Raw genomic sequence first — 72,089 nt, 5'->3', positions numbered from 1 at the left:
GCGCACGCTAGACGCTAATGCCACCATTGAGCTGGCGTTAGTTTTTACGCGTAGTGCGGGGGTTAGCGCCTGCTAATCTGCAGCGCGCGCTAAAAAAGCTAGCACACCTTAGTAAAAGGAGCCCTATGTTTCTCCCCAAATAATGCACCAACATTTTTGTAGCCCCCTCTTTGTGATACATCAAGGAGAAAGCACAAATGGAGAAGTAATAGAAACCAAAAATCAACTAAAGATGAATGTGTAAGGCTAGTCTCATAATGAATAATTGGTGTTTATTTGTATCTGGAAACTTAACATATCTTTCCAGATTAAGGACTTTACCAAATCATACATTTTCAGGGAAGCGTTTCACTTACAGGCGTTCAGTGCATGAAACTCCTGGCTGAATAGGTCCAGGAAATATGCATCTTTGATAATGATAAGTTAGTAACTAGAGTAGTTTTAAAAATATATTTCTTTTCAGTAGGTTTAGGCTGCATGAGATGAAAACATGGGGTGTTGGGAATAAAGCAGAGCCTAGGGCCAGGGCAGGATTAATTTGTCTAGGGCCCCTAGGCACACATGTAGACTGGACCCTCTGCCCCGCCACATCCCACCATGCACTCAGGCGGAAACAGGAAGCTGCGTCAGAGGGAAGCTTTGGGCAAGCAGCATCGCTTGCACAATTACAGTTCCCATTGCCTTTCTTACCCGCGTTGCTTGCCTGTCTTACTTTCTGTTGATGGGGAGGTGGGGGGGGGGGGGGACCGCGTTGCCGATCGGGGGGAGGGCCCACGTTACCGATTGATGCTGGAGGGGCCCATCACCGTTTGGAAAAAACAATGTTGATGCCCTCCTTCATCGGGCCCCCCTGACCATTTCCGGCCCTAGGCACTTGCCTACTTGGCCTATCGGTTAATCCTGCCCTGCCTAGGGCTATTTTCAGTTTGGGTGGAGGACATCCATTGCACATTACAATTCAGTGATTAGAGTGGTGAAATGAGAAGCAGGGAAGCCAGGGCTCAGATCCCACTGACACTCCTTGTGACTACCAGCAAGTCAGTTAAGCCTCCCTTGCTTCAATACAAACTTTGCTTGCAAAGCCTCCAGGAACAGGGAAATACCTGGTGTACCTCAATGTCATTGGAAAATCCTAAACTAAATTTATAATTCAAAATATTAAGCGACCTTCAGACTCACACTACAATGCCAGAAGTCTCTTGCTAGACACCTTACAATTTTTGGAGAAAATGTGTAAATTCTTTCAGGAAAACAACAGTTGATCTGATTTTCTTTGGTTGGCACTTGAGCTAGAACTAGATTAATACCTTTTTTGGGAGGGAGAGGGGGGAACAATGGCAGCTAAAGTTTGGATAAAACTGAGAAATGTCTTCTTGGGTTCATTTGTCTAGTCTAGCCCTAATCTGCCCTGTGCTGTTTGAGTAATATAGAGCTCGATGCAGTTAGCCACCTAGAGATAAATTAATAGGATACAAGGCAATTCTAGCCCAGAGCCAAAATTAAAATGTCATTAAATGATCCCGAGCTCCCATCAGGTCTGTTAGGGACTGAATATGTAGCCAGTATTACTGCTGATTCATTAAAGTCTCTTACCACGTTATCATGTCTTAATTAAATAACACACTTTTTGTAAATATGTTGTACATGGTTGGCATCAGCATAAAAAATAATAAAAATTAAACATAGCTGGGTTATTGCAACATCCAAGCAAGGGATATGCATCAACATATTTCTGCGTCAGAGGTTCTGGATAATAGAGAATGACACGGGGACAAATTTTTCCCTGTTCCGTCCCCGTGAGTTCTTTCCCTGTCTCTTCCCCATTCCTGAAAGCTCCATCCTCATCTACACAAGCCTCAAACACTTTAAAATCATAAGCGTTCGAGGCTTGTACAGTTAAAGCAGAGCTTACAGGAATGGGGCAGGAACAGGGACAGCAACAAAACTAACAGGGAATGGATGGGGAAATTGAATTCTTGCGGGGATGGGGGAAAAATTTGTCCCTGTGTCATTCTCTACTGAATAGCACTAAAAAGAAAACTTGGCCTGCAAAAAGCTCACACTTACTAAAGTACACCACATTAAGGGTATAATAGCTGTCTTAATATGTATTTTTTTAAACAATTTACAATTAATGCACATTTATTTGAATGAACCAAATACTTACATACATTTCATCTATTTCTGAAGCGTCTCTGGGTAAAAATTGCACTGTGTATTAAAAAGAGAAAAATATTACAGTTGCAAGTTAACTGCATAAAAGGTAAACAATATAGTAGAAATTTTCTATTTCATTTCATGTTTTTATTCGATATTGTATTCCCATTACACAAATAGGCCTGGATTTTATAAACAGTGCCTATCCTTTAGGTACCACTTGGCGCAGTTATCTATCAACTGCTAGGTACCATTTATAGAATCACGCCTAATGGCAGCTAAGCAGACTTATCCCCCACCCCCACCCCCACTCCTTTTACAAAACTACACTAGCATTTTTAGCGCTGTTCATGATGGTAACAGCTCTGACGCTCATAGAATTCATATGAACACTGGAGCTGTTACTGCCACAGCCAGCACTATAAACTGCGCTACAGTTTTGTAAAAGGGGGGAGGGGGTGTTAAGTGTTTCTAGGTATCCTAGACATGGGCGCCACTCCATTAGGCCAGCTTTTTACTCACTTAGTTTGACACCTAAAATGCCTAACTCAACCATGCCTATTCTCTACCTCTAACCAAGCCTGCTGTTTGAGATAGGCATCGTTAGGTGGGTGTGTGTGGAGGGGGGTAGAGAGGGTGCCTCCATTTAGATGGGACTAGGCATCCTAAGAGTTTGGCGCTGAACTCTTAAATTTTCTAATTAATGGTTTTTGGGTTTTTTTTATTGACTGAAAACCTATACGGTAACTTACCATGCAGATTAAGGCAATAAAAAAAATAATAATAATAAGCGCGGATCCAGAACATAGGCATTGCAAAGTGGCCACAATTAGGGCACCTAGCAGCACCCAATGTAGGCACCATTTATACAATATAGCCTTTTTCACGGAAAGGGTGGTGGATCACTGGAATAAGCTTCCGGTGCAGGTGGTCGAGGCCACCGGCGTGCTTGACTTTAAAAGTAAATGGGACATGTACGTGGGATCCCTACATAGCACGAATCACTAGCATCTAGACTTATCGGGGTGGGTTAATAGAGTGGGCAGACTTGGTGGGCTATGGCCCTTTTCTGCCGTCATCTTTCTATGTTTCTATGTTTCTATGTTTCTATGTTAAGCATATTCTAGGTAGCTAACTACTCCCTCCACCCTTTACAAAACCGTGGTGCAGTTTATACCACCGGCCACAGTGGTAACAGCTCCGAAGCTCATAGAAATTCTATGAGTGCCTGAGCTAATACCGCAGTGGCCGGCACTAAAAAAATGCGCTACGGTTTTGCAAAAAGGGGGGGTGGGGGATAAAATATCATTCTCACTCATAGCTTCCCTTATTGTTTGAAACATGCTTATATAAGATGAAAGAGAAGAAAAAAGAAGTAATGTGTCTGGAAAATAAATGCAAAATCAGGTTTTTGTCTGCTTTCTGCCGTACTGCAGATGTTGCGACTGATACGACCGTATTTTGATGAAGACACATTGCATGTTTCTTCATTCTTTTCTTATGTTCAAGCTGGACTACAAAATGTGGTGTATATGACTCTTCCATGTTCCAAGTTTTCCGCAAACATCTGAAAACCTGGCTTTTCTCAAAAAATGTAAGTCTCCCTCCAACTTAGGAATCAAGGAAACTCTTATATCTTGGCATCCCAAGTCCTCTAAATTTTCTTCGCACTTCTACCTCTAACCCTCTGTTGTAGTTCCTTCCTATTTCTCCTACTGTAAACCGCGTCGAGCTCTACGAACGTGGAGATGATGCGGTATACAAACCTAAGGATTAGATTAGATTAGATTGCGTACATTACAGTAATGTGTCTGGAAAATAAATGCAAAATCAGGTTTTTGTCTGCTTCTCAGCCAACAGTAATTTTTTCTGCTTACTGTACTATCCACGCCAAATTTTCTGGAAGATGTTATGGGATTGAAGAAGACCCTAACAGATTTTTTTTTAGCTCACTTATATGTATAGAGACATATGTATTTCAGAAAATGGGCTGCGTTAACCCTTTGTAAACCTTCTTGCATGTGCCGCAACAAGGAATTTACAGAAATTCCAGTTTACAGTTTAACAAAATACAACATAAAGATCCTCTTCAGTTAGCAACTGCCACTGAATATTTGGGAGCGTCATGGATTTAGTGCAGGAAAAGCTAATAAATAAATGTTAATTACAACCCAGCTTTGGGAATGAAGCCAACTTGTACTTATCAGAGGTCACAATTTGCAATCTAAATAGTGTTTCTTACTGGTATGAGATATCTATCTATGTATACAATATAATAAAGTTTTTTAAATGGCCCAGATTTATATAAAAAAACTAATATTACTTTTTTGTAGGTTTTAATTCATTTTAGAAATATGTGACAAAATCATATTTTCCACTTGAGCTCTTATCTACAGTGCTCACATTCAGGGCCAGCTAAAGAGATTTTGGTCCTTGGCCCTCCCCCCAGCCAGTACTCTCCTTCCTCCTCTCTGCTACTACTACCACAACTACCTACCATTTCTATAGCACTGCCAGATGCTACACTATACATTAAACATGTAAGAGACAATTCCTGCTCAATAGAGTTTACAATCTAATCAAAACAGACAAATGGGACAAGTAGGGGATAGGGAGTTTCTCACATAGGGAATGATAAAACAGACGTTGGAAAGAGGAGTTAAAAGCAGCCTTGAAAAAATAGGCTTTTAGCCTAGATTTGAACACTGCCAGAGACGGAGCTTGACGTACTGACTCAAGCAGTCTGTTCCAGGCATATGGTGCAGCAAGATAAAAACAAACAAACAAAACAAAACAGAGTCAGGAGTTGGCAGCAGAGGAGAAGGGTACAGATAAGAAACATCCGATGAATGGAGTTCCCAGGAAGGAGTATAGGGAGAGATGAGAGGTATTGAGGAGCTGCAGGGTGAATGCACTTGTATGTCAATAAGAGGAGTTTGAATTGCATACAAAAATGGATAAGGAGCCAATTTGAAGAAAGGGGTAATGTGAATATAATGACACTGGTGGAATATTAGTCCTGTAGCAGAATTTTGAACAAACTGAAGGGGAGAGTTAGGGTTTAGTGAAGATCTGTGAGAAGCAAGTCGCAGTAATCTAGGTGAGAATTATGAGTGTGGACAAGGGTTTTGGTAATGTGCTCAGAAAGGAAAGGTTGGATTTTGGTGATATTATAGATAAGGTGACCATACGTCCCATTTTGAATGAGACCGTCCCGTTTTTAGATCCCCTGTCCCGACACACAGCTTCGGAATGCTGAAATGTCCCGTTTTCAGGGACAGCGTACCGAAGCTGTGCACAGGGATAATGGGACAGGCGATCGCTTCCCCTCCCGCCCTGACGAGCCAAAGCTAGCCTCCCTCCTTCTCTCCCTCCAGCGACCGATTCAACACCCCCGGTCTGCCGCTGCCGCTGTTTACCAGCCTCCCTCCAGCGCTGATTCAAACCACCACCACCCCCCCGTCTGCCGCCGTTGCTGCTTGCCGCCCAGAAGCCTTCTTCCCGATGTCAATTCTGATGTCGGAGAGGAAGTTCCATGCCTGGAACTTCCTTTCCGATGTCAGAATTGAAGTTGGGTGGTGGGGCGGGGGAGGGAGAGAAGACTTGTAGGCCTGGAGCTTGTGCAGTGCAGTCGCTGCATGTGCCTTCATGTTGCTGGGTCAGGGAAGCAGGGTGCATGGGGGCAGGGGAAGCAGGGTGGCTTGGCTTGTTGTGAGGCAGGGAAAGCAAGGTGGCTTGGCTTGGCTTGGGGGCAGGGGAAGCAGGGTATATCGGGGAAGCAGGCTGGCTTGGCTTGTTGGGGGGCAGGGAAAGCAGGGTGGCTTGTTAGGGACAGGGGAAGCAGGGTGAGTTGGGAAGCAGGGTGGCTTGGCTTGTTGGGGAAGCAGGATGGCTTGGCTTATCGGGGGGGGGCAGGGGAAGCAGGGTAGCTTGGCTAGGGTGTGTCGGGGAAGCAGGGTGGCTTGGCTTGTTGGGGGCTGGGGAAGCAGGGTGGCTTGGGGAGGCAGGGAGAGAGAAAGAAAGAAATGAAAGAAAGGATGCACTTTCTTCTGATTGAGACCCATTAAATCACCAGATCACCATTAAATCACCAGATAACAAAGGTAGGAAAAATTATTTTATTTTAAATTTAGTGATCAAAATGTGTCACTAAATCTGCTGTCTATATTTTGCACTATATTTAATGGGATCCGGAGGATCTGGGGGTCCTGTCCCGTTTTGAGGAAAAAAATAAATGGTCACGTTAATTATAGAGGAAGAAGCAAGAGAGTTTAGAGATCTGTTGGATTTGTGCAAAGAAAAAGAGAAAGAGAGAGGGGAGTAAAAAATGACCCAAAGGTTTTTACCTGATGAGACAGGGAGGATGAGAGTATTATCCACAGAAACAGAGAATGGGGGAAGAGGAGAGGTGGATTTAGGAGGAGTCTTAGCCATGTTCACTTTTAAATGATGGTAAGACATCCAGGCAGCAATGAGACATGGGCTTGGATTCCTGTAGACATTTCTGGAGTAGAGAGATGGATCTGGGAGTCATCAGCATAAAGGTGGTACTGAAACCAAGGGAAGAGATCAGAGCACCAAGGGAATGAGTATAGATGGAAAAAAGAAGAGGTCACAAGACAGAGCCCTGAGGTACATTGACTGATAGTGGGATAGCAGTGGAGGAGGATCTACCAGAATATACACTAAAAGTGTGATGGGAGAGATAAGAAGAAAACCAATAAATAACAGAGCCCTGAAATCCAAATGAGGACAGTGTATCAAGGAGTGATCATGTGTCAAAAGCAACAGATAGATTGAGAAGGATGAGGGTAGAATAGAGGCCTTTGGATCTGGCCAAGAACAGGTCACTGGAAGCTTTAGCAAGGGCAGCTTATCTAGAATGTAGAAGGCAAAAGCCTGATTGAAGTGAGTCAAAAATAGCTTGAGATGATGCTGCTGTCCAGTCCCAGTAGGATGCAGCTTCATAGGCCAGCATCAGAGGAGGGGAATGCTGCACTTTCCTCCTCTAACACTGGCACTGGCCCATGAAGCCACATCTTGACAGGACAGAGATAAGGCAGCACTGTCAGAAGAGGGAGGAGGTGGGATGCTGCACAGAAGTTTAATTTATGGGCCAGTGATATCACAACTCTAGGAGTTTGGTGCCCTTTAACGCCAACGCTCTGGACCAGATCCTATAGTAAATTTATGGATGACTAATCAGTTACATAAACAAATACGTGCCTGTCTTAGTTTTCTGGGGGAAACCATAAACTCCTTACCCAAGGTTCGTTATTTTGCCAGTTTATACTAAGAATAGAGACCCAGACATTATGAAATACTTTTATTATGAAATTAGAAAAATATGATTCATAAGCCAGCAGTAATAACTAATTATTGTTCACAAAATATCCAAATACATATATGAAACTCAGTACATAATTATCATACCACACTTGCTAGATAAATGAGTAAAACTAATTCATACACTCTAAATAATTTATTATAATCATAATTTCTGATTAGCAGCAACTAAAAATATAGCTTATCACCACAGGTACTTCACTTCCTTGTCCCAAAGACAATAGAATTCTCTCTCTAACCCAGCTGAAAGACAATAGAATTCCTTATTCTCACCACATAGATCAGGCCTCAGCAAAATCGGGGAGAAGGAATCTGTGTCTTTCCTCCGCTTAGCAGATGTAGACATTCTTCTTCAGCCACCGGAAAAGCTGTAAATTGGGTTGGCAGCAAAGGTTTCCTTTATGTGATGGAATCCAGATGTATAAAAGTCCGGTTCTCTCTCTCTCTGGCAGAGTCACAAGAGGTAACTTTTCAGGTCTTAATTATTATAGAAGAGGTGCAGAGAATCCAATGTTAAGATGCAAGCTCCCTCACACCTCAACACAGAATAAATTAATAATTAGGCACCTTCTATTCGGTTCTCGTCAGATGACCTCTCCGGACCAATCCAGAAACATAACTTAGATGAATAGCCTTTCTGTATAGAGTCTCGCACAGGCCGTGAAACAGGTGCCTTCGTGAGATAAGAACAGCATAGGAGCAATGCCTCCCCCAAGAATCACACAGGTTGAGCATGTAGGCATAACTGGATGTCCTTGACTAGAATACAGTTCTGGTACATACCCAGAATGCATCAGGCATCATAAACAGCAAAGATGTTTTCTTCTTTCTTTTCTTGCATTCATGGTTCATGCTGGAAAGATTTCTTGCAGACAATGGATCAGGCTTTATGACGTCAGAGAGGCCTAACCTTCAGGTGTGAATAAGGAAACACTCCTACAATCCTCACCTGGTCCATAGGTTAAGCATGCCCTGCTCACATCAGACCTAAGTTCCTACATATTGTGCTGCTGATTTACACACAACCATTCATCATGATGAAGAAAATGGCTGTCTACCAGTTCCTATGCTTTCTGGAAATTATTTAAAATGTATTGCTATTCGCTGAATATATACAGTCTTCTTTTTACTTGTTAACTGCATTGAACTGTAAGATATTGCAATATATAAATAAATTGTTATGCTTTGTTCCTCTAGATTTACTATTTTATAATGAAAAAGGCTGATGTTCTGCTCCACAGTATGCCAACCAGAAGAGAAAGTGCACTCTGCACAAGCAGCAGAAGATACAGAAGAAAGAGCAGAGCGAGCCAAGTCTTCAAACGAACCACCCTTTAATAGCAACCAGTAAAATACAAGCAAAATTGCTTCTGGATATTCAACAGATTTGACACGGGCCATTTCGGCAAGTAAGCCTGCATCAGGAGTTCTAAAGCATACATAATTGAATGAAATCTTGATAAGAACATAATTGAAAAGCATGTAAAAAACAATAATAACATTATAAACAAACCTAAAGAAAGTAGAATAAATGTGTAAACGCTCTAATCAACAACACTACTTAGAATCAAGCAAAACTGGTATTCACCATTGTATGAATACAGCCACCAACGATGAAAGTGAGGCATAAAAAGCCTCAGAACCCTACTGCCTCCCAAATGGAGGTGGGCAGTTCAAGGGATAATCACTGGCATTAAAAAAAACCTTCACTTACAAATTTTCAGTGGCTGGGAAATAATTATAATACAAAAAGAAAAGAGCTTATCTGTAGCAGGAAATCTGACACAGCCACGTTGGCCAGTATTTTGCTAATGTAGCTGTCTCAAGGTGTGAAATAAAAGATCCATCACACAATGTACATCACAAAATGTACATCACACAAACATTAACATCATCGAAGTGTACATGAAACTACTCCATTAGAAATTGTTTAGATAAAGGTGAATACCTGAATGAACATGCATCGTGCCAATGTGAGAAGCTCTTCACAAAGATAGCTCCAGATGCCAAGCTCGGGACTAAAATAGTGACATTCCACAGACGTCATTTCCAAAGGACCAATGAATGGCTGTTTGAACTGGCAACTTAATGAACCAAAAAGAACACAAGAGTCTCGGAACTTTCACATAAGTTATAACAAACTAGTGTTTAAGCCCATTACATTAATGGGTGCTAGAGTAGATGTCTGTCTGTCTGGTTTTTTTTCTTTGTCTCTCTCTCCTTGGATGCTGGCTATCTGTCTGTGTCTCTCCCTGGCCCCCTGTCTGTCTGTCTTTCTTTCTATCTGCCTCCCTGCCTGTCTGTATTTCTCTATTGCGCCATGCTTGCCTGCCTCTCCGTGGCCCACTTCTGTTTCCCCCCTCCAAGAGCAAAGCATGATTGCTGTCTGCCCCCCAGCACACCCCTCCCCCCAAAGCAGCCCCCTTTCCCTCTCCCCCTGGCCCCCTGTTGTGCCATGTTTGCCTGCTCCTTGGCCCCCTTCTGGTCCCCCCTCCCAGAGCAAAGCATGATTGCTGTCTGCCCCCAGCACACCCCTCCTCCCAAAGCAGCCCCCTTTCCTTCTCCCCCCTGGCCCCCTTTTGTGCCATGCCTGCCTGCTCCATGGCCTTCTGTTTTCCCCATGATTGCTGTCTGCCCCTAGAACACCCCTCCCCCCAAAGCAGCCCCCTTTCCCTCTCCCCCTGGTCCCCTGTTGTGTCATGCCTGCCTGCTCTGTGGCCCCCTCCTGTTTCCCCCCCCCTCCCATTCTTACCCTCCCTCCATCCATGGTTCCTGGTGTCTTCTGGCCCACCGGCACGAACCGCTGTGGCCGCTGCTGCTCCTTTTCAACAAAGCAGCCTGCTGAGGTATGCCTGCCGGCTGTAGCGAACCTCGCAGGCTGCTCTCCACCTCGGTAGCATGTTCCCTCTGACGCGATCGCCTCAGTCCCTTTATCATCATGTCAAATTTATACCCCAAATGTATCAGAAGTAAAATCTCACTCATTGGCCTTCATTCTCACTCTTTAGAATGGACCACCTTTGACATCTCAGCGTACAGGTCCAGCAGGTCCAGCATCTTGCCTCCCCTCCCTTCTGCTGCTCCAGCAGCTTCCTGCCACCAACTTTGCCAGCCCCTCTAGACCAAGACTTCCCATGAGGGTATTTCCCCTCTTCACTCCTCCACAATGATTTCCTAACTGATAAGGATCTGTCATTGTAAATCCCAGAAATCTAATAAAGGACTAAAAATGTATTTCTTTGTTAGTCTTTCCTGATACAATATAATACAATACATTTTTTATTTGTATACCGCCAATACCTCTTCGAAGTTCACAGCGCTTCACAAACATTAATGCATGAAATATTAGGTGCTTAACAAATATCCCTAACTGTCCCTAAGGCTCACATCCTAACTGAAGCACCTGTATGAACAAATACTTAACATACTTACTGAATGTGCAAAAAATCAGAACAAAGGAAAAAAGAAAATAACAAAAATTATGTCAGAATAAAACAAAAAAGTAGATAGAATTAAATGAAAATAGAACCCAGCAGAAATAAAACAAACTAAGATGAAAACCAATGAAATAAAATAAAGTCCAGACAGTTAATGTGGTGGAGCAGGGAGGACAAAACTCCAGTGAAGGCCCTCTGGGCTCATCGACCTCGATGCAGGAATGGCAGGTAGACTGCCAGCAGCTACACGATGGATCAGGAACATCTCCACACAAATCCCCCGATCACGACAGGGCCTCCCACACAGGCAGGCTGGCTCTGAAAGCAAGTCACAGCACTTTCCTCGGCCATGTGTTTTGGATGTCCTCAAGGGCCATCCTACACAACACACAGCCTCCATACTCTCCCTGATGCGCTGCCTTCATCCTGAATGAATTGCCAGATGGAAACAGCCATCTCCTGCCATCGCCAGCTCTCCTCCCGCACTGGGCTGAAGCACACCACCAGGCACCGGCAAACAGAAGCGACCTCCCCAAAGCTCATACCTCATTCATGACTAGCTCCAGAGGATACTACTAAAGGAAACTTTCTACCCTTTTTAAAGCTTGTCCTCTCGCCTTTGTTAACTCTGATGTTGTAATTGTAACTTGCTTTAATTTGTCTTTTAGAAAGAGCAGTATAGTGAGCTTTAAATACATATAAACATAAGTCAGCTAGCACATCCCTTATACTTCTCTTTGTAGCAGAAGTAAGCAGGACAACCTCATTCAATAGTTTGCCATCTTGGTTCCTCTGTTTGAGCTGGTTTGTATTATCCCTTGACTGGATGTCTTTAACTCCATCTCCCTTTCTAAAATATTGTTGAGGTTGGCATCACTTGGCAGCTTCAAAGTATAAATGCCAGCAACTACCTGTGAAATTACTGATTTTCAGCATTTCCCTGTATACGAGCCAGCATTTACACCTAGAAGAGCCAAATTTCAGACAATTATGCATATAAATACAGCCAGTTAAGGCAATGACATGATGTGACAGCCAGCAGTGATCCTTCTCCAGAGCAGCTCCCACATTTAAGTTCGGATCACACTCCCAGAAAGACTTCACTTAATGCAGGATTATCTCTATTTTGGGAAGGAGGCGAAAGCTTGGCGCTTCTCCCAAATCTTTAATAGGAGAAGCCACTAAATACCTAGTCACGTTTAAAGTACACAGACTAACACCAGCTGCACATACCAGGACTTGCTTCTTCATTCCTGCTCTAGCTGAAATCATTTTTCTGCTCCTTTTCTGATTTCACATGCCATTTTTCATTCAGTTAGTCATCCTTATTTTCCATCTAGCTCACGTTACTCTAATCTTATCCGTCTATATGTTCCACCTTCGCTTATACCCTATGCCGTCTATTAAGATGTTTTAATAAGCATTATGTTGACATTGTAGGTAGAATAATAATAATAATAATAATAACTTTATTTTTGTATACCGCAATACCAGAAGCAGTTCAGAGCTGTTTACAGAGGAAGAGACTGTACACAGACAGCGATGTTACAGAGAATATTGTCAATTACATTGGTAGAGTAGTCAGAAATGCAATAAGTATGTCAGAGATACAACAAGGCAGGGAGGAATCGGAGAAATTTGTCAAAGAGATAAGTTTTGATTAATTTCCTGAAGGCTTGGTAGGAGGGTGTGTTAGAAATGAGGGTGGTTAGACATTTATTCCACCTGCCAGCTTGGAATGACAGTATTCTATCAAGGAATCTCTTGTAGATACAGCCTTTCAAGAAGGGGAAGGCAAACAGGTAGGTGTTACGTGTGCGGGAGGTGCCTGGAAATACGAAATGGTGTGACAGGTAGATCGGGGATGAACCTGTTATGGTTTTGAAGCAAAGGCAGTCAAATTTGAAGATGACCCTTACCTCCATTGGCAACCAATGAAGTTTTCTGTAGAATGGGACAACGGAAAGATTAGGTCCTTACCTTGCTAATCATCTTTCTTGTAAACAGGAATGGTGGTCTTGATCAATGGGTAAAACACTCATTAGCCACTAGAATACTATGACACAATTTGAATTACTGCTGTAATTGTCTCATTCTTTGTTGTACACCATCGGGTGAATTTCTTCAACAAGACAGTAAATTAGTCCTCATAATCCTAATAATAACCAAGGAAATATTTTATATTTTAAAGGCTATAAGGGCCAGATTTTGTATAGGATGCCCAGTCTCAGAAGCCGCCTTTGTGGCTTTTGAGAATCGAACACAGGCCAACTGGAATCTTAGGCCCCATTCGCAGTGCATTCTGGGATGCACTGGGAATGGCCTAAGATTCCGATTGGCCAGATCCCTTAGGCCACATCTACTGGCAATACGTTCCAGAGCTTAACTATTCTTTGAGTGAAAAAATATTTCCTCCTATTTGTTTTAAAAAGTATTACTCTGTAACTTCATCGAATGTTCCCTAGTCTTTGTAAATCTTGATGCAGTAAAAAAATCGATCCACTTGTACCTGTTCTACATCACTCAGGATTTTGTAGACATCAATCATATCTCCCCTCAGCCATCTCTTTTCCAAGCTGAAGAGCCCTATCCTTTTTAGTCTTTCCTCATACAAGAGGAGTTCTACTGACTTATCCAAGGTTGCTTATTCATTGCTGTTATGCTAGGTATACCAATGAACATATTCCAAAAGTGATCATGTACCCAATGGTATAGTGAGGGTAGGAGGCACCCAGAGTGGTGGCACCCTGCTCCTTCCTCCATGCCCCCCACTCCTTCCCCAACCCCATGCTACACTTGCACCTCTATTCCTATGTACCTCTTTAAATCTTCACTAGCGTGAGCAGCTTCTCCGGCCTGATGCTCATGCTGGCAATGGCTTTCCCTCTGATGTCACTTCCTGGCCTCATGATCCGGAAGTGATTTCAGAGGGGAGCCAGGCCAGTGTGAACAGCTGACTGGAGAAGTTATGCATGCTGGTGAAGATTTAAAGAGGTACCGGGGGATGGGAGAGAGAAGGCGTAGCAGGGGGGGGGGGGAAGAGAGGTGCTGGTGCTCCCACCAAGACAGTGTCCGTGGCAGTATACCCTCTTGATCCCCCCCCCTTTACTATGTCACTGCATGTACTCTGGAATGGAGTGTGAGGCCAATAGATGCACAAATAGTGGAATAGGTAGTGGAATGGGATGGACCACACAGAGGCCATGGCCCCACCAATATGTAGTCCAACATTGCACCTGCACCAGCAAATAGAGAGCTTAGGGGCAGGGATAAAGATTGGTTTGTTTGCCCCCTCCAACCAAAAAGATGTTTTACTGCTTGTGGGCACTGTTCCCTCTAAGCTGAGCATGAGTCCTTCAGCTACAGTCCTACAAGTGGAGGGTGCTGTCTCACTACTACAGGATCACAGAACTCAAGGCAACATGGATTCACTGGAGTTAGGTCTCATCAGACAAATCTGATCAATTTCCAGAGAATTGGATAGAGGGAGATCACTAAATGTGGTATATTTAGAATTTAGCAAAGCCTTTGACAGCGTTCCACACAGGTGTCTAATAAATAAACAGTGCCCTCAGTTTGGGCCCCAAAGTAACAGACTGGGTGAAGAACTGGATGAGTGGAAGCCAACAGAGAACATAAGAACATAAGCATTGCCTCTGCCAGGTCAGACCAGGGGTCCAACATGCCCAGCAGTCCACTCCCACAGCAGCCCCCCCAGGTCCATGACCTGTAAGTTCTCCACCGCCTAAAATGTTTATACCCTAATCCTGTAGTATGCTGTATAGTAACCCTCTATCTATACCGTGTAATCCCTTTCTCCTTCAGGAAGTCATCCAATCCCTTTTTGAAACCCAATATTGTCCTCTGTCCTATCACCTCTCCTGGGTAGGGTAGTGGTCAATGGAGATCGCTCGAAGGAAAGGGTTGTTACCAGAGGTGTGCCTCAAGGTTCAGTTCTTGGGTCTGTTCTTTTTAATATTTTTGTAAGCAATATTGCTGAAGAGCTGTCTGGTAAGATTTGCCTCTTTCTGGATGATACCAAAATCTGCAATAGAGCAGACACCTCTGCTAGTATGGATAACATGAGGAAGGAGCTAGTGAAGCTTCAGGAATGGTCTGAAATTTGGCAGCTAAGATTTAATGCTAAGAAATGCAAAGTCATGCATTTGGGCTACAGAAACTGAGAATGGTACAGTTTTAGGGATGAAAAACTTTTATGCATGAAAGAGGAGCAGGACTTGAGTGTGATAGTATGTGATGATCTTAAGGTGGCCAAACAGGTTGAAAAGGCAACAGTGAAAACTAGAAGGATGCATAGGGAGAGGAATGGCCAGTAGGAAAAAGGAGGTATAAGACTCTGGTGAGACATCATTTAGAATATTGTGTACAATTCTGGAGACCACAACTTCAAAAAGATATAAACAGGATAGAGTTGATCCAGAGGAAGGCTACAAAAATGGTTGGTGGTCTACAACATAAGGTGTATGGGGACAGACTCAAAGATCTCAAGATGTATATTTTGGAGGACAGACGGGAGAGGAGAGATATGATAGAGACATTTAGATATCTACATGGCATAAATGTGCATGCGGCAAGTTTCTTTCAACTGAAAGGAAACTCCAGAGTAAGCAGGTCATGGGATTAAGTTGAGAGGTGATAGACTCAGGAGTAATTTAAGGAACTACATTTTTACAGAAAGGATAGTATACATGTGGAATAGATGTGGAGTAGATGTTGTGAAGACAAAGACTGTCTGAATTGAAGAAAAAGTGGGACAGGCACATGGGATTGCTTAGGGAAAGGAAAAGATAGTGGATGCTGTGGAAGGGCATACTGGATGAGCCATTTGGCCTTTATCTGACATCACAGAAACATAGAAACATGATATCAGATAAAGGCCAAATGGCCCATGTTTCTATTACATTTTCAATAATGAGAGACAGGCAAGATCTGCAGGAATTCATGGAACCTGCCTGTCCCTAGCAATTGAAAACACAATATTGAAGCACTGCCCCCCACCAGCAGCAATGCAGTTGGAGAGCCCCCCACTCAGCTTAGAGGGAGCAGCACTTGTGGGTGTTATTCCAGTTGAGAGTAAAGGCCGAGGCAGAGAAGCTTGTATTTTGGAGATAAACGCATGGCTGCGTAGGTGGTCTCAGTGAAAGTGTTTCAGTTTCTTGGGCCATGGGGGGAAGGTTTTCCACAGCTTGTTGACCTAGATGGTACCCATCATATCAATGAAGGCATGAAATGTTTTCCAGAGTGGACTAGCTAAGATACTGAAGAGGGTTTTAAACTAGAATTGATGAAGATGGGTAGACAAAGCCTTCCAGTAAGTAAATGTCCTTAGCTAAGAAAAACATTAAACGCTTGTATAGAAATGAAAAAACAGGTCAACATCTGGAAAGCTATTTGCAGCTAATGCTTACATAATATATGAAAAATAACAGCTCTGGCTCAAGAGACTATAATAGAAAAGGCTGGCTTGGGTTTAATGGCAGTCACAGAGAATGTGGTTCACAGAGAACTATGGCTGGGATATAGTTATACTGGGCTATAATCTAGACATGAAATACAGGGTAGTAAGAAAAGTTGCAGGAGTGATGCTGTATGTAGAACATATTATTAGAGCAACATAATTCCAGAGTAAGCATATTATGAGATAAGGAGGAGTCACAGTGGGAATGGGAAGAGGGAATGGAGCATCTATTTATATTGGTGAAATGCAAAGATCTTCCTCACAGGCAGAAGAAATAGAGATTTAATTGAAAGCATTCACAGTTTTTCCAATGAAATGGGAAGTGATATTGTTAAACAACTGACTTGCTAGATGTTGCTTGACACATTTCAGCTGCAGGGAGCACTAGGGAGATCCTGCATTTTCTGCAGTGACAACTGTTCCACCTCTGGTTGCTTACAAATGAGAAGAGTATTTCTGATGCCATAGCGGGTGATTCACGGCATACAGTGATCACCAGATGCTGTGGTTCAGCTTCAGGACTCAGGTTCACTCAATAGTGGGGGGTCCTAGACTTCAGAAAACAAAATTGTCATGATGGAGGACTACCTTATAAAATAGCAGAAAAAGAAAAATTTCCCTATGGGTAGAATAATCAAAAAACAAAGTAAGAAAGATCAGAGGAGCCTCGGAGGATAGGCCTGGTCTTAACAAACTAGAAACATAGAAACATGATGGCAGATAAAGGCCAAATGGCCCATCCAGTCTGCCCATCCACAGTAACCATTATCTCTTCCTCTCTCTAATCCACAGAGCTCAAATTCAGATATTTTATTATATATTGAAGAAATCAATACAGAAAACAGTGGAGAAAGGAGCTCTCAAAAAAAACCCTAATCTGTCCTTGATTTTATCTGTTGGATACACAGCATAAAAACACCTTTTTTTTTTTTTTTTTAAGAGCGAGATCTTTCGCCCCTGTTGGAAACACAGTAAAACTATATTTTCTGTACCAATTTCTTGCATATACAATAACATTTCTGAACTTGAGTTCTGTAGATTAGCTCTTTTGTTAGGACCAGGCTTCGCTTCGAGGCTCCTCTGATCTTTCTTTCATTCTTTCTTTTTTCGAATCACTTCATAAGAACATAAGAACTGCCATATTGGGAGAGACCGAAGATCCATCAAGCCCAATATCCAGTTTCCAACAGTGGCCAACCCAAGTCCCAAGTACCTAGATTCCCAACCGAGATTCCCAAGTAGTAAATCATATTCAAGGAGTCACAAGTAGAAAAGCTGTGGACAAAAATGAAAAGAGATACTTTAAGGGCAACAAAAAAGAAAAGAAGAAATATTGCTACGGTTTACTGGCTGGAATAAGAGGTTAACATTAATATATAAAAAATCACAGAAAGAAGAAGACAAACAACAATATCTAGAGAAACTAAGAGGCTGGTAGACAGGAGAATAAAGATTAACATGGAAGAAAAATACTACTACTACTCATCGCTTATGTAGTGCTGAAAGACATACGCAGCGTTGTACATTTTGACATTTATAGATGGTCCCTTCTCAGAAGAGCTTACAACCTAACTTGGACAGACAGACACAACATATAGGGTTGGGGATGCTGAACCCAAGGTGAAAGGAGTTAGGAGTCGAAAGCACTCTCAAAGAGGTGGGCTTTTAACTGGGCCTTGAACACTATCAGAGATGGAGCCCACCGTAGGGATTTGGACAGCTTGTTGCAAGCATATGGTGCAGCAAGGTAGAAGGGATGGAGTCTGGAGTTGGCAGCCGAAGGGAAGGGCACAGAAAGGAGGGACTTACAAGCTGAGTGGAGCTCATGGGGGGAATCATAGGGGGGAGATAAGTGAAGAGAGATAGTGAGGGCCAGCTGGGTGAGTGCATTTGTAGGTCAGTAAGAGAAGTTTGAATTGTATTCGGAAATGGATGGAAAGCCAGTGAAGTGACTTTAGGAGAGGTGTAATGTGAGTAAAGCAGTTCTCCCGGAATATGAAAACAATGAAAAAAACTGCAGATTATGTACAAGGTGCAGGCGTAGTTTATTGATAAATGCAGTAACGTATACAACCTTATGGCCAACCAAGGGACCCGACACGGTCCGTGTTTCGGATAACACACCTTCCTCAGGGATCCATGGTTGTTAATGTATAAAGCAAACTGCATAAAAGATAACAAACACACGCCAATAATGATCAAATGGTGTCAAACAAGTCTTTTTTCTTTTTTTTTGCCACTGCGCAAGACTTGTTTGGCCCCATTTGATTGTTAATGGCGTGTGTTTGTTATCTTTTATGCAGTTTGCTTTATACCTTAACAACCATGGACCCCTGAGGAAGGCGTGTTATCCGAAACACGGACCGTGTCGGGTCCCTTGGTTGGCCATAAGGTTGTATATGTTACTGCATTTATTAATAAACTACGCCTGCATCTTGTACATAATCTGCAGTTTTTTTCGTTGTTTTCTGCTTGCTGTTGTTCACTGCAGACCACGTTGGATTTTTTTCTCCCCCTTGTGCACTCCCGGAATAAGAGTCATGCAGCTGAATTCTGGATGGATTGGAGGGAAGCGAGATGGCTAAGCAGAAGGACTGAGAGTAACAAGTTTCAGTAGTCTAAGCATGAGGTGATGAGGGCATGGATAAGTGTTTTACTATTGTGCTCAGAGAGAAAGGTCAAATTTTGGTAATATTATAGAGGAAGAAGAGGCAGGTTTTAGTGATATGTTGTATTTGGGCGTTGAAGGAGAGGAGTCAAAGATGACCCCGAGATTGCAAGAAGACAAAACAGGAAGGATGAGAGTGTTGTCCGCAGAGATTTTGTCAAATAGCAAGCAATAGTGGCTCCACAGCTAGATTGAAGAGCAAGGGTAAAATGGGGCACCCTTGCCTTGTACCTCTATGGAGTCTAAATTGTTTAGAAAGATCACCATTAGCCAAAGTTTTGCAGATGGAGAAGTGTACAAAATTTGAAGCATTCAAACATATTCTGAGAGAAATCCAAAATGACTCAGAACAGCAAATAGATAGTTCCACTGTACCTGATCAAAGGCCTTCTCCACATCTAAGGAAACAGAAATAATTGGATAGACCATTGATCGGGCAAAGTGCAACATATTACAATACAGTCTAGAATTATCAGCCCCATATCTATTTTTCAGGAAGCCAAGTTGATCTTTATGAATAAGAGCCTGAATAGCTAGCCAATATAATGAAATAGGAGGGGGGAGGCAAGACTTCTTTTGGATATATTAGTGAGGAAGTACAAGACTGGCATTGTGAGGCTCAAAATGCATGGGTAAAATTTTCAGAATCTGATAAGGATAACAGTGAATTGCTGAGCAATTATTTCTATTCCGTGTTCATAGCTGAAGGACCAGGAGTTAGACTTCAGAAAATAAACATAACTATGAATGGAAGTGAGGTAGACCTTGAATGATTTTCAGATGAATGTGTTTGCAAGGAGCTAGCTAAACTAAGGGCTCCTTTTACTGAGCTGCAATAGCATTTTTAGCATGCGATAAATTGCCGCGTGTGCTAGACGCTAACGCCAGCATTGAGCTGGCGTTAGTTCTAGCCGCGTAGCGTGTACTAAAATTCTGCACGTGCTAAAAACACTATCGCAGCTTAGTAAAAGGACCCCTAAAAGTAAACAAATGGACGAGGCTGGATGAAATACATCTGAGGGACCTGGAAGTTCTGTTGGCAGAGGGCTTCGTTTACGAAGCTGCAGAAGATGTTTCTACCATAGCCCAAAGCGCTAAATGCTCAAACGATCATAGGAATTTTTTGAGCATCGGAGCAGCGATAGAACATTTAGGGCTCCTTTTATCAAGCCGCGCTAGCGGGGTTAGCGCGTCGGACATTTCATCACACGCTAACCCCCACCGCAAGCAAAAAAACTAACTCCTGGTCAATGGAGGCATTAGCGATTAGCGCAGCAGGCAGTTTAACACACGGTATTCCACGCGTTAAACCCCTACCACGCCTTGATAAAAGGACCCCGTAGTGTTTCAGATCATGGTAGAAACCTCTATCACGGCTTAGTAAAAGGGGGGCTTAGTTATTTGATCTTTCCGAAGCTTCTTTAGAGTCAGGAGTGGTCTCAGAGAGCTGAAGAAGGACAGTTGCAACTCCTTTCCACAAAAATAGAAAGGGGTGTGTGGGTGGGTTAGGAGATTGTTCAGTTACGCAAGGCTGTTTGGAAATGGTGGAGGTTCAGTTAAGATGTCATCATTTCATTTTAAATCTGGTGAAGACTAGGGTGTGTTGGTTAACTGGTCATTTATCAGAACCTCAGGTTCTTCCTCAAATTTTAAAAGGAAAGGTAAAATTATGTGATAATTTTTGCAATTTAGGAGTTACCCTGGATTCTCAATTGACTTCTGAGAAACAGGTGTCTCAAGTGATTGGGAGGCTTTCTGCCGTACTGCAGATGTTGCGACTGATACGACCGTATTTTGATGAAGACACATTGCATGTTTCTTCATTCGTTTCTTATGTTCAAGCTGGACTACAGAAATGTGGTGTATAAGACTCTTCCATGTTATTTATTACATAGATTGCGTACATTACAGAATGCAGGATTAGGATTGTTAGGGGGAGTGGGCAGCTATCATGCAGTAACTCTGATATATCTGCAGAATCATTGGTCACCTCTAGAATTCAGGCCTGTATATAAGTATTTGGTTCTTACCCATAAGGCTATTTGACATCATTGCTTAATATATATTCCCCAAAAAGGGTATTGAGGATGATGGGTTCACAGTTATTGTTGCTAGTGGATACAAAAGATGCTTGTCTTGTGGTTATAAGGGAACAGGCATTTTTTGGGGAAAGCTCCACAATTGGGGGAATGCTTACTGTCTAGTTTTAAGACGAAATTAAAGATAAATTTATTTGATAATGGCACTGGTGAGCTGTGCTGAAGTATGTTTCTGTCTATTTTTACTTTTTAATAGTTTTATTTTTATTTTAAAATTGTGACTCTATTCATGATGTTATATATTTTATTGATGATCTGCAATGTATCCCACTCTGACATTGTATGAATGGTTGTTTATCAAGTTTATTAAACTATGGGCCAATTAGTCATACCTCAGTGCTGAGTAAATTAATGGAATTGTGCAATAACACTTTACCCCTTATGTCCTATCCTTCCCCTCTATCTCATTTCCTCTTATATTATGTAACTTTTCCCTACCTTCCCTTTTTTCCCTCACAGTCACGTCCGTCTGTATATGTCTAATATGTTTTCACTAACTTTCCCAACACATCAATAACTAATTCTTATTCTCCTATTTTAAACAAATTGTTTTTAAATTGTTAACCGGTCAGATATTTGTTTTATGATCGGTATATCAAAAAACAATAAACTTGAAACTTGATAGTACAGTTTCAGGAATCCAGTGGATTACAGGATGAAGGCAGTATTGCTTTACTAAAGGTAGGTCTTGTCAGAAATATCTGATGTTTCTTCCACTCGGTGATCAGCAATGTTCCCTATGAGCTGTGTGGAAGTCCTCCACCCTTGTTTCTATCAATGGGGGCAATGGATTAATGCAATACAATACAATCTTTATTTGTATACCACCAATACCTCCATGAAGTTCACAGCGGTATACATAAGTAATTATGGTGATACAAATTAAAAACTAGTGTTACCGGAATTATTAGGAACAAATTCATTTAAAATTAGATTGCTGGTTAATATTAGTTGGTAATGCTTTCCACAGTTTTGCTGCTTGACTTGCCAATGCGGAGTTAAAAGTTCTATTGTATCTAATGTTCCTAATGATTAGATACCAAAAAGTATCATTGTTTCTTAGGTTCAAAGATGGATTATTAGAAAATTTAACAAGATATGGCATATAATCAGGAGTTTCTCCAAACCGCATTTTAAAATACAATAGAATTTATAAAGTATTCTTCCTTCTATAGGTAGCCAGTATAATTCACATAAATAAACAAGAGGTTGACAAGTTCTGTTGACCTGTTTGCCCTTCCTGATGAAACTGAAATAGTGATGCTCTTTGTCCACCAGAGGAAATAATGGTGACCAGAGAGTTAGACTGGAGATAGTGCTAGATGTGTGTACTCAGATTACAGCAAGGCCTTTGATAGGGTTCCAAAGGCTGATTTTATTTTATTATTTAGCTTATAGTTTCCAGTAGTAGTTCAAAGCAAGTTGCATTCATGTGCAGTGGTTATTTCCCTATCCTGAGAAGGCTTACAATCTAACGCTGGCTTTTACAAAGCTACGGTAGAGGTTTCTACTGCAGGCCGGCGAGGTAAATGCTCCAACACTCATAGAATTCTTTGAGCATCGGAGCATTTACCTCACCGACCTGCAAGAGAAACCTGTACCGTAGCTTTGTAAAAGGAGCCCCAAGTTGGTACCTGAAGCAATGGAGGGTTAAGCGACTTGCCCCAGGCTGCATGGAACAACAGCGGTATTTAAAGCCTGGTCTCTCTGGTTCACAGCCTGATGCTCTAACCACTTGGGTACTCTTCCACTCATGAGCAAACCGAACACCCTTTGTATGGGCTCCAGAAGTGACAAGGAGTTTTTATTTATTTATTTTCAAAATTAATACACCGCTTGAATCTAAGCGGTGTAGAAACATTGTACATACACAAATTGTAAACACAGACAAAGCATCATGAAATGCTACAATTGGCTTAACTTAGGTCTCCTTTTACAAAACTGTGATAGCAGTTTCAAGCACGGGGAGCCTACACTGAATGGCCTGCGCTGCTCCCAATGCTCATTGAGTTAATATGAGTGTCGGGAGCAGTGCGGGCCATTCAGCGTGGCTCCCCGTGCTAGAAACTGCTATCACAGTTTTGTAAAAGAGGGGGGGGTTAATTTTTCCAATTTTCTATAGTGCCAATATTTACTGAAATCTAAATAAAGCAAAGCCCACTGAGTTAGAGAAAGGCATCCACAAATAGCTGTGTTTTTAATAATTTCTTATATGGCGTACGATCGTTACATAATCTCATTGCTCCTGGGATGGCATTCCAGAGGGGTTTACCAGCAATGGAAAAGATAGATATTTTAGATTTCACATAATGAACCCTATCTTCCTTTAGACTAGTTAGTAACATTAGTGGTAATGATAAATGTAGTTTGTTCTGAAGACAGCGGCATTACCAGTGGTGAGATCAAGGTTTGGTTTTTGGTCCGGGTCATTTTTGTAAGTGATATTGGGAAAGGGAAGCTAGCAAATTTGACAGCACTATGATAATGGGTGATTTTAATCACCAGGCCACAGGAAATAAGGGGAAAAGAAATAAATAACAAAAAAAAAAAAGAAAAAAGAGCAAACAACCAAATCTGTTGCCGATTGAACCAAGCAAGTTTCTAAATTACTCTCAAATTCCCCAAAATAGGGATCCAAAACAAAAGACCAAAAAAAAAAAAAGGAAAATAGAGCTGAGTCCTCAGAGTTCTGTGCTTCAAATGCATAGGCATACAAGCACTCTAGGGATCAACTCAATCATAGGACCCCAGAGTTCTTCAAGCAAATGTTCATAAAGAAAATTGGTTATGATGAAAAGACCTTACCCCCATAAGGGCATGAGCCAAAAAACTCAAACTCATATCATACACTTTACCAGTACCATTTCAGAAAATTACAACAATCCAAATGCAAAATATTTAAACAAATGGGTGCAAAAAACATCTCACAGACAAGTCAACTTCAGGCTCAATCTGTACTAGCAGCCCATATTCATAAGCACTTACCTTATGCTGATAGATGTCGACTCCACAAATCAGCCTATCTTATTGCTATCTATCCTTCTTTGGCTGCAGGACTTGGATTTAGGCTTTAGACTGAATTATTTGCCATATAAAACCCAAGCTCAAATTATAGTGCTTCAGTAGGTTACGGCCCAAGAAAGCTTGTACTCTAAGAACTCTGTGTATTAAGCTGCATTAACTTATCTTAACTACAACCCACATTATAACTTTCCCCTTAAATTTGACCATATTTATCTGAATTTAGCTCAGATACAATATATAGATCCCTGTTCCCAGAGGATTCACAACCTAATGCTGGGTTCTACTAAACAGCGCTAGAGGCTTTTTTAGCATGGGCCATCGGAGTAAATGCTACGCCGCTTATAGGAATTCTTTGAGCACCAGTGCATTTACCTCACTGGCCTTTGCTAAAAACTTCTAGTGCTGATTAGTAAAAGAAGCCCTAAATTTGAAGCTGTGTGTGGAGGGGGGGGGGGAAGGGTTAAGTATTTGCCCAGTTCCGAGCACTTTGGGGAAGATGGGATAGAAAATTAATTAAATAAATAAACAATTAAATAAGATCACACTGATCAACAGTGGGATTTGAACCTGGCTTTCTTAGCTAGCAAGCCAGTACTCTAACCTCTAAGCTACTCCTCTAATGAAGTAATAGAGCTTTATCTGAATCAGCCCAGAATTTAGGAAAAAACATCTCATTAGCGCCCATTATTGACTTCATAGATAGTTCTCAATATTCGTCTCCAAATATTAGACAACAAAGCTTTTGCTTCTTCAACACTTTTGGATGTATCTTACAGATTTTTGGCTGCTGATCATGAAAATCATATTTAAAATTATGTATCACTATTTTTGACTTCTCCTATTTTTGATTTTTCACATACCGTTTTAACAAAAAAGTACATTTTTACAATTTCTTGTTATATTTTCAGGCTAATGCAATTAATTCTCAGCCTAATTATTAATATAGGCCTATTGCTCACGTTATACCTTGCTGGTTATAGTGTTGGCATGTCCAGGCGTACATTCATGGCAGGTTTCATAACATCCATGGAAATGATGCAGTCTGGGCATGCTTATACATGGGCTTGATGGATTCTGCCTGAAAAGGCTATATAAAAGCAATTAATATACAGGGATAATTTTCATTATGTGTCTGTTGCAACAGCTGTGATACATTCTACTACATTTGTGGTGAGTACACACGTAAGTCTCAAAGACGCACCATGACTTGACTTGACTTGTTAAGAAAGCATTGAGCTGCACTTCAGTTGCAATATTGGTAACCAAGACAAACCATGGGCTCCTCACATTTGTTGTGAAAGATGTGCCATCGATCTTAGAGCTTGGCTCTGAGGTACTCAGAAGTCAATGCCATTTGCTATCCCAATGATATGGCGAGAACAGGATCACTTGACAAATGGTTACTTCTGTCTGACCAATGTATCTGGTTTCTCTAGTAAAAATAAGAAATCAATTGAATACCACAATCTTTCTTCAGCCATAAGACCAGTGCCTCATTATGACAGTCTTCCAGTACTGAAGCCACCATAGAAATGAAGCTTAAACGAAACCGACAAAGAATATACAATTCACCAGCCAAGCAATGCACCAGCCAAGCACTGGTCACTGACAGTGACATTGATCCTGATTTTGAACCATGTACGTCTGGTGAGCCTCATTGCATAACACAGTCAGAATTAAACGACCTGGTCAGGGACTTAAGTTTGTCAAGACTGCAGACCTCGGCGGTTTCTGCCTTTACTCTTCTTTTTCTGTTTTTGTTTTACTTTGCAGGGCCGGAGAGGGCAGGAGAGGAAGCCAGAGCAGGCAGGAGGACCGGCGAGAGATAGCTCCGCCCCCTCACCGCGTCATAGGTCGCATCGGCGCTCGGGCTCCCTTTTAAGAAGAAGGGAAGCCAGGGCACGAGGCAGACCTCGGCGGTTTCTGCCTTTACTCTTCTTTTTCTGTTTTTGTTTTACTTTGCAGGGCCGGAGAGGGCAGGAGAGGAAGCCAGAGCAGGCAGGAGGACCGGCGAGAGATAGCTCCGCCCCCTCACCGCGTCATAGGTCGCATCGGCGCTCGGGCTCCCCTTTAAGAAGAAGGGAAGCCAGGGCACGAGGCAGACCTCGGCGGTTTCTGCCTTTACTCTTCTTTTTCTGTTTTTGTTTTACTTTGCAGGGCCGGAGAGGGCAGGAGAGGAAGCCAGAGCAGGCAGGAGGACCGGCGAGAGATAGCTCCGCCCCCTCACCGCGTCATAGGTCGCATCGGCGCTCGGGCTCCCCTTTAAGAAGAAGGGAGCCAACGGCGCCCAGCCGTTCGGCGCGCGGCGAAGGCGAGCGGCAAAGGCGCTCGCCTTAGCGAGAGCGCCTTTGCGAAGGAGCCTTGCGAGGGAACCAGAAACGCCCAAGTAATTTACTTTCTTTTCTCTTTTCTCTCTCTCTTACCACAGCAGGAGCACACCAGCACCTCAAGAGAGCGATGGAGGACCCAGGATCCCAGAGGTACTTTCCGGTATACTGCACAGAGTGTAATATGTACGACTACCTCCCCTTGGGAAGGCGGGAGTACATATGCAGTCGGTGTCAGGAACTGGAAAGCCTGAGGATGGAGGTCGGCAGATTGAGGGTCAGGGTCCAGGAACTGGAGGGACTGGAGGGACTGCGCAACACGGAGGAAATGAGCTGGTCAACCAAGGACACAGACGGAGAAGACCCCATTGTGGACCAGGTGAGGGACCTCGAGAGATTCATCGAGGAGGCCTATAGGAGGAAGGTGGAGGAACAGGACCAGCAGCTGCACAGACGGATGTCGGCAGACGAGACCCAGGATCCACAAGGCGACACCGGGGAAGGACCTAGCAGAGGAACCGCGCAAGAGGAGGAGACCGTTACTCACCGGGACCCCGAGGGAGAGACACCGCACTACACCGAGGACACGGACCTGAGACAGAGGAGGTTGCTGAGGAAAGGGAAGTCTGCTATTGTAGTGGGAGACTCGATCTTGAGAGAGGTTGACAGTCACGTAGCTGGAGGAAGGGAGGACCGGCTGGTGACTTGTCTCCCAGGGGCCAAGACACGAGACGTCACTGATAGGATCGAGAGGATCCTGGATGGAGCAGAGACAGAGGAGACTGCGGTGATAATCCACGTCGGAACAAATGATGTAAGTCGGAGGAACTTCAGCATGGCCACACTGACTGACCAGTTCAGGGTCCTGGGACGAAAGCTGAAGCGGAGTACCCGGAGGATAGCATTCTCAGAGATCCTGCCTGTACCGAGAGCAGATGCAAAGAGGCAGGCAGACCTCCAGGCTGTGAATGCATGGTTGAGGAGATGGTGCCAGGAGGAGGGCTTCCACTTTGTGAGGAACTGGACGTCCTTCTGGGGAAAGAGTAAGCTCTACCGGCGGGACGGCCTGCACCTGAGCACAGCGGGAACTAGGCTACTGGCAGCCAATGTGAGGAAGGAGATCGAGAGGGCTTTAAACTGAGGAGAGGGGGAAAGCCGACAGCTGATCTGAGGTTGACGCTTCGGACAACAGTATCCAGAACAGATGCTGAACGGGCTGACTGCAAGGAGGAAGTAAAGAGACCGGCAAATCTTATGATCAGACAGCAAGGGAAACATCAGGTAAAGGGAGCTTGCTGGGAGGAGACTAAGGGGCATGGAGACACAAGGGGACTGGGTGGCACGAGGGCTGAAGCTGAGGGCAATATAGGGGTGCCACAAGGCGAAGGGGATCAGACGGAGGCTCAAGGGATGATAGCCCAGGAGGGGGCCGATAGGGCTAGAAAACCCAGAGGAAAAGCGGGGAAGTGGGGTGGCGGGAATGTGGGGAAACCGAAAGCTACGAGGGTAAAGGCTGAGGGCAAAGCTACGAGGGTAAAGGCTGAGGGCAAAGCAGAAGCACAGGGAACAGGAGAACTGACTGAAGTTCAAGGGGAGGCGGCCCAGGTAAATACAGAGGTGGAGGAAAAACGACGGGACCTGCGGTGCTTGTACGCAAATGCAAGAAGCCTCATGGCCAAGATGGGTGAACTAGAGGTCGTGGCCAAGGGGGAAGACCTGGATATAATTGGAATTACAGAAACATGGTGGACAGAGGAGAATCAATGGGATGTGGCACTGCCGGGGTACAAACTCTACAGGAGGGACAGGACACACAAGAAGGGGGGAGGCATAGCAATATATATAAAGGACTCTATCTACTCGGTCGGGATGGATATGGCAAAGAAGGCAGAGGGGCTGGAATCGCTATGGGTCAAATTGCCGGGAAACAAGGGTGCAGTCATAAAACTGGGGCTATACTATCGCCCACCTGGTACGCCGGAAGGAGTTGGACACGACTTGGAAGCTGAACTGAGACAAGAATGCAGGACTGGAAGTGTAACAGTGATGGGGGACTTCAACTACCCGGGGATTGACTGGAGTATGGGTCACTCCAACTGCACTAGGGAAACAGGATTTGTAGAAGCTGTGAGGGACTGCTTCATGGAGCAACTAGTCAGGGAACCGACGCGAGGGAGTGCTACTCTTGACCTCATCCTAAACGGATTAGGGGGGCCTGCAAGAGGGGTAGAAGTGGGAGGACCACTAGGCAACAGTGACCACAACGCGATCAGATTCACATTAGAAAGGGGGACACCCACAGGAAGGAGGACCGCAACGACTGCGCTCAATTTCAGAAAAGGGAACTATGTTGCTATGAGGGAAATGGTGGGGAGGAAGCTCAGAAACATCCTTAGGATGGAGACTGTAGGAAGCGCCTGGACCCTATTCAGGGACACCCTGCAGGAAGCACAAAGAAAGTACGTCCCCAGTTTCAGAAAAGGCGGCAAGAACAAGCGGTCAAAGGACCCGGTTTGGATCTCAACAGAAGTAAAGAGGGCAATAAATGACAAAAAAGTATTCTTCCGGCAATGGAAAAAGGACCCAACGGAGGAAAATCACCAGGCGCACAGGAAATGCCAAAAGGAATGCCACCGAGAGGTTAGAAAAGCAAAAGGGAAATATGAAGAGGGGCTGGCCAGGGAGGCGAAAAACTTCAAGGCATTCTTCAGTTACGTAAAGGGGAAGCGACCAGCGAGAGAGGAGGTGGGGCCGTTGGACGATGGGGATAGGAAGGGAGTGATTAAGGAGGATAAACAGGTAGCTGAGAGGTTGAACACGTTCTTCTCGTCGGTTTTCACGAGAGAAGACACATCTAATATACCGGACTCAGAGGAACTCATGAGCGGGGAACAGGCTGAAAAATTGGAACACATAGAGGTAAGTAAGGAGGATGTCCTCAAACAGATAGACAGGTTAAAATGCGGCAAATCGCCGGGCCCGGACGGGATCCACCCAAGGGTTCTGAAGGAACTAAGACAAGAAATAGCGGGCACAATCCAGCATGTTTGCAACCTATCCTTGAAAACTGGAGAGGTACCAGAGGACTGGAAATTGGCGAATGTCACACCTATCTTCAAGAAGGGATCGAGGGGTGACCCCGGGAACTACAGGCCGGTGAGCCTGACTTCAATTACAGGGAAGATGGTGGAAGCTATGATCAAGGACAGTATTTGCGAGCACATCGAGAGAAATGGCCTACTGAGAACAAGCCAGCATGGATTCTGTAAGGGAAGGTCATGCTTAACGAACCTTCTGTACTTCTTCGAGGGAATAAGCAGTCGGGTGGACAATGGGGAACCTATAGACATCATTTACCTCGATTTTCAAAAGGCTTTCGACAAGGTGCCACACGAAAGGCTGCTTAGGAAGCTGTGGAACCACGGGGTTGGAGGGGATGTGCACAGATGGATCAAGCACTGGTTGTCGGGTAGACTGCAAAGGGTCGGAGTGAAGGGCCAATATTCTGACTGGCAGGGAGTCACGAGCGGTGTGCCGCAGGGATCGGTGCTGGGGCCGTTACTCTTCAACATATTTATCAATGACCTGGAAAAGGAGGCAAAGTGCGAGGTTATAAAATTTGCAGACGATACCAAACTGTGCGGTAGAGTTAGGTCCAGGGAGGAGTGTGAGGACCTGCAAAGGGACCTGGACAAGCTGGAAGACTGGGCAAACAAATGGCAAATGCGCTTTAACGTGGAAAAATGCAAGGTCATGCATATAGGGAAAAAGAACCCGTTGTTCAACTAAAAATTGGGGGGGGCATTGTTGGGAGACAGCAGACTTGAGAGAGACTTGGGTGTGCTGGTGGATGCATCACTGAAGCCATCTGCACAGTGCGCAGCAGCCTCGAAAAAAGCCAACAGGATGCTGGGCATCATAAAGAGGGGCATAACAACCAGGACGCGGGAAGTCATCATGCCATTGTATCGAGCGATGGTGCGTCCACATCTGGAATACTGCGTTCAGTACTGGTCGCCGCACCTCAAGAAGGACATGGCGGTACTTGAGAGAGTCCAAAGGAGAGCAACGAAACTGGTAAAGGGGCTGGAACACTGCCCATATGCCGAGAGATTAGATAGGCTGGGGCTCTTCTCTCTGGAAAAAAGGAGGCTCAGGGGAGATATGATAGAGACCTTCAAGATCATGAGGGGCATAGAGAGGGTGGATAGGGACAGATTCTTCAGACTGAAGGGGACAACAAGTACGAGGGGGCATTCGGAGAAACTGAAGGGAGATAGGTTCAAAACAAATGCAAGGAAGTTTTTTTTCACCCAAAGGGTCGTGGACACATGGAATGCGCTACCGGAGGAAGTGATCAGGCAGAGTACGGTACAGGGATTCAAACAGGGATTGGACGGATTCCTGAGGGATAAAGGGATCGTGGGATACTGAGAGAGATGCTGGGATGTAACACAGGTATAGAAAGCTAACCAGGTAATAAGTATAGAAACCCAACAGGTCGTACATGTGCAAGACCGGAGGGTTAGGACTACGATGGGAAGATAGGACTTAAATGAGAAACCAAGGTGGCAAGGGAGCCCTTTCTGGTGATGCAGACAGGTCGTGACCTGTTTGGGCCGCCGCGGGAGCGGACTGCCGGGCAGGATGGACCTATGGTCTGACCCGGCGGAGGCACTGCTTATGTTCTTATGTTCTTATGTTCAGGGATGGTGTTTGCCCTCAACAGCTATGAAAATTTCTGTCTTTTGAAGCCACCAAGATGATTTAACAAATTTCTTTCCACAGGCTGAAAACCTCTGTATCTGGACTGAAATTGAGGGGTTGTTCAAAGCTTTGGGTTGTACGCATGACCCACAGTAGTGGTGTCTTTTGGTTGATTCGTCAGTGTTAAGCCTCAAGGTTGTTTTGTTACACAATGGCAATGTCTACCTGTCGATACCTATTGGCTATGCTGCACACATGAAAGAAACATATGAAAACATGGAACTGCTGTTAAAGTATATCCAGTACACAAAGTACAACTGGAACATTTACTACTTGGAATGCAGCTTGGATATACCAAGTACTGTTTTATTTGTGAATTGGACAGCCATGCTAAGGAGTTGCCTTATATTCAAAAGAACTGGCCACTCCATAAGAATTTGATTCCAGGACAGAAAAATGTGGTATATGAACTGCTTGTTGACCAGACAAAGATATTTTTGCCTCCTCTTCACATAAAACTTGGACTGATGAAAAATTTTGTAAAAGCGATGAGCGAGAAAGGCAAAGATTTTCTTTATCTGTAACAGATGTTTCCAAGAATAACTGATGCCAAGGCTAAGGAAGGCATTTTTGTTGGTACACAGATGAGACATGTTATCAATGATGAGAGATTTGAAGATCTGTTAGTTGGGCCAGAGAAAATCGCCTGGAAAGCTTTCAAGGATGTTGTTGAGAATTTTCTTGGCAGATGCAGAGCCCCAAACTATATCCAACTGGTTGACAAACTTCTTAGAGCATACAAAACCTTGAAGCGCAACATGTCCCAAAAGATGCACTTTCTACATTCACACTTGGACTTCCCTGCAAATCTTGGTGTAGTCAGCGACGAACATGATGAAAGATTTCACCAGGACATTGCCACTTTGAGAAAAATATATCAGGGCAACTGGAATCCATCAGTGCTGGCTTACTATTGTTGGACCCTGCAATAAGATGCACCGGACTCTGAGTACAAATGAAAATCATCAGGAAAACACTTTTAGCCACGGCGAACTATCGCAGCATTAAAACATTATAGACAATTAAAGATACCATCATGTTTCTCATACTTTCTATGTGATACAGTCAATGGGAAATTATATTTGTGTTTATTTTGAAGGGGTTTATCATAATCACCAGTTTGTTTTAAGGAAGCAAAACTTTTGGGAAAATTTGTTGTCCAGTGATATATTAAACTGTGTTTCTTATATATCTTTATGTACTTTAGTGGAAATAATGTTATAAAACTTTTCCTACATGTAAAGCCTATCTTACATGAATATAAGAACATAAGAATTGCCATAATGGGACAGAATGAAGGTCCATCAAGCCCAGTGTCCTGTTTCCAACAGTGGCCAACCCAGGTCCCACGTACCTAGCTAGATTCCAAGTAGTAAAACAGTAAAACAGACTTTAGAAACATAGAATATGACGGCAGAAAAGGGCTATAGCCCATCAAGTCTGCCCACTCTAATGACCCACCCCCCTGACTTTACTCCCTTAGAGATCCCACGTGAATGTCCCATTTTCTCTTAAAATCTGACACGCTGCTGGCCTCAATCACCTGCAGAGGTAGACTGTTCCAATGATCGACCACCCTTTCTGTGAAGAAGTATTTCCTGGAATCACCTCGAAATTTCCCTCCCCTGATTTTCAGCGGATGCCCTCTGGTGGTCGAAGGACCTATAGGACAGAAGATATCATCTTCCACCTTAATACGGCCCGTGACATATTTGAACGTCTCAATCATGTCCCCCCTCTCTCTTCGTTCCTCTAGTGAGTACAGCTGCAATTTATTTAGCCTTTCTTCATAAGTGAGATCCCTGAGCCCCGAGACCATCCTGGTGGCCATTCGCTGAACCGACTCAATTCGCCGCACATCGTTCCGGTAGTGTGGCCTCCAGAATTGAACACAATACTCCAAATGAGGTCTCACCATGGATTTGTACAGTGGCATTATCACTTCAGGTCTCCTGCTGACAAAACCCCTACGGATATAACCCATCATTTGCCTTGCCTTGGAGGAAGCCTTTTCCACTTGATTGGCAGCCTTCATGTCATCACTAATGATCACCCCTAAATCACGTTCCGACGTGGTCCTAGCCAAGGTCTCACCATTTAGTGTGTAAGTTCTGCATGGATTTCCCTTACCCAGGTGCATTACTTTACACTTTTTAGCATTAAAGCATAGCTGCCAAGTCGATGACCACTGTTCCAGTAGTAGTATGTCCTACATCATACTGTCAGGCAAAATGCTTTTGCCTACTATGTTGCATAGTTTGGCGTCGTCGGCAAACAAAGATACTTTTCCTCTAAGCCCTTGGATCATATCACCTATGAATAAGTTGAATAGAATCGGGCCCAAGACCGAGCCCTGTGGTACTCCACTGGTCACGTCTGACGTTTTGGAGGGGGTACCGTTAACCACTACCTTTTGAAGTCTACCGTATAGCCCAGGGGTGTCCAATGTCGGTCCTCGAGGGCCGCAATCCAGTCGGGTTTTCAGGATTTCCCCAATGAATATGCATTGAAAGCAGTGCATGCACATAGATCTCATGCATATTCATTGGGGAAATCCTGAAAACCTGACAGGATTGCGGCCCTCGAGGACCGACATTCGACACCCCTGGTATAGCCAGTCCCTAACCCATGCAGTTAGTGTGTCCCCTAATCCCAGCGATTTCAGCTTGTTCAATAACCTGCGGTGTGGGACGCTATCAAAAGCTTTGCTGAAGTCCAAATATATCACGTCCAGAGACTCCCCGGCATCCAGTTGTCTAGTTACCCAGTCAAAGAAGCCAATCAGATTAGATTGGCAGGACCTGCCCTTGGTAAATCCGTGTTGGTGGGGATCACGTAGGTTTTCTTCGTCCAGGATTGTGTCAAGTTTCTGTGTTTCTGTGTTGCTCATCCTAGGAATAAGCAGTGGATTTACCAAAGCCTTTTTTTAAACCCTGCTAACTGCACAGCCACATATAAGTGTAAAAAGAAGACACAATGAAAGAGCATACTTACTTTTATGGGATATGTGTACACGTGGCGTGGAAATGGAGTTGTGATTTATATGCTCATTTTATAAAATACAGGGGTACACACATAGGGGCTCATTTTCAAAGCACATAGACAAAGTACCTTAGGTTACTATGGTACTTTGGGCCTCTTTTACAAAGACATTTAGCACGGGTCACTGCGGTAACTGCCCCAAAACCCATAGGAATTTAAAGGGCTTCAGGGCCATTGCCATGCAACTTTGTAAAAAAAAAAAAAAAAAAAAAAGGAGGAGGGGTGGAGGTTGTGTGTCTATATGCTTTGAAAACAAGTTCCATAGCATTTTGGATTGGGGTTGTTTTGTGTATAGGCATTCGTACATGCCCTTACCCCTTATTCTGTTTCCAACAGTGACCAAGATTCCAAGATTCCAAAGATTCCAAAAGAGAAAAACAGATTTTATGCTACTTATCCTAGAAATAAGCAGTGGATTTTCCTAAGTCCCTCTTAATAATGGCTTATGGACTTTTAGGAAATTATTCAAACATTTTTTTTTAAATCCTGCTAAGCTAATTGCTTTTACCACATTCTCTGGCAATAAATTCTAGAATTTAATTACACATTGACTGGAATTCTAGAATTACACATTTTAGAATTTAATTACACATTGACTTCTCTGGTTTGTTTTAAATTTACTACTTAGTGGATTCATTGCATGTCCCCTAATCCTAGTATTTTTGTAAAGAGAAACAATTCACGTCAACCCATTCCACTACATACAGTATTCTCTCTCAACCATATACTGAGACACCATGCTAGTTCCAGCCCAGTAATTTCCCCCTTGTAATGGTCATTTACTGAAGACTTGTCTCCTTTCAATGCATTTATAGGGAGAACAAACCATATTAAAGTGAAGACATTTCTGAGTCACCTGGTATAGAGAGTAAATCTTGTTCACAACAGGTTATTGTAATATAATACTTTATACCCAACATTTTCACATAATCTACATGTCCAAGCTCAGCAGCAGAGAATGAAACCAATATATTTGTCTAGTCTGCACTTTACATCTACATATTATGATTTTCTAGTTTCTGGCAAAGATTAGTTAGCTAACTGTTTCCTCCTAATATAGTGAAATGTATTTTTATGAGGCTAGGGATCTGAGACTCCAGTAAAAAGAGGGTGCAATAAATACGCAGTGTGTAAAAAAAAAACCACCACACTGAAATACCCAGGGCACATCATAAATCGTAATCTTCACATCTAGGGTGCACTTAGATAAGGTGTGCTTTTTGATCTGTGGGCATTACTAAAAATTCTAGGGTACTGTCGGAGATGGGATTCTGGGCTGGATGGACCACTGCACTGACCCATGCTGGTCAGTTTTATGTTTTGTGTGTGTGTTTTAGCAAAACCTTTTCGAGCTTTAAGCTCCTTTTATTTATTACGAGAAAGTAGATAAATTGCCTTTAGTTGAAACCATAAAATGTTGCAACAACAAAATAAATCCTCCCTTAATTTGACATTTACATAATCAGATCTGCCTTCTCAGCCTTTATTAGATTGTCCGGAAGATCTATCTAGCCTTCCAGAATGGGTGAAGAATGTCAGTTGCAAGGCAACAGACATCTGCAGCTTCAGCCCTCACGACACTAACCTTTTCATTTGCTTTGCATCCTGGTGTGTGATTTTCCAGCCGTGGGATTTAGATGCAAAACAGGAAAAGCCAGGAAACTAAAGGGGGTTTGAGCTAAGGGTAATGACGCCTGGGCTCAGTTCTCCAAATCCCTCATGTTTATGCTTCTTTTGTAAAAATAAAGTCCATCCAGGTGCCCTATAGGAAAGGAATCCAGAGTCAGACAAATAACCCATCTCTCTCCTTTTTACCACTGTCTGGTCGGAAGTCCAAGTTCAATCTCAAGTTAAAAGAGGCTGTCCACTCCTTGAATGGACAGCAAAGAACAGGGTCTGTAAGGCCTCTCTGATATGAACCAATGCCTATACAATGGTTCATAGACAGTAACGCGGAAGACAAAGGCGCGCGCTGACAACTGAGCGCAAGATGGAGGCGCGCGCCGAAGAAAAAGACTGTTTTTAGGAGCTGCGACGGGGGTTTTTGTTGGGGAGCCCCCCCCCACTTTACTTAATACAGATCGCGGCGGCATTGTGGGGGGTTTGGGGGGTTGTAACCCCCCACATTTTAGTGAAAACGTAACTTTTTCCCTAAAAACAGGGAAAAAGTTAAGTTTTCAGTAAAATGTGGGGGGTTACAACCCTCCAAATCCCCCACAACACCCCCACAACGCGGCGCGATCTGTATAAAGTAAAGTGGGGGGTTCCCCCCCACGCCCCCGTCGTAGCCCCTAAAAACAGTCTTTTTCTTTGGCGCACGCCTCTGCGCTGCGCTCAGTTGTCTGCTCGCGCCTTTGTCCTGGCGCGCTTTTGACCTGACACCCTATACGACAATCTAAAGAAAAATAAAATGGTGTAAAAAACAAACAAACAAACCATTGCTTCCAGCTGTCCACTACACATGAAACATGTCTGATTTTAACCGATAATAGACTTCTGTGGTGCGTTAAAAAAGACTCCTAGAACTACCAAGTGTGGATCATGGTGTTTTCCTATGCAACATGGATAAGAGGTACTTGAATTACCTTCCCCGTAATTTCAAGTGAACCTCAAAGCTATAGTACCTAATATATTGCATAGTATATGTGCCTAATATAATGAATAGAATATGCGGAGCGAGTTCAGATAAAGAACGGTGTTTCACATGTTTGTGCATTTTACATATACACGCATTTGGAGGATGAGATGTACGGCGTCAGCATCTATGAGACAAACCTGGTTTTTTTCTGTTATATAGGATTTTTTGGACCCCTGTTCATTTGCAAAAATTAGATAGTTCAAAGTCTAATAGATGCTGGCATTGTCATCTTGATATAGGGCCGCTGGATCACATGTTGTACTTCTTCCCCTTAATATTAGGCTTCTGGAAGTCAATCTGGGTTACAATTAATAGGATATTGGATACCTCCATTTCTATGTCTTACGATGTGGTTCTCTTTGGAACTATTCTACAACCCAATTTCTGCAACTGAGAATAAATTACTTCTAGTAATGACTGGGATTGCTATACATATGATCACAAAAAAACTGGAAGAATTGCGATAGGCTGAATCACACCTTTTGGTGGTGAATCCCTGTGCTTGTGTTATCGATACAAATGTATGAATTCAGAAATAAAGGGCTATGGTAAAAATGTTAATAAGATTTGGGGCCCTTTAGAAAATTTTGTATCCACCAATTAATAGTCCAAGCCTTCCATTTTATTGAGTTTTACACACATCCGGATTGGGAGGGAGGGAGGGATGGGGGGGGGAGTTGTTTATATTATTATTGTTAGTAATAAGTGCTGTTAAGTTTGGTGCCAGTAGTTGTATTTTTGTATGCATTTTGTATGTTATTAAAATGAATAAAGATTTATATAAAAAAAACAACCAACAACAACATATACCCACATTATAAATTAGTAAATGAAGATGCTCTGATTCACAGTGATAGAATTAGCTCTTGAATTCCTGATTTTCCCGAATGAATTGATTTTACCAGTAAATATCTTACAGGAATACTGTACTTTTTTTCCTCCCTCTTTTTTAATCGGTGGCTTATAGAATTTCTAGATGGATTCTTGGCCGGGACTACCCGCACCTTTATAATCTCTTAAATTGTGCTTTGAAGCGGTGATGTCCTGTTTATTGAGGCATCAGAGCAAAGACTAAAGTGCAATCTGTCAATTAAGAAGCCTGGTAGATTTAATCTGTGTACATGGTTTTATGCAAATATGTGTTCTTATATTTTTTTTTCTCTGATTTTCTGTATTTTTTTTTTTTCTGATTTTTCTTGTATTTTATTTTTGAATCTATAAATAAAGAAAGAAAAAAGAAAAGAAAAGAAGCCTGGGCAGATTTAATCTGTGTACATGGTTTTATGCAAATATATGTTCTTATATTTTTTTTTCTCTGATTTTCTATAACAAGAGGATTTTTGTATTTTATTTTTGAATCTATAAATAAAAAAAATTAAAAAAAGAAAAGAAAAGAAGCCTGGGCAGTAGGAACAGCTAAGACGATATGTCCCCCTCATCACCCAACTCTGTAACAAAGATTTCGGGGTTCTTTTTATGTGATTGTCGAAGGATATGTCTACCCTCTGTTAGGACAAGCTGTTGGATTAAATAGCAGATTTGTTCAAAGTTGCATGCAGTAGTTTCAAGATTAAGATGGTTAGGTCTAGAGTCCAGAGCAGATCATACATTATTGTGACTTTTTTGTAAACAAAGATGGCGTCTTCCATTGATTTCTTTCCTTCTAGTGATTACTTAGCGATTTCTCTTAAACAAAATCCGGCTATTTTCAGCGTTATTCTGTGGATAAAGTAAAACAATGCATTTTCAAAAGTTTAGTATATAGAGTATGCTTTTTTACGTTTGAAATTTCAGGTCACCCGATGAATTTGCACACAGAAGAACACAGGCCACTATAACGCCCAGCCGCCGTTACAGGAACCGTCCACTCGCCTTTCCTGCACAATTTATTCATGGCCAAAATAATTTTATACTTGCATATTTGTAGGAAAAAAAATGGATGAGGTCCTTTGATTAACATATGGGCATGCTCTGTCTGTTCACCTTGTAATTTTAAGCCCTGCGTTATCAGTAGGTGGTGGGTTGAAAATTGAAACGCTACTTTGCACGGATTCTTTTCTGGTCAACAGCGCTGCGCATAGATACGTCTAGAAAAGATCAAGCTTTCATTTATCGGGACTGCAGTCAAAAGGTACCACGGAAATCCTAGGTATTTAGCTGGCAAATGTTAATCACAGTTTTAAATTCTTCTAAATAAGAAATAAAATCATCAGTAAACGTGTAAATGTATATATTAAGCAAAATACATTATTATATAAAGCATAATTTAATACGTATGAAGGCACTGGAACGCCTAAAGATTGTAGGTTATGCTACATTTTAGTCTCTCCAGGTTGTATTTAAGGGAAATGTGCTCAGAAAAGAGGCCCCTAAATATTGGTTGAGTGGCCCCTAAATATTTGTTAAGTGTATAGACACAGGTAGGTGAGCTCGGTCTGGCTAGTTTCAGTGGAGAAACTCCAGCTTTCCAAAAGCATTTCCTACTAATTGACTGTAAAGGAGAAACCATCCATCGCAGTTTTAATTCTGCAAATGTTTCTTCCCTAAATAAGAAAAACTTCGGGGGTCCGGTTAATTTTGAATTTGCCAGTTACCACTCTGAAAATTTCTCAGTTTAAATTCCAGGCTGGACCTGAATGGAACTCGGTATGTTTGAAAATTGGATGAGTTTTATAATGGGCGAAAGAATTCACGTCCATAAAGTAAACCCCATTTCTAAACTGGGATAAACCTGCAGCTTCTTTCCAAAGGCAACAGAAAGCATGGCGAAGATAGAAGAACAAAGACGTCCAGCAGATGAGGAAAACGTACAAAGATCTTTAATAGAACGTCACCAAATCTTCCCCGGGAAAAGTTAATTCAAGCTCTTACAGTACGTAGCTCAAATGACTTGGATAAAACACATGGGGAAAAAAATATGGTGATTTAAGAAACCAATCTCTAACACCACAGATATGACTTTAATTTACTTCTTATTCTTTAATAATTGCATGGGAATTCTTATCGAATTAAGAAAAAAATCATAGCCAATTTAATACATACTTAAATTTAAGGGAATCCAGCAAATTAGCAAAAATAAAATAATTGTTTAACTCCAACGGTACTTTTGTGCAGAAGATTTGAAAGACTGTAAACCTTCATTAAAAAAAATATATATATTCAATTTTCTATACTCAGAGCAGTTTACATGAATTTATTCAGTTACTCAAACATTTTTCCCTGTCTGTCCCGGTGGGCTCACAATCTATCTAATGTACCAGGGGCAATGGGGGGATTAGGTGACTTGCCCAGGGTCACAAGGAGCAGCAGGGGTTTGAACCCACAACTCCAGGGTGCAGAGGCTGTAGCTTTAACCACTGTGTCATACTCTCCTAAGGTTGATTTAAACTAAAGCTTGTTTTGTACTCCTTCAGGTCTCTCACAGTTGGAATTTCTTGACGCCCAAACCACAGAAAACGAACAGCAAAAATAAACAAACAAACAAAAACTACATCTGTATTGCGGAGACAAGGGTTCAGTGAATGAGGTGCACTGCTGTATTCTGGTATGATTATGGGATGTAGGTTTCAGATGCATTTTGTAGGAGTTATATTTCCAATATTCTTTCACTGACTGGAAACGTGGATGATATTAATAGCTCACTTACATATAGTTTTAAAGTAGTTTGTAAATAGGCAGTAGACTTTTTCTGCCCCTTTTGGTGCATATTATGGAATTTCATGGTCATTTTACAGATTTCCTCTTTATTGTATCCTCATTTCAGTGTGCTGTATGTCCTAATTTGTTTCATCTAAAAATTTTGAGCCAGTCACGTACCAGAGACCACTGAAAAGTTCTCAGCCCAACCAAGAAGAGAATGATGTGGAGCCATAAATCTTACAAGTTATTCCACACTTTTCTTGGCATTTTTCGTTTCGTTTCATAACGTTTCGTTCATGGCTCCACATCATTCTCTTCTCGGTTGAGTTGAGAACTTTTCAGCGGCCCCTCCTAAGTCCATATTTAAAAGTGAGATTTCTAAACTATTTTTAAATGGTTTAACTACAGCCTCAAGGAAATGATAATATTATAGTTCTTTTTCTTATACTTTTCTTATGTACTTTAGTTTTTTAATTAGCTCTTCCTTCTCCGATGTTTTTTGCTATGTATTCTAGACTTAATTATATGTGAACTGAGTCGAGCTCCACTGGGAGATGACCCGGCATATAAACCAAAGATTAGATTAGATTAGATTTTAGGAAGATCTCAAATTACCATGCCATATAATATTCTAATAATAATAATAATAAAAACTTTATTTTTGTATACCACAGTACCATAACAGTTCAGAGTGGTTATCTCATGTTCAGGGAGGAAGACCTGTTACTGAAAATTCCTTCCTGCCAAACTCTTTATAAAAATGCATGCTGTTTGTGTGTGTGTGTTTGGGGGGGGGGGGAGGGGGGAGGAGAGAGAAGAGATTAGGTGTTGAGGAAAATATCCCATTTGTGGTGAAAACCAGCAAGATATCAATGCATACCATAACAAATCATATCAAATAATGTTTCCAATAAATTACTTATTCTAGTCAAGAAGTCTTCATCAGAACAAGGTAACTTTTTTTTTTTCTTCCTGAAATCATACTCTTAGCAATTTATAAAGCTTACAAATTAACTTTAAGGGTTTCAAAAAAGATCTAAAGACCTGTTTGAAGAATTTGTACTTAATAAGATATTATTTTTAAGATAACATAATAATAATAATAATAACAGCTTATATACCGCAATACCGTTAAGTTCTATGTGGTTTACAATAGATTAAGCGAGGTACAAATTGATTGAATTTAAGAAGGGGGAAGAGGAGAGTTAATAGGACCGGAAATGCGTTGTTGAGGAGAAAGAGATTAATAGGACAGAGGAATAATGTTATATTAGCTCATTTATTTTTTTTTGTAAACCACTGTGAACTTCCATGAGGTACTGGTGGTATATAAGTAAAGATTGTATTGTATTGTATTTAATTTTTCATTAGGAAAAGGAGGAAATTTAGGATGGAATTAATCACATTAAATAGTGTTTTCATGGCCTAATTATGAACTGCTAGGTTCACACATCAAGGGGATAAATTTATGAAGGACTTTTCAAGCATAAACCCTCTTGTATTTGCATGTTGTTTAAAATAAACCCACATGTAAAAGCAGGTACAATGACAAAAAATACACACACTTTTCTAGGACTTTTCTAGGTAGGTGGGTTTGGGGGAGAGTAGAGATTGACATGGAGACAAATTTTCCCCCTTCCCCGCGGGAACTCATTTCTCCGTCCCATCCCCATGATTTCTTTTCCTGACCGTGCCCCATTGCCTGCAAGCTCTGTCCTCATCTGCACAAGCCTCAAACACCTTCAAATCATAAGTGATCGAGGCTTCTGCGGTTAAGGCAGAGCTTACAGGAATGGGGCAGGAATGGGGCAGGAACAAAACTCGCGGGGACGGGACGTGGAAATTGAGTTCCTGCAGAAACGGGGATAATTTGTCCCCTTGTCATTCTCTAAGGGAGAGTGTGATGGATTCATGAAGTAGGCATAAGGGTTATTTAAATAAAATTCCTTCAATAGACACACTTTGTCAGGATACATGCACACAGCTGTATTTTAGCTGAGAATTTGGCTGATTTGGGGTGTCATCGTATAAGGACATACTGGTGATCTGTTACAAAGTTACTCTCTATAGGTTATTTTGGACTGCAAACTGCTTTGAGTTGAAGTTTGGTCAAGAAATGTGGTTAAACAATGTTACACATCATCACATAAGATAGTTACATAGTAACTTAGTAGATGGCGGCAGATAAAGACCCGAATGGTCCATCTAGTCTGCCCAACCTGATTCAGTCTTCTTCTCCTTAGCTATTTCTGGGCAAGAAACTAAAGCTCTGCCCGGTACTGTTCTTAGGTTCCAACTACTGAAGTCTCCGTCAAAGCTCACTCCAGTCCATCTACACCAGCGGTCTCAAACACACGGCCCATGGGCCGCATGTGGCTCTCCAGGTTTTATTTGCGGCCCGCGGTCTGGAGGCCATCATTCTCTTCCTTTTGGAGCAGCAGCCGGCTCGTTCGCTCAAAGCCGCGGGTTGGCGGCTCCTTGCGCTATCCACTCCTGCATCGGAAGCCTCTCTGATCTCACAACATCAGAGAGGCTTCAGACGCAGGCGCGGATCTCGCAAGGAGCCACCACCCGTGGCTTTGAACGAACGAGCCGGCCAGACACACTGCTGCTCCAGTGGCGTACCAAGGGGGGGGGCGGTCCACTGTTCTCTTCCCTGCAGGGCCGACCAACTCTGGCGGCCCGACGTCAATTCTGACGTCGAAAGGACGTTCTGGCTAGCCAATCATTGCCTGGCTGCCCGGAACGTCCTTTCCGATGTTAGAATTGACATCGGGCAGCGAGAGTTGGTCGGCCCCGTGCAGAAGAGAAGCAGGGAGATGGCCTGTTCCCGATAGCGGCAGCAGCAGCAGCAGCCTATTCCTTGGTGGCGGTGGCATGGGGGAGGGCAGGAAGGAAGGAAGAAAGAAGGTGGGGTGGGGACAGGGAGCCAGAAAAAAAAGCAAAAAATGGGGCTCGGAGGAAGGAAGAAAGAAGGAGGGGGGACAGGGAACCAGAAACAAAGCAAAAAATGGGGCACGGAATCAGAGAAAGACAGACAGAGAAAGAAAGAAAAAGTTGGGGAAGGGAATGAGGTCTGGAGGAGAGGAAGCATACAGGAGGCTGAAAGAAGGGAAGAAGTATTGGATGCACAGTCAGAAGAATAAAGTGCAACCAGAGACTGATGAAATTACCAAACAAAGGTAGGAAAATGATTTTATTTTCAATTTAGTGATTGAAATGTGCCAGTTTTGAGAAAGAAAAGATATTGAACTTTAAATGTGAGTGCTGCAGAAAAAAATAGAGTACTTGGAGGGCCGCAGAAAAAATAGTTAATGTCTTATTAAAGAAATGACAATTTTGCATGAGGTAAAACTCTTTATATATCTTTCCTTTTAACTGTTAAAGGAAAGTTTTATAAACTATAAAGAGTTTTAATTCATGCAAAATTGTCATTTCTTTAATAAGGCATTAACTATTTTTTCTGCGGCCCTCCAAGTACCTATAAATCCAAAATGTGGCCCCACAAAGGGTTTGAGTTTGAGACCACTGATCTACACCCTCCCAGCCATTGAAGCCTTCCCCAGCCCATCCTCAACCAAAGGCTATATACAGACACAGACCGTGCAAGTCTGCCCAGTACTGGCCTTAGTTCTTCAATATTTACTATTCTTTTCCGATTCTAGATTCTCTGTGTTCATCCAACGCTTTTTTGAACTCCGTCACTGTTTTTGTCTCCACCACCTCTCTCGGGAGCGCATTCCAGGCATCCGCCACCCTTTCTGTAAAGAAGAATTTCCTTACATTGCTCTTGAGTCTAGCACCCCTCAACCTCAAATTAGTAACATAGTAGATGACGGCATTTTCTGGAAAAGATTTTATTCTATGTTAATACCTTTCAAGTATCTGAACGTCTGAATCATATCTCCCATGTCCCTCCTTTCCTCTAAGGTATACGTATTCAGAGTTTCTAGTCTCTCCTCATACGTCTTTTGGTGCAAACCTCCTAACATTTTTGTCACCCTCCTCTGGACCACTTCAAGTCTTCTTGTGTCCTTCGCCAGATATGGTCTACAAAACTGAACATAATACTCCAAGTGGGGCCTCACCAATGACCTGTACAGGGGCATCAACACGTTCATTCTTCTACTGGTTACGCCTCTCTTTATACAGCCCAGCATCCACTTTTTTGAACTCCGTCACCATTTTCCTCTCCACCACCTCTCTCGGAAGCACATTCCAGACTCTCTTGTATCAGGAGTATGATATTTGTGGGATTTCATTAGAGGAACTTATTCCCTTCTCCTTTTCTTTCATTTACAAAGCCTTTTGCATTGGCCTTTACTGCCATGGCATTATTGCTTTCTTATTTTCATTTTTTTTTTCCAGGCTGTTCTAGGATTGAACCTCAAAGAGTCTGAAAAAAAAAAATGCAGCTCTGGGTCCTAACTTACCCCCTTCTTCTACAAAACTGCGCTAGCGGTTTGTAACGCAGAGAGCCGCGCTGAATGGCCCGCTCTGCTCCCGACGCTCATGGAGTTCCTATGAGCATCGGGAGCAGCGCGGGCCATTGAGCGTGGCTCCCCGTGGTAGAAACTGCTAGAGTGGTTTTGTAGAAGAGGGGGTCAGTTCTGATGCAATGCGGAAAACTAGAAGCAAACTGGAAACACTGGCCTGATTGACACAGGGGTCTTTTTAGGAAGCAGCATTATCCCACCGCCCCCCACCCCTTTATTATAAAACTGTAGCATGGTTTTTAGCACCGGTCATTGCAGTAATAACTCTGACACTCATAGAATTCCTATGAGCATCAGAGCTGTTAGCGCTGTGGCCGGCATTAAAAACCACGCTACAATTTTCTAAAAAAAAGGAGGGAAGGGGATTAGTTACTAATGTGCACATAATGCAGCAAAAGTGGCTTAACATGGGACCCAGTAAAGTGTCATATGTTAGTTTTGGGATGCGTCTGCAGAAACTGTGCCATAAATAATTTTTTTTAGGTGGTGTATTGGGACAGAAAGTGGGCTTTCCTATACTAGCAGTTAGCACATTTATTTTAAGCAGTCCTGTAATCTTTAATTTATAATCTATAAATAGGTGTACAGCTATTAATAATTATGGCCCCCCTTTATCAAGTTGCCTTAGGGTTTTTTTTGCCAGCCGCTTTGGTAAAAGCTCAGATGCTCACGGAATTCCTTTGACTGTTGAAGCTTTTACCTGACAACGGTTCTGAGCATTTCTCAGGCATCAAAAGATTAATGAAAGTACCTGGGGGTGCCTTTTGTTGTTTGATTACCTTCAAATAAATAGGCACATTGTTATAGAATATGGTCATACTGCTATGTGCCTAATTTTCAATTAATGGAAATAATTGGTGATTATCAGCACTGATTAAGCCTTTTAAACAATTAAGTTTGGCACTTAGCACTTAGATCAGCTAGGCCTGCCAATCTAGGTACCTAAGTTTAGGCATCATTTATAGAATACAGTACTCCCCCGATATTCACTGGGGTTCCGTTCCAGGATCCCCTGTGAATGCTAAAAAAACGCGAATACGGTTTTTAGCGGGGGAAATAGGAGAGGGCAGCCGGAGCACCAGCGAGTGAAGGAAATCACACGCCGTATGCTCCAACTGCCTCTTCCTGCACTAAAGTTGGGCCTCACCAATCAGAAGCTGCTTTGACACGCAGCTTCTGATTGGTGAGGCCCGACTTTAGTGCAGGAAGAGGTGGTCGGAGCATACCACGAGTGATTTCCTTCACTCGCCGGCGCTCTGGCTGCTCTCTCCTGCCGCTCTGGCTGCCCTCTCCTGCCCGGTCATTTGCTGTTGGAAAATCCGCGAATGACCGTGACAGCGAACAGTGAACCACAAATGACCGGGGGAAAACTGTATAGTCTCAATCTTTAATTTAGGTATACAGTTCCTCTTGGCCAGTGTATCATAAACTGTGCCATGGCATTCCGGGTGTGCTGTGAGATGCCAGGGAGGAGGAGAGGTGTCGGCACTGGCTGACTGCCAACAGGACATGCCTCTCACGGTCAGAGGCTTGTCCTGTAGGCAGTGAGCCGGTGCCAGTGTGTCTCCTCCTCCCCGGTGCCTTTCTTCATCTCCATGCCTCTTTTCTTCCAGCAGCCCCCTAGTGGTGGCTCAGGACCTTGTCTGGAGGGCTTTTGCACATACGCAGACATCGACGTGCTGACATCATGTCTGTGTATGACTAAACTAAACTAAACTAAACCTTAAATTTGTATACCGCATCATCTCCATAAAGATAGAACTCGGCTCGGTTTACAGGTAAATTCAATAAATGAGGGAAGGACATAATAAGAAATTAGAGGTTATGAAGAGGATAGCTAGCTTTACATTTTAAATAGATAACTTTATGTTTTGGAGAAAAGCCAGGCTTTCAGATGCTTTCAGAATAATTGGAATGAATCAAGGTTCAGTAGCGGGGCAGGGAGGTTATTCCAAATCTCAGTGAATTTAAAGAAAAGGGATTTCTCTAATTTACCTGCATACATGACACCTTTTAACGAAGGGAAAGATAGTTTGAGTTTGTGGGTGGATCTGGTAGTGTCAAGTCTCAAAGAATTCCAGGATAGTGGAATTAAGGGAGGAAGAATGCCATGTAGGATCTTGAATATCAGGCAGGTACATTTAAAGTGAATCCTAGAAATCACCGGAAGCCAGTGAAGTTTTGACAGAAGTGGGAAAAAAGAATTTGCTTTTTGCGAAGATCAACCTAGCCGCAATGTTCTGGATCCGCTGAAGTCTTTGAAGATTTTTCTTGGTTAGACTTAGAAAGATGGAATTACAATAGTCCAGTCTGGAAAGAATGATTGATTGTACAAGGACAGCAAAATGTTATTGGCGGAAGCAGGATCTCACTTTCCTCAACATGTGAAGATTAAAAAAACATTTTTTTTTTACCAGAGAGTTGAGATGATCATTAAAGGAAAGTGTAGAGTCAATAACGATGCCCAAAACTTTGCTTGAGAATTCGATCTGCAGTGTGGGACCAGAAGGTAGTGGAATGAGCTTGGGTAACTGATCTAACTGATCATCACGTCGACGTCTGCGCATTTCCAGATGCCCTCGAGCTGCGGCCCCCAGTTTAGTGTGCCATGGCTTTGGAAAGTTTGCGAGACACTGCTCTTGGGGAAGCCATTCTTGGATGGTAGATGAGTGATTGTGCTTTTATCTGGATGGCTAGGTTTGCTCTGTAATTTTATAGAGTTCCTTTCCTTACCTATTGATTTTAATTTTGGAAACCACTTAGATCAGACTACGAGCGAGTGGTATATCAAGTTTTGAATAAACATAAATATTTACATTACCGTGCGCTAAATGGTTAGCGCACAGGTCATGTGGGAACCTGTACCACTTACAAAGTAGGTAGTGGTAAGCGCTCCAAAGATAATTGTTAAAAAATGACTGCATAAAAACAGCAACATTAGTGTATGGCCATTGATGAAAAAAATTGAAAATTTGGTACACTTTGGACAATTTTTTTTTTTACCACAGATTCGTAAAAAAACCCCAAAACAAAGTGCAAATCAAGGCTGTACCAGAGCTAAATCTGGGGCTAAGGTAAAGAGTCCCAAGCGTGTGGTTATTTATATATTTAAAACATTTTCTAACCCGCCTAGACCTTTGAGGTTTACAAAACTACAAACACAATCATCACATAACCAACATACAAATAAGTAAACCAACATATCTAAAACATCTTCAGTCAAGATCCTAGGTCAATCAAGAGAGAGCCTCCGCAAACAAAGGCCCTCCTTTCCAAAGCCACGCTGTAGCAGTAGAACTCGGATGCTCATAGGATTTCTAAAAATACTAGCGCGGCTTTGTAAATAATAATAATAATGACTTTATTTTTGTATACCGCCATACCCCGAAGAGTTCTAGGCGGTTCACATTAGTTAGACAGAGGTTACAAGTGGTTACATATTGAATAGATCATAGAGTTGCAAACCGCAAGGCGAGAGTAGTTACAAGTGGTTACATATCGAATTGATCATAGAGTTGCGAACAGCAAGGAGAGAAGTAGGGGGGAGAGGAGGGAGATGGGGGGAGGAGAGTAGGTCAGAACGGGGGGAGGATTGAAAAGGGGCATTAAGGGTCTTGGTCTCGGAATAGGTGAGTTTTGAGGAGGAAAGTTGTTTTCAATAGTTACTTAAATTTCTGAATATCAGAAAGCAACTTCAGCTGTCCTGTTAGATTATTCCATTGAAGGGGGGTTCAATGCAGGAGTCACCTCCCATGGTATACAGGAGTGCACAGTATGTTAAAATGCATGGTAATAAGGTCATTTGGTATTCCACCACTATATACAGAAGCAAAGAGGGGACGTTAGCACAGACACAACATGAGAAATTCACCACCAGGACTGAGGAGGCTTAGACAGGTTAGCTGAGGGGATTTTATTCTAGTTTTTAGGATTCACTGCCATTTTAATCTTTTTTGTGTGTGTTATAGCAAGTACCTGCAGCTTTCAAAGGCAGAAGTAGCTGCAGCCGTGTGCGGAGGTAACAACAGCTTCACTGTGCTCCTATCTGAAGAAAACAAAAATACCAGCACACGTCAGTGCATGTTGCTCTGGGTTTAAATATTGGCCTTGCAACAGGCTTACGTGCAAAAGAGTGTGTGGCTCAGTGGTTAAAGCTACAGCCTCTGCACCCTGAGGTTATGGGTTCAAACCCACGCTGCTTCTTGTGACCCTGGGCAAGTCACTTAATCCCCCCATTGCCCCAGATACATTGGAGAGATTATGAGCCTGCTGGGACTGACAAGGAAAAATACTTAAGTACCTGAATAAATTCATGTAAAATGTTCTGAGCTCACTTGGGAGAGCGGTATGGAAAAATATATGTATTAAGTGCAACATATTTGCTGGCATTTTGTTTCTTTTTCAGACAGGCACAAACTATGGCACTCTTGCTGCAGAACCATTTTGTGCATGTACCCAGCAGGCTTCTCATGATTATTTATTTATTGGGATTTATTAATCGCCTTTTCATGAAGAGATTCACCCAAAGCAGTTTGCAATATATTGAATAGCAATCAGACAATCAAGTATTTTCCCCTTAGTATGCAAGTTCTGCATGTTATAAATTTACATCTCATTTGTTTACTGCATCACTGCAGAATATTTTCTCAATAATGTTGCAATAGAAGCTATGTGTTCAGCTGCCAGGGAGCAGCTCTACCACAGGGCTTTCTGCATTGCCCCACCCCCATATTTGATATAACAAAAGACCTGGTTCTGATGCTGCTGCCTCTGAAAAATAGTATCAGTTTCAGCCCATCTGGAAAACAATCATTCAGAAAACATTTTTTTTTTAAACATGTGGAGGGGCATAATCGAAAGGGACGTCTAAGTCTGTTTACATCCATATCGCAAGTCGTCCAAAGTTAAAAAGAGCCTAAGACACATTTTCGAAAGATACGTCCAACTTTTTTTTACTTTCGAAAATCGTCTAATTATATGTCCTGCCGATCTGATCGTCCAAGCCACTAAATCGTCCATCTTTATACCACATTTCTGTCCAACTTTCCGTCCAAGTCCAAAATGCCTAGAACAAGCCCTGTTGGATGTGGAAGGGGGTCTGCAAAGTGATGGACTGCACACCCAGACATGCCACCTAAATAGTGGGGTAACTTACTGGGCACTGCTGTGAACTTCACAAAAAGGGTGCCATGGCTTATCCTCACTACAGCTCCCTTATAGGTGATGGTGAGCTCCCCAAACCACCTCCAGAATCCCCTAGACCCACATATCTACCACCCCAATAGCCCTTATGGCTGCAGGAGCCACTTATATGCCAATAAAAAAGATTTTTGGGGTATATAGGGCAGTGCACATGTTTCAGTATCAATGCAGTGATCAATGCAGGGCTTATGGGCATGGGTCCTCCTACCCCCAAGATGACTTAAGCTGCCTCTGGGCTGGACGACTAGGCTTTCCTATGCCAGGCGGCCAGGTGATGATGGTCTGGAGGCTGAAATTTAAAGTTGTGAATAAAATTTTTATGGGGGGAGGGTTGGTGATCACTGGGGTATAGTGTGGGGGTCCGTTTTATGTGTTTGCAGTGCTTATCTGGTGAGTTTAGGTGGGTTTTTGTGACTTAGACCATGTTTTACATGGTCTAAGTCACAACGTCCAAGTTCTGTCTAGGCTCTGTTGTTAAACTTTCGGTTATACATGCTGTACGACTAAGTCTAAGCCGGCCCACGTTCCGCCCAACTCCCGCCCTCGACACGCCTCCCGAAACTCCCTGTTTAGCTTTGGACGTTGAGCGGCACTATGAAGGCCTAGGTCATTTTTAAATATGTCCAAAACCCGGTTTTATTATCGGCGCTTGGACGTTTTTGAGAAATGTTCGTCCAAGTGCAAACTTAGGCCAGTTTTTGGACGTTTTTCTCTTTCGATTATGAGCCCCTTAGCAAATAGACCCTCTCAATTATACAGATTTCTGAAGCAAATTTCAAACCTTGAAGAAATCAGGGATGGGGTAAAATGCGGACCTCACGAACCTAACGGACCTCGCGGATCTAAAACCGCACGTCCTTAAAAATCTGAGGTCCATTGAAGTTTCTGGCTCTGATAGACCTCAATGACAATTTAGCTCTGACGGTTCCGTCTCAGCATAGGGAGGGAAAAGTATTAGGATCCTTCAGCGCAAAAATGTCATAGAGGTCTGTCAGAGCCAAAAATTAAAAGTGGCGCGGACCTCAGATTTTAAAAATAACTGAAAACAAATAATGTATATACTCTGCTCCAGCACTAGTCTCTGGCTCTGACAGACCTCGATGACATTTTAGCACTGACGGATCCTAATACTTTTCCCTCCCTATGCTGAGACGGATCTGTCAGAGCTAAATTGTCATCGAGGTCTGTCAGAGCCAGAAACTACAATGGACCTCAGATTTTTAAGGACGTGTGGTTTTAGATTTGCATGGTCCGTCAGGTCCGCGTTTTACCATTTCCCAAGAAATCACTTTTGAAGTTGTTGTTGGTTTTTTTTTAAATGAAATACTTTTACAGTTCTATATGTCACAGCACAGATCCTAATGAAAAGACACATTTTGGAATTCCATGCAAAAAATACAGATGCATTTAACAAAGGCTGCAAATGTCTCATTTGTTCAAAAACCAATGCTTGGAAGAGTTTGATTATCAACCTGTTTTCTGGACTGCAGTGGCCAGAGATGTGTTCTCAGTCACTTGGAGGGAGGGAGTCAGTGCCACTACCCAATAGTGACACCTAGTGGCTAGATACAGGGCTCATGCTATCGGAGTTTTAAGAAGAATTCTGGCGCCTGACTCCCACATAGGACTGTTGCTACCACGATTGCACTACAATTAGTTGGAGCAGAATGATATCATGAGGGGAGGGGTTCAAAGAACAGGAAGTTTTACAAAAATAAAATTGTACTGGCTCAGTTATCTTTGTCAGTCCCCCGCAGACATGGAGAAGCAACATTAATGGCAAAAGTTTTTAAAAGAAATCCTCAAATCTGGGAAAATATTTTTGCACAGTTAGTGGTATGCCCTATAAAAGTTTTCTTGGAATAGCTTTGCAGGCTTTCTACATAGTCATAAATGTTACTTTCCTCTGATCTGCAATCTCTGAGGCTGAGGGCAGCACTGGTTCTAAAATTATTACTAGCACCAGATCCAGCTTTTTAAATGTACAGCTCCACTGATCTGCACGGATTTCATTTTTACCCTCCCCGTATATTACTCAGATGCTGAATTTGGTACTGTAGCACAATATGATTCATTTTGCTGGATTTAAAGTATAAATTTATTGCCTGACCCAAGATATGATTGAATTTTGCTGGATTTAGTGAGTATAAAATATGGATTGAAATAAGGTGTATTTTTAAGAGACTGAGAGTTAGATGCACTAAAGTGTCCAATTGTCTAACGATTGTCGCTAAACCAATTTGACTGCTTTAGCGACTGATCGTATATGCCAACCCGATGCTCAAAAAGGCTCACCAGATGGTTTTTCCATGCAGTCCTATATTCTCCGATTCTGGCATGCAAACAAGGTCATTAATATTAAAACCAAGCATTCAATTGATGCCCTAAACTTGCATGCCAGAATCGGGTCAGTAGGACCGATCCAGAAAAGCCGACAGGTCTAGAATTGTCCGTAACTGTGTTAATGATAGGTCTGCTTGTTTTTTTCATTGTTTTTCTATGGGCACAGATATTGTGCCCCCCCCAAAAAAAAAGCCGTGACATGTTGGTCCCCCCAACAATCCCCTCCTCGATGACACTGGTACCAAAAAATCAGCAGGAGGGATGCCTACTCCCTCCTGCATCTGCATCCCCCCTAACAGACCCCCTCAAAAGGACCTTCCTGAACCAACCTCTCCTTCCCCCAAAATTGGCAGGAGGAAAGCCCACTCCCTCCTGCCGCCACAAACCAACCTACCCCACACTAAACCCCCCCTCACCATGCTCCTCCCGGGGAGGAACCTTAGGCATCTGTGCCAATCAGGGCCTAAGGCCCCTCCTGTGCATTCCAGGATACACCAGGAAGGGGAAGGCCCACCATTTTGGAGTGGCGGGCCTAGAGAGCAGGAGGGAATGGGCATCCCTCCTGCTGTTATTGATTATTAAGGTACGGGGAAGTTCAGGGGTATGGGGGTAGTTCAGGGGGAGCTGGGGGGGGCATCTGGTGGCAGGAAGGAGTGGGCATCCTTCCTGCTGATTTTTGTTTAGTAAGGGGAGTGGAGAAGGGAAAGGATCAGTTGGGGGGCATGGTGAGGTGCACCTGGAAGGTAGAATGACACTAATAAAATAGGACTAAGTGCTGGGGGGAGCTGACCATACTTGGGATTCAAACCCATGATCTTTGGAAGATGAGAAAAGGGCTTTTACCCACTGAGCCACAGCAGCTTCTCCCTGACATATGATATGATATCTTAGGGATTTCCTAAGGTATGATCTCCTCAGCATAAACAACATAAAATCGCCTTTCTAATAACATCATAATAATAAAACATTATAACGTTAAGGACATTGGGTGGACGTCTAACTTCTGCCTAAAAATCGATTCTCTAAAGGATGTCTAGAAATGTGGATGTCTAACTGACGCTGAGCCCGATTCTATATAGGCTACCTAACTTTTGTAAAATCGCATTTGGCTGGACACCTAAACGACGCCTAACTTTAAATGTGCTTTACAGAATTTGTCCCTTTCTGCCTACCAGACTTCAATCCCACAGAATCCATAAAAGAGGAAAAATCACCATGCTCTCTCTATGTCTTTTCTTTGGGAACATCGCTGGAAACACCATGCTGTAATTTTGCCTCTGTAATCAAGATGCCATATCTCTTCTACAGTGCTCTCTCTCCACTGGACAATCAACGTGCCATGTGCTCCTAAAAAAAAAACCTTTGTAACCAGCAAGGACCTGCATCATCATGAGTAACTTTTAAACCCATCTTCAATTAATCATTCTGCTCTCTAGCAATATTTTATCTTGTGGCACATTTCCCTTGTTCAAACATCCTAATTTGTATTTACTGCATTGCCTGTCTAATCTTATAAACAATTGGCTATGTAAAAATAAAATTCCAGTTTGTCTTTAAATGCTCTAAGTTTCTTTTCTTTTATATATATATATATATATATATATATAAACTGCTATTAATAATTAATAATTCTCCACCAATAAAATATATCACTCTCAAAGAGAGGAATACATTTTATATTAAATAGATGTTAATTTGGGGAAAGCCCTGCCTGATTATAGCTTGATTTTATATATATACAGAGCTAAGCTATAATTAGGCAGGGCTTTCTCCAAATTAACATCTATTTAATATAAAATGTATTCCTCTCTTTGAGAGTGATATATTTTATTGGTGGAGAATTATTCCTATAAGCATAATAGTACTTCATTCTATAGCAAGCCTGTACTGGGGTACTATAACTTTTCAAAATTTGCCCCTGTTCTCAGCAGTGATAATCTGAAGCAGAAAAACCCTAGGCAGGTCACTATGGGATTGATATTCTAGGGGAGGCTCCTACCCAGTTAAACTCTGTTGATGTAGCCAATCCTGGACATTCAGGAACACGTAACCTGGTACTGCTCCCAAATATCCCTGTTAACCAGCCATCCCCTAACCAGTTAGGGGTGGTCTGGGGGCAGAGTTAGAGCAGAATGTGGATTACCGTTACGATGAGCTATTTTACTAAAAATCATACTATTTTAGCACAGGGTCCCATTTTATGCAATGAGGCCTGAGTTAAAATTAGGGCTGTGCATTAATTGCAACTAATGCCACGATTGCTATCATTTATTAGTCACAAATTCATGTAAATCATGAATATTGCCTATGTCTATGTTTTTATAGATATGTAGATAATGAATATTGTTTTGTTGATGATTTTATGAAATTCTATGAATGGCTGTGATATTGAAAACTGCCTAGATTTTAGAGGATATATAAATGGGTTGCAAAAATAAATTTTAAAAAATAATTACAGCTAATACAGTTCATCAACCCACCCTACATTTCCCTCCTAGGCTGGTTCTCTCATACTTCGTTCCTTAGGCAGCAGTGGCAGCACAGTAATGTCTATCCAGGAGTCATCAAGGGGCAAGAGGGAGTGTTGATTTTTTTTTTTAGGAATGGGAGTGGGGAAGGGGAAGGGTCCGTTGTGGGGGCATGGCAAGGGGGGGGGATGTTAGTTCACTGCGGCAGGAGGGAGTGGGCATCCCTCCTGCTGATTTTGGGATAAGGGGTGTGGAGGGGGGTCAGTTCAAGGTTCCGTGTTCCAGTTCCAAAAACCTGCAAATTGCATCACAAGGGGATAGCTTGAGTCAGAGGGAGCCTCTGAAGCAGGAGACATTGATATTGTGCCACTGCTGTATAAGGAACTTGGAAGATACTAGGGCACTGAGAGAGAGAGAAAGAGAGAGACAGAGAGCAATGTTGGGGCTCAGGGGGTTAGAGGAACAGAGATAAAGAGATGTTGGATTGGGAGTGGGGGTGGGGGGTAATAACTCCCTCCTTTGCCAGTTTGTAGTGATGTTTGCTAACTGGGTACATAAGTATAAAAAGTTAGGACATCAATAAAGTTGTTCTAACCTTAAGCACAGAGTTAGCCAGGCAGGCAAAGTATAGGGTGGAATTGTCTTAATCAGAATGATGTCCACATAAAGGAATGGCCTTTAACTCATTTGATGGGCCAAATAATTTTATTCATCCAATAACTCAATGACTCAACATGCACATATTTCGGCCAAATGGGCCTGCTTCAGGAGTCTTACGAGTCTTCAAAGTGATGTCAGGTGATGTTATGGATAAATATGTAGTCTCTCATGTAAATGCTATGAAAAGCAGGCACTTCTCATGTTCTCATAGCATTTACATGAGAGACTACTAACTTTTCTTGACTAAAACATGACCAGTTACAGGGAAATACTTTTAAAACCAATAGGAGGAAATATTTTTTTTCATTCAGAAAATAGTTAAGCTCTGGAACGCATTGCCAGCAGGGCAGGATTAATTCGTTGTGGGTCCCTGGGCACACAAGGACACTGGGCCCCCTGCCACGCCCCGCCCCACCATGCGCCCAGGTGGAAACAGGAAGCTGCGTCAGAGGGAAGCTTTGAGCAAGCAGCACCGCTTGCACAATTACAATTCCCGTTGCCTTTCTTACCTGCATTGCTTGCTTGTCTTACTTTCCATTGATGGGGGGGGGGGCCATGTTGCTGATTGAGGGGGCCCGCGTTGCCGATTGATGCTGGAGGGGCCCATCGCTGTTTGGAAAAAACAATGTTGATGCCCTCCTTCATTGGGCCCCCTTGACCATTTCAGGCCCTAGGCACGTACCTACTTGGCCAATTGGTTAATCCTGCCCTGATTGCCAGAGGTTGTGGTAAGAGCAGTTAATGAAGCTGGTTTTATGAAAGGTTCTGACAATTTCCTGGAGCAAAGTCCATATTTGTTGATAGAGACTGCGAGGGGATATGATAGAGACTTTAAAAATACTAAAAGGATTCGACAAAATAGAGCAAGAAACATCGTTATTCACATTGTCAAATATGACACGGACAAGAGGTCATGGACTGAAACTGAGGGGCAGCAGGCCCAGGACAAATGTCAGGAAGTTCTGTTTCACACAGCGAGTGGTGGACGCTTGGAATGCTCTCCTGGAGGAGGTTGTGACGGAGACTACCATTCTGGGATTCAAGCGCAAGTTGGATGCACACCTTCTTGAAAATCATATTGTGGGATATGGGTTAGCAAGGTCTCCATCAAGGAACACCTAGCTTGGTCTCCGCGTGTGCGGGTCGCTGGACTAGATGGACCTAAGGTCTGATCCGGTTAAGGCATTTCTTATGTTCTTAATATACATACCTATAGTCAATGCTGGAGCCATGCATGCCCCAGCATTGACTATTTATGGTTAGGTCAGCCTGTGGCTAAAAGCAGTTTACTAGTCACTTATTGCCATGGGCTGAGCATATGTCTGTTTATTGTTTATGTTTATCGACAGCTTCTATACTGCTACTGATGACTGTGGACTTAATTCAGAGTGGTTTGCTTGGGCTTCGGCAAAGGTGTTACGCTACATGAGCTTCTGTAGAGATGGTACCATACAGAGTTACAAAGAGCCTCTGTGAGGTGTTACATTATATGGGCTCTATCCTGAAATACATTGGGGGGGGGGGGGGCCCGGGGATTCATCCAGGGGGTCTGGCAGGAGTGGTTGGGCACCCTCCAGCCGGAGATCTTCAGGGTTTTCATCGGGTCAGGTCTGGCAGGAGGGGTTGGGCACCCTCCTGCCAGCGGTCTTCAGGGTGGGGTTTTCAGGCAGGAGGGGTTGGGCTCCCTCCTGCCACAATCGTTCAGGGGGGTGAGGGACTGGCGGCCATGGCCCCTATACTTATCGTTGCAGGGAGATCTCTTGCCACGATAAATATAGCGGCCACGTCTATAATAACCCAGTTTTGCAACCGGCATCTGTAACATGGATGTCTGTTACAGAATTGGGTTTATTATGGGCGGGCGTAGGCCTGATTCTGTAAAGGACGCCCGGCCCAGGCATCCTATACAGAATCCGGGCCTAAGTGCACAACTTAGAAAGCACAATTCTATAAAAAGTATGTGCCAGTTCTAGTGTGCAAATATGTTAGGGGGGGAGGTCATGGGTAGGGGAGGGGCATGGGCAGATCATGGGCATACCTAAAAGTTATATTCATTGTTAGGGAATTTGCCCAATCCACACACAACTTAGGTGCAAGCATTTAGGCCTGGTTTTAGCTGTCCTACATACATACATATAAAAATCCTTTTATATGCCGCAAAGCCTTTTAGTTCTAAGCAGTTTACAAAGGAGTAAAGAAAACTGTACAAAAACAGTAGATTATAAGCTCATTTATAAAATTTATCAAATATGTGAGTCTTCAGCATCTTTCTAAAAACCTGATAAGAACTGGAACCTAATATCAACTTACTAAAGCTCTTGTCCCAAAACACTACTTGATAGGCTACACGCACAGGATTCGTGGGCGCTATAGCACGTGCTAGCTGAAAAACTACTGCCTGCTCAAGAGGAGGCGGTAGCAGCTAGCGTGCGTGGGATTATAGCGCCCTCCTTTGTCACATGTTTGGATTTTTCCAAATTAAAAATCATTCGAACTGCTGTATTCTGAATGAGCTGCAATCTGTTAATATTCCTTTTATGGGAGGCTAAGTATATAATATTACAACAGTCCAAAATATTTAGAATCAAAGATTGTACAAGAAGTCTAACCTCCTCTTTTACTAAGGTGCGCAAACCGATTAGCGCACGCTAATGGAATTAGCGCGCGATAAATGCTAATACATCCATAGACTAACATGCATGTGTTAGCGTTCAGCACATGCTAAATCGATCAGTGCGCGCTAATTGGTTAGCGTACCTTAGTGAAAGAGGGCCTAAATGCTGAAAAATTAAAGTAAGATTTTAATTGTCCAAAGTTTGCAAAGCATGAAATCACTTTTCTTGACTAAAACATTAATTTGTGCATCCAGTGTGAAATTACAAACAAAAGGACACCCAAGATTTTAATTACCGGAATGATGGGATGACTAAGCCCATTTAATGTTAATTTGTCCTCTTTGATTTTTTTTATCGAGAGGCTGGAAAGAATTTTGGTTTTTCCTGTATTAAGGGCTCCTTTTACAAAGGTGTGTTAGGGCCTTAACCCTTTCAGGACCATAAGGATCGTAGACCAATTTTTGTGGTTTTGACGACATTTTTATGGTAAAAAGGGCTTGCAGATGCCAAAAAATTGATTTTTTTTGTGAAATATCATTATTTTTATTTAAAAAAATCACACTTCTGGCTTATGGACAGTGTGGCAAGTGAATCTTCTCGTCAATCTGGCAACGACGCTAATGAATGAATGTCGGAACCAGTTTGTTTACATAAAGGCAGTATCATATGGAATCCGTACATATCAAATTTAGAACTGTAGACTATCCCAATCAAAATTTATAGGATTTTAAAGTTATGGGACAAATATGTCCCTTGGTCCTGAAAGGGTTAACGCGCAGAATAGCGCGCACTCAAATGCCACCCGTGCTACCGCCTCCCTTTAAACAGATGGTAATTTATTGGCTAGCGTGTACTATAACATGTGCTAATCTTGTGCGTGCGCTAAAAACGCTAGCGCACCTTAGTAAAAGGAGCCCTAAGTTTCAATTTAAAATCTCTCATCCATAATTCCACAGTCTTCATTATAGCTGTTAGAATTTGCAAAATATCTAATGATAATGAGGTAATAAGAACAAGTCTGCTTCCTAGAGAAGCTAAATAAAGATTAAAAAGAACTGGAGATAGTAGAGAACCCTGGGGGACTCCACATGGATTTTCCCACTTATGAGAGCAACAATTGTTAAAACGAACCTGATAGGTTCAAGAATTCAAAAAAAACCACTAAACCATTTATGAACTTGACCCTGAAATACCAACAGAATCCAAATATTTGAATACAATTTTGTGATCAACTAAATCAAATGCACTACTGAGATCTAGTTGCAAAATCGTAGTGCTCATTCCTTTACTGAACAGCTGATAAAGATAGTCAAGTAAAGATGTTAGAACAGTCTCGGTACTATGACATGAACGGAAGCCCGAATGTGAAGTATGGGTTAGAGAATGACATGGTGGTAGTTACCCGCGACTAACCCACCGAAATGGTGGGGGGGAAAAAGTGCTCACTGCGGGCACAGGGACAAGGCCATCCACCGCCCCGTGGAGCGGTGAATGGCCTTGTCCCCGCAGTTAAGGGAGGGAAGGCGCGCATTCACTGATCGTGCACGGCCCCCTCCCTACCTCCGAACAAATCTATCTCCCTCCCTCCCCCTTACCTTTGCGGCACTTTAGAAAATAAACTGAAGCCGGCAAACCCTGCCTGTGCTGCCCTGCAGTCACGTGTGTGTGTGGGCAGATGCTTCTCCTCTGATGCAACTTCCGGTTGCGTCAAAGGAGAAACTTCCGCCCACACACATGCGACTGCAGGGTGGCACAGGCAGGCTTTGCTGGCATCATTTTCTTTTCTAAAGCACTGCGAAGGTAAGGGGCAGAGAGATAGATTTGGCTGGAGGGAGGGAGGGAAGGGGCCTCGCACGCGATCGATGACTGCACACCTTCCCTCCCTTAAGTTTCTTTATGCTGTGAAGGTAAGGGGGAGGGAGGGAGATAGATTTGGCCGGAGGTAGGGAGGGAGGGAAGGGGCTGCACACGCGATCGGTGACCGCACGCCTTCCCTCCCTTAAATTTCTTTACACCGCAAAGGTAAGGGGGAGGGAGGGAGATTCTCAGGCCGCTGAAGGGCGGTGAGGTGGCGAGAGGGAAGGGTGGATGCTGTGGGGATGGGGATGGGGCGGTGAAGGGGACGGTGGGGACAGGGACAGGGCAGTGAAGGGGATGGCGGGTTCGGGGATGGGGCGGTGAAGAGGATGGCGGGGACGGGACGGTGAAGGGAACGGTGGTCCAGTGACGGGGCAGTGATGGGGACAGATTTTTTTCCCCGTGTCATTCTCTAGTGTGGGTGCATCTAAAAATTATGCGATGCAGTGGCACTTAGCATGATTCTTTAAAAGATACAAGCACCTTATAGAATCATGCTAAGTGCCGTTCTACTCAGTGCCTATTTTGGAGGGCTTTATATGTAAAATTTTGGGGTGTGTGTACAAATTACTCCATAATAACTGCAAAGCCTCTGCACTAACTGTTGGCATTCCCAGTATCAGTCGCCTAGAGCTTGTAAAGGTTTGTGCGAATCACAAATGGAAGGTTAGATTAGATCTTCCCAAACAGTTACCACAGTAGAAAACCTTTTTCATATGTTAGAACTACTGTATGCATGATTGGTCATCCAGAGCACCCCTATTAACAGAGGGTAAGTCACTCTTATACTCTTATGGGTTTGGGAGTTACGGCAGGTCCAGTATTCAAGTCTAGCAGATAGTAGGTTTATGAGCCTACTCTACTCTGAGGAGAGTGAGGGGGTAGAGGAGAGAGATGACAAGAATGATGAAACTTGTGAATAGCTTATCTTAGCTGTGGAAATGATGGTGAGATGATGTTATGAAAGACAGTTTCCTTGCTGAGCAGCAGGAAATTTGGCCATCTCTGTTGGTTAAATTCTGTAGGGTGTGGAACACCAAGAATCACATGGAAATGAGTGCCTTCAAGGCCCAGGCTTCTTCCTGCTCCTCAGAGGTGGCTAACCCTTCCAACTCACCCTTTCTAAAGTTCTGCTCAACACAATTTATAAAGAGGGATGCCCAAGCTGAAATTTTCCAGTTCTAAAGACAATCTTTAGACCTGGGCTTTAATTTTTACTAGAAGGTGATCATTAGATCCATGTTTTTGTGGGTTTTCATCTAGGACTGTGGCATGGAGGTCCATGGAGGAGTGGCCTATTGGTAAAGCTGCTGCCTCAGCACCCTGAGGTTGTGGGATCAAATCCCAGCACTGTTCCTTGTGACTCTTGGCAAGTCACTTAACCCTCTATTGCCCCAGGTACACAATAAGTACCTTAACTAAACTAAGGGTTCCTTTTACGAAGCCACGGTAGTGGTTTAACGCGCGTAATAGCGTGCGCTAAACTGCCGGCCGCGCTAGCCGCTACCGCCTCCTCTTGAGCAGGTGGTCGTTTTTCGGCTAGCACGAGGGTTAGCGCGTGATTAAAAGTCACGCGCGTTAAAGTCGCTACCGCGGCTTCGTAAAAGGAGCCCTAAAACTTAACTTTGTATACTGGGTCATCACCAAACAAGGAGCTCGAAAATACAGCATGAAGAAAGAGCCAATAGGTCAAAGAAAAAAAGGCTGAGTGATTTCCAAAATGATTTGAAAACAGAATTGTTTATATGTAAACTGCTTTGAATGTATAACCACACAAAAAAATCAGTGTACAAATCCCATTCCCCATGCCCCAGCTGATTATGAAGGGATACTTATAAAGGCATTTTGAATTACTTTGATGCATAGAGAACTTCTAGCTTTTGAAGGGAGGCAGCCATACTTGTTATTATTCCTGTATACTGAATAGTTTGCATTTTTTAAGCTCAGGTGTTATTCGATTCAATAATGCTTTTCAATAAACAAAGCTACAGCCACCAGTGATAGTTGCAATTATTGTAAATAAATCTTACTATGAAATGCTTCAAACATTTGCTGGAATGTAAGATCATAAGGGAAGTGGGGGAGGGGGAATTCCTATATTTTTTATTTGGCTATCTTGGAGGAGATGAAGGTCTTATATCTAGGGTTACCATATGGCTCCAGAAAAAGGAGGACAGAGTGAGGCATCTGGATTTTACGTCCATTGAAACCCAGATGTCTCAATCTGTCTTCTTTTTTCTGGATTCCCAAGACAAAACGGGGATAAATCAAACACTGTAAACCCGTGTTTATAGTGCTATAAATAGATCAAGTGAATATACTCTGGGCATACTATATATTAAAATATTCACAGTATTTACTAAGTCACACATATTGTGCTCAGAGAACCGTTACAAGGTAAAAACACCCTGTCAGTGAACTAGAAAGCTCATCTTTGAAAACGGCTCAAGTTCTCAATCATTGCACAACAACGAGTGTATAGTGTTTTTTTTTTAATCAAATTACTTAATATATATGTATGGAAAGACAAAAAGTCAATTCACTACATCAAAAAGTAAAAAAAAATAAAAAATTTAAACTTAGCTGCATGTATACGTGTGAATAAGTACAAATCGGTCTCAGGTCCTGATGCGTTTCGCAATCAGCTGCTTCAGAAGACCCTGATTGATGAAGGCAAAATAGCTCACGTTTCTTTCTGTTTTTGCTCCCACTTCTCTGTTTTCTGGAGCCATACGGTAACGCTATTTACAAGGGTTCTTCAAAAGGTTTCTGCATATCCATATTTTCGCGGGAGATGGTTGGGTGGGAGATGTGGTAAGAGGGTGTGTCGTAGAATGTCATGTGACTAGTCAGTCAGGTAAGCCGACTCATCTTATGCGGAAAGGTGATGTAATTTTGCTTTTCAGATATTTAATAAATATTGTTAAAAAAAAATAAAAGTGTAGAAACTCTTTGAAGATCCCTCATATATCCTCTGAAAACAGCAAGCAGGAGGCAGTAAGTTCAGCCACACTATTTGCAGCATTGGCAGTGTGGTACGTTACCATGTGTTACCCACAAGACGCATTCCCCATGCTCAGTCTGCCCATTTCCTGCCCCCTTCTACCATCTGCAGTTTCTTCAATCAATATCACTAAAAGGGCAATTCTTGAACGGACACGTATCAGAACTTTAGTAAGTGTCCTTAGGCATATGTTGTTTAAAGATGCAAAGGTAGGCCCTGTTTATCTTTCCCTTCCTTGAAGAGAATACAAGGACAGGTAATGTTTAAACAGAGATAATGTGAAGTGAATTCAATTGTTTTGTTAAGCCGTATTTACAGACAGCTTTAGTTAAGAAGCTCTGCTGGTCAAGGCTTTTTCTTACCTTTTGGACTTCAATCTCTAGATAGGAAAAATGCTGATGTGTTTAAAGTTTCATGTGACCTTACGTCACATGCTGACACATGCTGACAAACCTGATTCGTATAAAAGATGTGAAACTCATAATAAAAGACGGACATATTTGAAAGATGGTTTCTGGTCTTTAAGATGTGTCCCCAGGTACCTGACTTACATAATGACAGAGACAGAGAAAGTATGGGGCAGGAATTGGGACCTGAATCCTTTTCAGTTGGGGGCTTGTCCGCGATGGGCAGATGATATCACCGGTATTTTGTGAGTATTTCTGAATTTTTTCTGTTCTTTAATACTCACTGGGTAGTGGTGACCTGTACCCAACCCTTTATTTTAAGTTCAAGCTTTGGGTTCTATTATGGAGTTTTTTTGGGAAAAATCTTGGGGTACTTTCGGTAAGCACCCCTCATATATATAAGCAGCTGCCATTCTTTCGGGAAGAATGAAATTATTTATAGAACCCCCCTGCCCACTCTGTCATTTGTAAGGTTAAAACTTTTATAGAGTATAAGATTTTATTGTCTCTTATTACTGTACCTCGCTTATAAGGTAAGATAAGCGAATATTTTTGCATTGTTATATTGGGTTTTGTAATGAGTCATAAAGGCACTTACTCCTAGACAAATGAGACTTGTACGGCTGTGTGTATGTATGACATTTTTTCCTTTTGCTCCCATCTTTCTGTGTCACCAATGTTTAATACTGAGGTAGGACATGCTGTTATGTGGAATGAATTGAAAGCGCTGTTTGAATCAGTCTAAGATCTTTCCCTTGTAGTTTGTACACAAGCATTATTTCTTGTCTTCCTTTTGATCCTGCCTAATTTTGTGCGTTTAAAAAATTCCGTTTTAGAGGTTTTCTTTCTTGTGCAGAGCAAAGCTAATCTGTTCTTTGCTTTCATTATCAGGGTCTGTGCATGAATGTTTTTGTCCCTTCCCCCAGACTTCACTGTTTGGGCTTCCATTGACCCCCTATAGTGCTTCTTTGAAGTTACTCATTCTTGGTTTTATAAAGCAGTAAGGTGAGATTCCACTGCTTGTCTCTTGACTTTTCTCCGGCATTATCAAAACCACCATCTCTTCTTATAATACGCCCATCGCTCTTGTTGCCAAAGCTGATGGCATTCCCTGTTTCGTCCTAGATTTAGGGCTGTTAATGTTTTGGTAATTCTCATTGCAGTTATGTTTCTTCCACCATTCCACCGGCAGCCAATGATTTTTTTTTCTGTCATTATCCTAAAGAATGCTTTATTTTAGTCCCTGTTGGTGAAGCTTTTCAGCTCTTTTTTTGCCTTCACCTTTAAGCAACAGTATACCTAGTGTGGAATGTCCTTCGGGCTATTCTACAAAGTCATGCACTGCCCCTCATGGTCCTATTCTCATTTTGTACAACTTTTTGTGTTCCATAATTCAGGAGACCTGTCAGGCTGATAGTTTGTACCTTTTATAATGATTGTCTGTGTGTGGTCACAAGGTGTCATGAAATAAACTGCACTGGTGTACATCTGAAGTGAAATACCTGGGTTTTGTCCTGTCTCATGGTCAAAGGAAAATCTGCACTTTCTGCATTGCTGCTATTCTGGGTCTGCCCCGCCCAGCTACCAAGAAAGACATGCTTACTTTTCTTGCTATGATTGGTCACTGCCGCCAATGGATCTCTGCTTGTTCCTTCTATGACCAGATTTTGAGACAGACCCTGGTTTCTGAAATGACTGCTCTTATCAGATGGACTTATGACATGTTGGACATTTAAAATGTGTTTTGGCTCAGGTCTGGGTTCTCCTGTTTATGCCCATCTCTTTGTTTGGGACTATTGTAACACCATGAAGGGAGAACATGGCGGTAAGTTACGCTCTGTTGCCTTTTTTTATAGTCACTCCTGTTCAAGTTCCCTGGCTGCTTGTGCTATGGTGGTAGAGATGGTTACTTTTCTGATCCTAGGTCACCCCATTACCCTTCATACTCTTCACGATGTTCAAGCCCTTCTTTTAAATGGGTTTTCGGGTCTCACGGGTGAACAGGATTCTCTTCCTCTCTTTTTTCACAGCTTCCTCTGAATTTGATGCCTGGCATTTGGCAGGTGCCCAAAGCCGCCCTTCTGGATGGACTTTGGTGCAAAGAGGGGAAACCCTGGATACCAGCTGCTAGCTCTCCCTTATTCATTGCCCAATATCATGGTATTGGTTATCGTAGTGCTCGCTCGACATTTTAACTTCTTGCTAGTGATATTTTCATTCTTGACCTTTTGCTCCTTGATACAGAGATATATAGCTCAATAATTACAGCTGGCACGGTTGTGAATTGAAAATAAATTGGAAAATACAATCCCTTTCTATTGTTTTAGCTGAAATTAGGATGTTGCTAATTTAAAATGGGTTTTTCCGGATTTATACATAGCCATCCCAGATCCATTTTGGCACAGATATTTCTAATGTTTTCCACGGGTCCTCTTTATCACTGCAGAGATAGAGACGCTCCAAAGAGACATTAGCTTTATGCCTTTTTTCAAATATGAGATGGTTATGATATACATTATTTGTTGTTTTGGTTTTTTTATATCAATGTGTTTATTTGCAGAGTTAAATTCAGCCCTGCACACTTGACAGATGGAGTAATAGCTCCACGCTTAAAAACTTTATGTTTTGTGTGTCATGTCTACTTGTTTCAGTTTAGTGGGTACCCCAGGATACATAATATTGGCCATTTCTAGAGCTCTTTTTCCACTTCTTACTAGCCTAACTGCGCAATGTTCTTTTACTTATAGCTTTTATATTCTGAATATAGTTTAGTTAGGGGTTATAAGAAAAAGTTTTACTTTATACAGCGTTTATTTCGTGGTGTTCCCTACATATGATCCATTCAATATACATTTCTGAATACATTCAGTACATCAGTATGGTCTCTCTGAAGTGCATAATAGTTATATGAAGCACGAAAAAACATATCCTTTTGGATTGTTCAATTAAGAACCTTAAGTAAGTGAGTATTGTCTCTCTTTTGCCATGGCTATGCTAAGTGAATGAATTGGTATTGTGCATGTTGCCACATTCAGTACAGGCAACATGGTTTCTCTTGTTTTCTATCTCTTATTTGGATCACATTGGAGTACAGCTGCTGAATGATATTTGGAATGCTTTTCAAGCATTTCTTTTCAAGTATCTCTTTCTGTATGCACAGACATCTGGCTGCTCTCCCTTTGAGATTCTCACGGGATGACCTTTCCCCGCCCCATGGGTAGATTTTCCCTTGATACAGGAGGAAAAGCTAATTGAAATATTAGGGCTTGTTCAAAGAAACGTGTCTTGCACTTCTCCTTTCTCTCCACAGATTCCTACCCATTTTTTCCAGCCTGGTGATTGTCCAGCAGCTTTCCAAGGATCGGAAGCAGACGGATTTCCCCTTTGGCCTTCCCACTACTGTGATCGCTGTGCCCAGGCCCGCTGCACTCACTGAGGAGTTTCCTGTTTGGATCCACGCAAGTCGCTTGAAGAGGGTTAACCTAAAACCCCAGAAGCAAGTCTTCCCTGCGCAGATTTCACCTCCTCCAGTGGAACAACATAATGATCTCATTGCAGCATTCTACCAACTTTATCATTCTCTTACTGGCACTGCTGCTGCTAGTTTTTCTCCCTGTATGGATCATTTCTAACTGGGTCTACAGGGATGATGTGTTCTGGGTCCACGACACTTTCTGCCCATACCCATCTGTAAATGACACTCCTGCTGTAAACAGCACCCCCGACACCTCTTTGCGAACACAACGTCAAGCTGGACTACTCCCTCGCAAAGGCTGTCCTTCAATTGGAATCCAGAAAAGACCGATGCTACCCTTTGGTATAATTCCAGCAGTGTGCAAGTTGCCACCTTCTCCTTTGAGTATTGTGACATTGTGGACTGTTCATCAATTGATATCCCAAGGCTGTGCCATTGGTCCTCAGAGATTCCTAAAACTAAGGACATATATGTATATGTTACTGACTTACGTTGGGGGGATAAGTGTGCATTCTGGGGAGTGGTAGGGTGGAATATTAATACTGACTGGGCTTATAAACTAGAAAATACCCTGAAAAACAGTGGACCAAAATGGTAAATCACTGCTTACTTGTATGACCCTTCATAAGGTTGGACACTGTTATAGGAAAAGTGTTCCTGCACAAATTATTAAGCTTTCTCTTACTATTGACAACCCTAGACCTACTGATGAAGGTATGTACATTATGGACATGTGGTTTAAGGGTGGGTCTAGCTATCATCAGTTTTCTTACGGGATCTATCTACCTCCACTCATCCTCTCCCGCCATTTTGTGGGGGCCCCAAAAAAATACTAACTCACTGGCCCCTACATTCAATAAACTTACTGACATGATGGCTATTGCCAATCCCACTTTTGAAGATATTGTGGCTGTTGAGGTAGGGTTTTCAGAACGTAACCTTTGGTTAGAATGGATGAAATTCACTGCTGATCAACATAATAAGAGTAATTGTTACATATGTGCTCAAGCTAGACCCCATCTAGGAACCATACATCTGGACCTCCCTCCTGGTATCCAACCATGCCTTTCTGGGTTATTTACCAATATCTCCTCTAATTTTACCTATCCCCTTTGTGTACTGCAGTGTTCTAAATACCCTTTGTTGCCAGGACAGCAAAAGCTTGATATTGCCGTTATCATCTATAAGGGCAATTACACATGTCATGTTTCTAATCTGACACAGGGTAGTTTTGTAGGTAATTTACCCCCAGGTTATTGTTCTGTCTTGGCTCATAGGTATGCCCTATTGTTGCTGCATCAGATTTGATATTTACTGGCTTTATGGAGACTTTTGGCTCCCTGTTAAGCTACCCAGCCAGTGGATAGGCCAGTGCACTTTAGTTAAGGTTACTATGCTCCTGCATATTCTTTCTGAAAGGCATCCTTCCTATTCACATGGTTTTTCCTTTTATTTGTCTTGATATAAATCTGATCACATGTATACATAGATGCTATAGGGGTCCCAAGAGGGGTCCCAGATGAATTTAAGGCCCGAGCTCAGGTTAAGGCTGGGTTTGAGTTCCTTATTCCCTTTATTACTATTAATAAGAATGTTGATCGGATTAGTTAAAATTATTATAATCAGTAACGCTTTGTGAACTATTCTAGGAACGCCTTGCAAAGTATTACTGATCAATTAGGCTCCACTTCTCAGATGGTTCTCAAAATCATATGGCCCTAGATATGATTCTAGCTGAGAATTCTGTTAAATTCTCCTCAGTATTTTATGCTGTTGTACTTTTCTTTCTGACAATATAGGTCCTCCTATGGACATTCAGAAATTAGCAGACCTATTTGCTGAGTTCAAATGTAACTCTGATTTATCTAATTCTTGGGATCAGCACTTTAGTTGAATGCATAATCTCTTATTATTTGCACTCTTGTCTTGACTGCTCATGTACTGTGTTATTCGTATTACAGCTCCTAAAAAGACCCCTCCTTGAGAGACATACCTAGAGTATCACTCCCTTCCAGCTCATGCTGTGTATTTGTGACGTCATTTACATGACGTAAGAGGGGAATTGAACGGACACGTATCAGAACTTTAGTAAGTGTCCTTAGGCATATGTTGTTTAAAGATGCAAAGGTAGGCCCTGTTTATCTTTCCCTTCCTTGAAGAGAATACAAGGACAGGTAATGTTTAAACAGAGATAATGTGAAGTGAATTCAATTGTTTTGTTAAGCCGTATTTACAGACAGCTTTAGTTAAGAAGCTCTGCTGGTCAAGGCTTTTTCTTACCTTTTGGACTTCAATCTCTAGATAGGAAAAATGCTGATGTGTTTAAAGTTTCATGTGACCTTACGTCACATGCTGACACATGCTGACAAACCTGATTCGTATAAAAGATGTGAAACTCATAATAAAAGACGGACATATTTGAAAGATGGTTTCTGGTCTTTAAGATGTGTCCCCAGGTACCTGACTTACATAATGGCAGAGACAGAGAAAGTATGGGGCAGGAATTGGGACCTGAATCCTTTTCAATTCTATTATCTAGGCATCTATGTATATGTGCCCATAGCAGGTGTAAATGTGTGGAACAAGAACAAATGCTGACCCTGGAACCGGATCTCGGAACTGGAAGAGCAGAAGAGCAGTAGCCTTGAGAGGAGTGAAGAAGTTCTCTCATTGATTTACAGCCAGCTTGTGTGGGTTCTCTGAGGAAGCCGTTCTGGCAAAACGCGTCAGAACCCACTGCAGTGAAAACTTCAGTTATAATAATAATAATAACTTTATTCTTCTATACCGCCATAGTCGAATTACTTCTAGACGGTTCACATCGACAAAGGCTAGACAATCAGCGAATTACAGAATGCAAGAAGTGAGGGTACAACTTATTACATAAGAAATAGATAGAAGGGAAATGTGAAAAATATGTAGTATAGATCTCATATATGCAACCTAAAGAATAATATTGGACACTTGGAAAACAATTAAATTTATTGATAAATCAAATTACCTAGATATGCTGAGGACAATATACTCCATACTTTCTCTCAAGTTATCTTAAGTAACTTCACTCTTCTAACTTTGAAGACATAGTAGAAGCAACTTGATATGAATACTTTTTGATTCTTATATATATATATATATATATATATATAAGAATCAAAAAGTATTCATATATATACAACAAAAAAAACTTTTACTGACTAAATAAAAAAGGTGGGAAACCGCATTTAGGGGCGAGTCTCCGTTTGTGAGTTTCCTACCATCTGGTTCTGAGCACCTCTTGTCAGTATAAGTGATTTTTCAACTTCAGTGTTCCCTTTTGTCTCTTATAATTTGTATGACCCCCTGAAAGCAGGCATCATGCAGAAACACGGCCCATGTTGGTTCTTTTAATAAAGGTTGTTCCACACCAGTTCTTGAGGCTCTCTGTGCTTCCTTCCTGCTGTGCTATTTGTGCTTCGCTGCTGATTCTTTCTCTGTTTGGTTTGATGTGTAAACGTCTAGACTCAAGCACTTACAGTATGCAGGTAAGTGTTATTTGAGCACCAAATGCTATTCTGTAAATACCTTCATAACTTACATAGCACATATTTACAAGGTGGAGGTGGGGGCATGCAGTGGCATAGTAAAGGAGGTGCGGGGGTTGCATTATACCCCCCTCTCGCTCGCTCCCCATGCCTCTCCTTGCCGTGCACGCCCCTTGCCTTCCCTCATACCTTTCTGGCACGCGCTCTCTGCCGTCACTTCCAGGACCCGGGCCTAGGAAGTGGCGTCAAAGGGCGAGCCGACACCGACGTGGGCAGCATGCTGCTCGCACCGGAGAAGTTTAAAAGGTACGTGGAAAGGGAAGGGGGCGCGTGTGTGGCAGGGGGTAGGGGAGGGGTACCGCTCACCCTCAATATGCCACTGGGGGCATGGGTAGAGCAAGGGCAGGGCACAAGAGGGTTCCCACTTATGCTCATAACTTAAGTGCACTCCTGCCACATTTAGGCGCCTGCATTCATACCAGATCCTCCACAGTCTCGAAGCTCAGGCACTGAAGTGTTTCATTCTACCACACCATGTATTGACCATCATATAATGTTCTATCATACCAAGTAATTACTCCCCCCCCCCCCCCCCGGTGATATAAGTATAGCCTTCACTGGTATGTGTGGTCCCACCATGCTATGTTTTAACATGCCATGGTTCCTCATACAATGTTAGGAAGGAAGCTGAAGACCAGAATGCAGAGGATAGCATTCTCGGAGATCCTGCTAGTACCCAGGGCAGACGAGAAGAGACAGATGGAGCTGCAGGCAGTTAACGCGTGGATGCAGCGCTGGTGTGAGGAAGAAGGATTCCACTTTGTGCGCAACTGGACGATGTTCTGGGGGAAGAGCAAGCTATTCAGGAAGGACAGCCTCCACCTCAGGAGAGATGGAACGAGGCTACTTGCAAGCAACATCAATAGAGAAGTTGAAAAGCTTTTAAACTAGGAAGAAGAGGAAAGCTGACAGTCGACCGAGAGAGAGAGTTGATGGTTCGGGAGCCGGTATACCCAGAGGATACCATACAGGAAGATAGAGGGGAAAACTTACCGGTTCGCAGGCAAAACAGACCGAAAGGGACACAAGAGGGAAGGGCATGCAAGAAGGGAACAGGCTGCAAACTCAAGTGTATGTACACAAACGCAAGGAGCCTTAGAAAAAAGATGGGTGAATTAGAAGCTGTGGCACAAAAGGATAATGTTGACATTGGCATCACGGAAACATGGTGGACTGAGGAAAATGTCTGGGACACAGTGTTACTGGTATATAAACTATACTACAGAGACAGAGTGACTCAAAAAGGAGGATGCATTGCCATATATGTCAAAGAGGAAATTGAATCTACTGGAGAGAACATGCCACAACAGACAGATAAGTTAGAGTCTCTATGGGTCAAAATTCCAGGAACAAATGGA

This window comes from Geotrypetes seraphini, chromosome 3 (assembly GCF_902459505.1).
Source record: "Geotrypetes seraphini chromosome 3, aGeoSer1.1, whole genome shotgun sequence".
Taxonomy (NCBI): domain Eukaryota; kingdom Metazoa; phylum Chordata; class Amphibia; order Gymnophiona; family Dermophiidae; genus Geotrypetes; species Geotrypetes seraphini.
This window is presented reverse-complemented; position numbering follows the sequence as displayed.